The sequence below is a fragment of the Miscanthus floridulus genome, chromosome 7 (genome assembly GCF_019320115.1).
Source record: "Miscanthus floridulus cultivar M001 chromosome 7, ASM1932011v1, whole genome shotgun sequence".
NCBI lineage: Eukaryota > Viridiplantae > Streptophyta > Magnoliopsida > Poales > Poaceae > Miscanthus > Miscanthus floridulus.
Window position 1 is genome coordinate 52,880,061 of NC_089586.1, and position 72,089 is coordinate 52,952,149.

The 72,089-nt window shown below is 44.4% G+C and overlaps 1 protein-coding gene, 1 long non-coding RNA gene and 2 pseudogenes across 2 annotated transcripts; 1 reads left to right on the forward strand and 3 right to left on the reverse strand.

Annotated features, from left to right (window-relative positions):
* The first annotated feature begins 16,463 nt into the window (after positions 1–16,463).
* Positions 16,464–17,144, forward strand: LOC136464929 (uncharacterized). Its single transcript, XR_010761302.1, has 3 exons — positions 16,464–16,538; positions 16,643–16,727; positions 16,984–17,144. It is a non-coding gene; the product is annotated as an uncharacterized lncRNA (long non-coding RNA).
* Positions 17,145–17,883: 739 nt separating this feature from the next.
* On the reverse strand, positions 17,884–27,716 carry LOC136463237 (expansin-A24-like). Its single transcript, XM_066462249.1, has 4 exons — positions 27,539–27,716; positions 27,237–27,431; positions 18,342–18,471; positions 17,884–18,221 (listed from the first exon to the last, which is right to left on the reverse strand). The coding sequence occupies exons 1-4, from the start codon at positions 27,714–27,716 to the stop codon at positions 17,909–17,911; spliced, it is 816 nt and encodes a 271-aa protein (XP_066318346.1). The 3' UTR covers positions 17,884–17,908.
* Positions 27,717–42,223: 14,507 nt separating this feature from the next.
* On the reverse strand, positions 42,224–49,614 carry LOC136463238 (expansin-A24-like; annotated as a pseudogene).
* A 7,591-nt stretch (positions 49,615–57,205) lies between these two features.
* LOC136463239 (expansin-A24-like) lies at positions 57,206–61,280 on the reverse strand (annotated as a pseudogene).
* Positions 61,281–72,089: the final 10,809 nt, after the last annotated feature.

The window sequence follows — 72,089 nt, forward strand, 5'->3', positions numbered from 1 at the left end:
AGCCACGGTCATCGGCAGTGCAGATCTAGGAGCCGAAGACAAAGGTGGATCCCGTCGGAAAAATCATGTTGTTGAGCGGGAAAAATCATTTTGTCGAGGTCCATCGAGCTCTCGATCATGAAGTTGCCAAAAGGCCTACCCGGCACGCCAGCTGTCGGTGTTCGATGACACTACAAAAAATACCCTTATACATGACGATTTACTTTGGTCATGGACAAGCAAAAATGTGTCACAGTTAACTCACGGTGACGATCGTGAAAAATGTCATGTATCCCACGTCATACATTTATTAGACCGAATTGAGCCGTCATAGATTGGCATTTGTGCCCGTCATGAAATAGTTGTCTGTCTCCTATAACCAGCCAATATCCAAGCCTAGATCCAAACCATAGTGATGAAAAAGAACATCACAAATTAGTGCCAAATCATCACAACATTAACGATACAATCAACATTAACCTTGTCACACATTAAGACACTCATGAAACACATAAACTAGAACAAAGCTCACAATTGACAAAACATTGCTCATCATTTTCATTGAAACCATCAACATTTGTTTTTGTACAAATTTCCACAGGAAATACTAAGGCAATAACCAAGCTACACTCAAGTGTTTACAAAACTAAGATGTTGGCTTGTACAGCACACAACTCATATGATTTGCTTAGACCACTAAATCTTTTGTAACTAACAAAAATAGCCACCATGAGCACCATGATCCTCTTGCTGCAATTCAGAGAGCACAAGTGTTGGCCTCAGCTAACAATCCATTGGGTTTGCATTTGAAGAGTACCAGAGAAATAATCACAATCAGCGGCAATGTGCTGTAGCTGCACCATATTTAAACTATTAGCCTGCAATGTTCAGAAGAGACACCCCCTATTTGTTAGTATTGAGCACAACCAATATATTTTAGGTAACTTAATCTAGCACAAATTTCAAATTAGGTAGCCTATAGAATTGATAATTGGAGTAACACAGGGTAGTTCAAAGTATGCAGTGTCTGATGCCTGGATATGTTAAAATGTAAAAGAAATCAATGTAACTTAATTTCTTTTTTTTTGGTTCTAGATCAGAAACTTAGAAAATAATTAGCTATAAACAAAATACTAAGGCCAAAAGAGTATAGATCCACCACACCCCTAAATTTCTGGTCCAACACTCATGTTCAATGATATTTACAACAAATTAAGTGATGCAACACTTCTAAAGTAATAGGAAAATGAGATTTTTTTAAACACTATTCTAAATGGCCGGGTTATGAGCTAGCTTCTGAAGCAAGACAAATTTTGGAACAATGCAGACAAGTATCACAATAAGCTTACCATTTCTTAGTTGTGCTTGCTACTCCATCGCTTGCATCATGATTTTCAACTCATTATTGCCAGTAGCCATCGCAGCTAAGTCTCTCTGCAAACATGTAAGAGGACAGTAAATTGATGCAGCTCATAAATCTTCTCCAACCCAAAAAGTGAGACAGTGATACCATATTGAGCAACATACTATATCGAAGCATGGAGCTAGAGATATCAGGTACTAAATAGTGAGTTTGTAGATCATAACAATGGTCCTCCCACATGCTAGGCTGCATCACCAGCACCCCTTCCCATCATCACAACAACTAGAAATCACAGAGTAGATCTCCTTAGATGCAATGTATGTATTCTAGAAAAGGCTCACATCAACCTGAGATGCATGTATGTATTCTAGAGTATTCTAGCTGCAGGATCAGATCAATTCAAAGCCATAAGAAAAAGGATTACAAGAAAGCTCACTCACCTACTTGTACATGAAAGCATCTAATCGGGTTTCTAAGCTGACCCAGTAACTGTAGCAAACAATTATTATATAAGTTTTTGCTTCACAATTATATATAATTGTTGTTGTTCCTCTATATTCCTCATCCATGTCATTCAAAGAAATTTATACATAATCATTCCTCTCTACTGCACTTTGCAAACAGATAACATATTCACAGGTACGCACTAGGCACTAGGCAGTAAGTCACAATAAAATATATTAGTGCAGGCATTTGAAGTTACGTGGCTGCTGAATTGCACAAATGTGGCTTCTTTAACCAGAGCTAGCATTACCTACCACACAAGAATTGCAAATACCCAAACCTGGTATGTAGTGATGGTAGCTGAGGATGAGATCTGGCTTGTCGCCTTGCCACCTGCAGCACCACATCTTGTGCCTCGGTACCCCAACCAAATCTTGACACAGAGAGACAATACGAGGAAGGAAGGGTGGGGATTCACCTGGAGCATCACAGAAGCGGCAGGAACCAGCATAGGAGCGATGGGTTTCAGTACTTTGGGGACTATGGTTACCCATCGCCGTTGTCGCTCGTGCGCTGAGAACCCGCTGCCGTCGCCACCGTTGCCCATGACAGGATCCCACCACTACCACCACCGTCGCCCACACTGGGATCCAGTGGCTGCCGCCACTGGGATCCCGCTGCCACCTCTAGGATCTCGCCGCCGCCACCGCTGTCACTCACGCCAGATCCCGCCATTGCCCACGCCGGAGGGGAGGGAGAGGGAGCAGGGCCTAGGAGTGCCACCGCCGGCCGCTAGGAGTGCGCACCACTCGGAGATAGGAGGAGGAGAGGGAGAGGGTGCGGGCTTGCGGGAGAGGGAGAGGGAGAGGGAGAGGGAGAGGAAGATAGAGATGTGCTCACTGGGCTGAGGGAGAGGGTGAGGGTGCACGCCGCTCTCCACTGAGGGAGAGGGAGAGGGTGAGAGAGCTGAGAAACCCTAAGTTTTGGTTATGCTTATATATGCGAGGGGTACTGGGTCTTGGGCTGGATATCCAATACTCTGGATCTTGCATCATTTACAGGGGAATATGATCTGTGATGTCCAACCGTGACGACAACTAAAACAGTCGTCATAAATGTATCACCTTAGGAACGAACCATCACAGACAATAGAATTCTATGATGTTTTCTTAGAATGTCACTAGTAAACCGTCATGTAAAGCCTTATTTCTTGTAGAGTGATTGGCAACTCATCACGGGGTTACTCAGGAAGATGGTTTGTGGGCTTCAACGTACGTGGAACCGGACGGTGAACGCAAAGAGATGAACGGTTTATAGTGGTTCGGACCCTCGTAATCGAGAAATAGCCTTTACGTCCGGTTGGTATGTAGCCTTTTGCGTTGGATTGATTGATATGATTGTATGTACAAGGGGGTGCACCGTACCTCTCTTTATATTGGGGTGAGGATAATGGCACGTACCTAGTCCTAGTCGATTATAATGGAAGAGTCCTAGTTCTATTACAGAATCTAGTCCTAGTTCTATTACAGAATCTAGCTTTCTTAGTAAGCCAACTAAGTTGATCCTGAATAGCCTGAAGACCACACCATCTTGCCTCATGTCCTTCAGCAGATCGTGGGCCAGCCTAGGGCCCAGCCGAGTAGTAGACCCTATGGGAAACCCCTAGGACCCTAGTCCGTCAGGCGGGCGGAAAGATGGCTTCGGTCTCCTCTCTCTCTCTCGGTCTACTCTGGGCGGCAGATGGCAGCGGGCGACCAGGCGGCACGGCGGGCGACGGCGGAGCCAGATCTATCTCGTGGGCTAGGAACAGGCTCGCTGGCGGGCTCGAGAATGGGCTCACCGGTGGGCACATGGAATTTTTTTGTTTTTTTATCGATTAATCGAGGCGGACGTTCTAAGGCACCTGCCTCTGTTAATTCATTAACCGAGGCGGGTGGCCAACCGCCTCCGTTAAGACCTAACCATGACCTTTGCACGGAGGCGGATGGTTTGCCTGCCTCAATTAATCTCTTTTGCCTGTTTCGGTTAAGTTTATAGTAGCAGTGATTCATGTATCATATTTCAATTAATACCGTTTATGACTATGCCCATTATAAAATTATGAGAACTTACATTATCTTTCCATTTACTTTTTGAGAACAATACGTCTAGACCACAAATAGACAAGGTCGATCCGCCACTTAATTCTTTCATGTTGGAATATCAAACATGAAAGTGTTTGCAGTAACTCACGGAAGCCATGGTTCGTTTAGATTAGTGCTAGTGCAGCAGGATAGATGGCTTGAGAGGATATGTACGCTCGTATCTTTATGCACACAACATAAATTTAATTTAAACATGAATATACACAATTATAAATAGATGCTAAGAATCGGTATCTATATATACAAGTAATGCACATACACTACGTAGAAAACGATTTGTAGCAATGGTTCAATTTTTTTTGTAGGGGCGGCTGGTGATGGAGCCGCCCCTACAGTGGCGTGCTCAGGTGCCCAGACACCAGCCGCCCCTACAAATGGAACAGCAGGGGCGGCTGGTGATACGAGCCGCCCCTACAAATGGAGTATGATTTTTAGGGGCGGCTCAATCACCAGCCGCCTCTAGAAATGGTATTTGTAGAGGCGGCTAGTGATTGAGCCGCCCCTAAAAATGGCCCGTATTTATAGCTTCTATTTGTAGGGGCGGCTCAATCACCAGCCGCCCCTACAAATGACCCCCATATAAAACTGAAGCAGCACCTTCTTTCTCCTCGGATCATTCACTCCAACCCATGAAAGAAAGTTGGGGAGGGCTTGGGCAACTCCCAAAAATTACTCTACTAAGGGGGAAAGGTTTTGGTCTTAAATCATTTGGTGGAGAGGTTGTAGAAGGTAAGAAAATGCTATTCCACACTTTTTTTTGAAGTTTTAATGGTTGATTAGTGAATAATTAGAGTTTTGTTTTTCTCTCTCTTCTATGGTGCTTGAGCTATTTATGAGCAAATTAGACCCAACTTTTAAATGTACTAGGGTAAATTAGGGAGGGGAACAAGATCATACCCTTATTTGGTCCATGTTTCTTGATTTTAGTGAACCATTAGTTAGTTTTATGGATGTTTCATGTGCATGTGATCTAGATCTAGGGTTTGGTTTTTTTATTAATTTTGTTTTTGTAAATTCATGTTTGATAAAATTGGACTAGGGTTTGTACGAAAGATATTGTGTAAAGTATAATTATTGCTAATTATTGTCTTTGAAATTGTTTATTGTAATCAATAAATATGTATTTTAATTATTTATGGATAAATGGGCCATTAATTAATTTTCCTCTACCATGGTGTGTTTGTATGCTTCATGTAATTATATTAGATTTATATTCATACATATATGAGGTATATACAATTATTCTCAAATAATTATTACTTTGATTAATTTTTATATATATCTGAATAAGTAGTCCTTTAATGTTTATTTTGTTGTTGTTGTAAAAGATGGAGTATAGGAACTCTTGGATGTATGGTTTGTTAAGGTTCAAGGCAGGTTTCCGTGAAGAGGTGGATAAATTTATTGAAGCCGCAACGAAGCATGCAACGACATTGAAAGAGAATAAGGATACAATTATTTGCCCCTGTAAAGATTGCAAGAACCGTATGGCATGGACAGATGTGACTATCATCAGATCACATTTGATTATATGAGGATTTATTGAGGACTACACAGTGTGGATTCATCATGGTGAAACGGTTATTGTTAACGACGAGGATGAGGAGAAATACGACGATGAAACCATAGAATCCCTGTCCCAATATTCAGTTGAGCTTGATGCACAAATGGATTTCGAGTTTGGCAATGAACAAGGTGGTGATGCTGGTGGTTGGGATGGTAACGATGAAGGTGGTGCCAATAATGATGGTGGAGCAAGTGTCGGAGTTGAAGATGATTTAGATGACATGATTCGAACCCTTGGACCAGAGATTTTACTAAATAGCCCGAAAGGTCTAGAAAATTTGGAAAGAGTGACAAAAGCATCGAAGGAGACTATGTATGGTGTTGAAAAGGGTTGTCCGACACATTAGACATTGCTACGTTTCGTGCTTGAGCTGCTCATCCTGAAGGCTAAGTACGGCTGGTCAGACTGTAGTTTCAATGATCTATTGCATCTTCTGTCATGGGTGCTACCACAACCAAACTTAGTTCCCGCCAACACATACCAAGAGAAGAAGATCATAAGTCCATTGACAATGGGGGTTGAAAAAATACATGCATGCCCCAACCACTGTATACTTTTTCGTGGTGAAACGTTCAAGTCATTGGATAAATGTCCCCGGTGTGGGGCCAGCCGGTACAAGAACAATGACCTTTACGGTGGGGACGAACCATCCACGGGGAAAAAGAGGAATAAGAAGGGTACAAAAAAGGTGGTACAAGAATCTCAGCCCCCAGAGGACACTCCATTAGGCAACGATGCAAAGCAGAGAAGAATTCCTGCCCTGGTAATGTGGTACCTGCCAGTGATCGACCGCTTGAGACATATGTTCCTAAACCCTAAAGAAGCCACACTCATGACATGGTGGGATGATGAGCGCAAGGTGGATGATGATAAGATTGCACACCCGGCTGATTGTAGTCAGTGGCAAAGGTTTGATGAGAAGCACAAAGAATTCAGCGATGACCCAAGGAATGTACGGTTTAGCCTGAGCACTGATGGAATGAATCCCTTCAATGAGAGGATGAGCAACCACAGCACATGGCTAGTGATCTTGACCATGTACAACATCCCAACATGGTTGTGTCAGAAGAGAAAGTACCTTCTCCTCACTATTCTTATTTCTAGCCCTAAACAACCAGGCATTGATATAGACGTGTTCCTCGAGCCCTTGATGCAAGAAATGGAGAGACTATGGAGGCATGGGGAGCAGATGTACGATGCGTTCCGAAAGGAGGACTTCATATGTAGAGCAATAATATTTGTTACTACCAATGATTACCCCGCGTTGTTTGCTTTGTCTGGACAAATCAAAGGGAAGACAGGATGCTTGGTTTGCTTGGATGGTACTACATGGGTGTACCTGGATGCATCCAAGAAGATAGTTTACCTAAGGAACCGACGCTTCTTAAAGACAAGTCACAAGTACCGTAGCAAATTGTTCTTTAGATTTTATGACAATGCCCTAGAGATTGAACCCCCTCCGGAGAGACGTCATAACGGAGAACATGTGTACAGAATGGTGAAAAATATACACGTCGTCTATGGAAAGAAGAATCCAGATGGGACGAACAGAGATAGAAGCACACCTCCTATCGAAGGCGTACCTTTCAAGAAACAATCGATCTTCTTTCAGTATCTGCCTTATTGGCCAGACTTGGAGGTCCCCCATGCCATTGATGCTATGCACGTATAGAAGAATGTCTTTGAGAGTCTCATTGCTACCTTGATGGACACAGGCAAGTCAAAGGATGGTCTGAAAGCACGGAAAGACATGGTGCAGCTAAACATGATGCCACAGTTTCACCCGGTACCTGAGGCTAATGGAAAATACACTCTGCCCGCGGCGTGCTTCAACCTAACACTAGACGAGAAGAGAGCTATATGCACTTTCCTGAGGGGGATCAAAGTCCCGACTGGGTTTTCAGCAAATGTGAAGAAGCTAGTGTCGATGAAGGACTTGTCAATAACACACTGCAAGGCTCACGATTGCCATGTGATGCTGACAATGTTTCTACCTATTGCAATCAGGGCTATAAAGCCAGAGTTCTTGAAAATGGCCATCACCCGCATGTGCTACTTCTTTTCGAAGATCTCACAGAAGATGATTGGCAAGGAAGAGCTGAGTGACCTACATGAATTTGTGGTGGAGACACAAAACCAACTGGAGATATGTTTACCTCCTGCTTTTTTTTGATATAATGCCACATCTCATAATTCACATGGTTCATCAGATACAGGCGCTTGGCCCTTGCTACTTGCATGAAATGTGGTCCTATGAGCGGTTCATGTCGGTTTTAAGTCGATACGTGCATAATCGAGCATACCCAGAGGGCTCCATGATAGAGGGTTACAGTACTGAAGAAGTCGTCGAGTGCTGTCAAGAGTACCTAAAAGTATAGAAAGGGATTGGTAAACCTGATTCTCGTCACAAGGGTAGGCTGGCTGGGAAGGGCACCAGTGGTAGAAAAGTGTTCATCGACCATGATTACAAAGAGGTGAGTCGGGCGCATTACAGTGTCTTGCAGAGTACACAACTGATGCAACCGTATATTGATGAACACTTGGCTATCATTATGGCGGAGAGAAATGGCCGTTCGGATGATTGGGTCATGAAACAGCACAAGCAACGACTAACTATATAGTTGAAGGACCAAAACATACCGCCTAGAGAAACCATAGACTCTATTATCATCAGTAGGTTGGCGGAGGGGCCATCGAGACAAGTTACATCTTGGAATACTTATGATATCAATGGGTACACGTACTATACCCACGCAAAGGATAGTAAATATGTGAACCAAAACAGCGGCGTTCGAATAGAGGCTCTCGATGGATTAGGGCGAAAGATCCAATACTTTGGCATCATTGAAGAGATATGGGAACTTGACTATGAAAGGGATATAATGGTGGCCCTGTTTCGATGCCGCTGGATCAAACAACACCAACTGAACGAGATCGGATTGAGAGTCCTGGACCTCGAGAATCTAGGCTACCAAGATGACCCTTGAGTGCTCGCTTCATGTGTCGCACAAGTTTTCTATATGTCTGACCCACAAAGTAACCTCCCCCCCGAAGAAGAAGACAAAGCACGTGGTTGCCTCTGGGAAACAACACATTATTGGAGATGATGGCATGGACGATGTTGAAGCTTACAATAACTATGATGAGATGCCGTTATTCACAGACTTTCCTAAGAAGATCAGTGTTGTGGAAAAGAACATCCCCAAAGATATAATGCCATGGGAACGAAAAGGTGTCAATGGGAAAGTCATTACAGCGGGCTAGCTAGTTGTGTGTGTTTGTAAGGCTTCATTTATGCATGCGTGTGAGACTATATATTTGTGTACGTGTGTAAGACTACATATTTTTGTATGTGTGTGATACTACATTTTATGCATGTGTGTGAGACTACCCTTTGCAACATCTAGATGACTCTATTTGAACATCCACTATATTGCAACATCGAGAAGTCATTTAGAGTTCATAATGAGACACTAATTTGACCAAATTTGACTTGGTCAAACTTGCTCAAATGAGACACTAAATGACCTCAGATGAAAAAACTCTGAATAACAAGGTTGTTCATCTCATCAAGATCTACAATCCTTACATAGCTTATTTTCCTATTTGAGAAAGTTTGAACAAACACTAGTCACAAATTCTTGAATCTCATAGACTTTCTGAAACTATGTCACACACTTGTGAAATTTGATCTACATTTTGTTCAAACTTTCTCAAATGAAAAAATGAACTATATAAGTACTGTAGATATTGATGAGATGAACAAACTTGGTATTCAAAACTTTTCAATTTGAGATAACCTAGGGTTCCGAAAACTAGTTTGTAGGCGTCAAAATTTAAAAATCACAAATTTGAACCATCCAAACTTTCTCAAATGGAAAGTTGACCAAAACAACAATTGTAGATCTTGCTGAGATGATCAAACTTGGTATTCAAAACTTTTCAATTTGAAGTTATTTAGAGTTCATAATACTAGAGTCAAAGTGTTGTTTTTTCATTTGACCAAATTTGACTTGGTCAAACTTGCTCAAATGAGACACTAAATGACCTCAGATGAAAAAACTCCGAATAACAAGGTTGTTCATCTCATCAAGATCTACAATCCTTACATAGCTTATTTTCCCATTTGAGAAAGTTTGAACAAACACTAGTCATAAATTCTTAAATCTCATATAGACTTTCTAAAACTATGTCACACACTTGTGAAATTTAATCTACATTTTGTTCAAACTTTCTCAAATGAAAAAATGGACTATATAAGGATTGTAGATCTTGATGAGATGAACAAACTTGGTATTCAAAACTTTTCAATTTGAGATAACCTAGGGTTCCGAAAACTAGTTTGTAGACGTCGAAATTTAAAAATCACAAATTTAAACCGTCCAAACTTTCTCAAATGGAAAGTTGACCAAAACAACAATTGTAGATCTTGCTGAGACGATCAAACTTGGTATTCAAAACTTTTCAATTTGAAGTTATTTAGAGTTCATAATACTAGAGTCAAAGTCTTGTTTTTTCATTGGACCAAATTTGACTTGGTCAAACTTGCTCAAATGAGACACTAAATGACCTCAGATGAAAAAACTCCGAATAACAAGGTTGTTCATATCATCAAGATCTACAATCCTTACATAGCTTATTTTCCCATTTGAGAAAGTTTGAACAAACACTAGTCACAAATTCTTGAATCTCATATAGACTTTCTGAAACTATGTCACACACTTGTGAAATTTGATCTACATTTTGTTCAAACTTTCTCAAATGAAAAAATGGACTATATAAGGATTGTAGATCTTGATGAGATGAACAAACTTGGTATTCAAAACTTTTCAATTTGAGATAACCTAGGGTTCCGAAAACTAGTTTATAGGCGTCGAAATTTAAAAATCATAAATTTGAACCATCCAAACTTTCTCAAATGGAAAGTTGACCAAAACAACAATTGTAGATCTTGCTGAGATGATCAAACTTGGTATTCAAAACTTTTCAATTTGAAGTCATTGAGAGTTCATAATACTAGAGTCAAAGTGTTGTTTTTTCATTTGACCAAATTTGACTTGGACAAACTTGCTCAAATGAGACACTAAATGACCTCAGATGAAAAAACTCCGAATAACAAGGTTGTTCATCTCATCAAGATCTACAATCCTTACATAGCTTATTTTCCCATTTAAGAAAGTTTGAACAAACACTAGTCACAAATTCTTGAATCTCATATAGACTTTCTAAAACTATGTCACACACTTGTGAAATTTGATCTACATTTTGTTCAAACTTTCTCAAATGAAAAATGGACTATATAAGGATTGTAGATCTTAATGAAATGAACAAACTTGGTATTCAAAACTTTTCAATTTGAGATAACCTAGGGTTCCGAAAACTAGTTTGTAGGCGTCGAAATTTAAAAATCACAAATTTAAACCGTCCAAACTTTCTCAAATGGAAAGTTGACCAAAACAACAATTGTAGATCTTGCTGAGATGATCAAACTTGGTATTCAAAACTTTTCAATTTGAAGTTATTTAGAGTTCATAATACTAGAGTCAAAGTGTTGTTTTTTCATTTGACCAAATTTGACTTGGTCAAACTTGCTCAAATGAGACACTAAATGACCTCAGATGAAAAAACTCTGAATAACAAGGTTGTTCATCTCATCAAGATCTACAATACTTATATAGTCCATTTTTTCATTTGAGAAAGTTTGAACAAAATGTAGAATTTATAATTGTGTTTTTATGATATAAAAAATATAGAATTTATAATTTAAAAAAAATATTTGTAGGGGCGGTTGGATCAGGAACCGCCCCTAAAAATGTATTTGTAGGGGCGGCTGAATCAGGAACCACCCCTACAAATGATACCTAGTATAAATTGGAGGGTAGCGCACGGTAGTCATCGTCTGGGCGCTATCTTCTTCCTCCAACGCCGTCAGGCTGCCTAGGGTTTCCACCGCTGCCCACGCTGCCGGCCCCGCCGCTGGTCCCGCGCCTGCCCACACCAGCCCTCGGCGCTCGGCGTCCCGCCCCCGGCCCCTGGCGCCCACCCCCGCGCGCCGACGACGCAGGCTCCCGGCGCCCCGCGCCCGGCCCCCGACGTCCTGCCCCCGCACGCCGACGACGCAGGCTCTCGGCGCCCCGCGCCCGGCCCCCGCACGCCGACGACGCCGGCTCCGGCGCCCGCCTCCCGCACCGCCCTTGGGCCCCACGCGCCGCACGGATCAGCGGCAGTGAAGGTCGCCCACCTCCTTCCCCTCCCGCTTCCCCTTCCCGGCGCTGAGGAAGACGGGCTGGCACCATCCCCTACTGTTGTCTTCGGCGTGACTTCCCCCGGCAGTGCAGACTCGCCAGGCCCCTGTGACTTTCCGGCAGCGCAAACTCCTCCAGCGACCTCGTCCTGTCTCAGTCCTCGCTCTCTGCTCCAGGTATGCCTCCGCTATCTGCTCCAGATCTGAACGCGACAATATACTTGAGTGGCATTTAGCTTATTTTCCAGCCATTTATATATTACCTGAGTCAACAGGGACTATGATATATTCATATATCTATCATGAATCTCCTTGGAGAAGTAACTGCATCAACTTAAGTAATTTCTGAGGATTTTGGGCATGTTTTGTTTTTTTGGTTGCTATCTTATAGTTAACACATGTTGTTCTCTCCCACTTGGTGTCAGTTTTAGTTAATCTGGATAATAGAGCGTAAAATATTGTGAGGATATTTATTTCAATTAAGCATTGCTTGTTGGCAAACACAGATCACTTTCAAGCAAAATAAACACAAAAAACTTGCATATGCCTATAGTGTTGTACTTATATGCTCAAGGTTTAGTAGATTGAACTAATGAGTCAATATATTGATCCTGAGTATACTGATTAAAGCATCTGAGTTCATGCTGACATTATTGCCATGCGTGACAGAGTGCTTGCTTTGAATGGCAGACAACTGTAACATTTGTGCATTAGCAAAAAAAAGATAATTCAAACTTTCAATTCTGAAATTTCCCTTAGGAGATTATTGACAACCAATGCTTTTATTCAGTAAGCCATCCATTTCAGTTTTACTAGTAGCCCATGATAAACTAGCCGGTAATCATATGAAAAAGGTAGATCAACAGTAAGTGTTTGTGTTATGATTTGATCCCCTGTTGTTAATTTCTGGTATTTAGTTAACAATCTTTAGTTCCTCTTGTTATACTCCGGTCTTTCTTTTGTGAATTTTACAGCTTGGTATTGGGTTAACAATCTACCAGCTTACTGTTGTATGGTACAAGTAGAAGATCTCTCTCTTTTTCTCCATAGGTCACACCAGATGCCTCAAAATATATATTAAATTTGATATTCTGATTATATCAAGAACATGGTAATTATTAGAAATTCCATTGTGTTAATTCTTAGAAAAAAGCACAGTAAATGGACCAAGATGGAAACCTTTTAACCAACATAGATATTCATACTTCATCTATTCCAATGTTCCTAGCCATTCACATTTGCAACTGTATCCAACAAAAGGACTCCCTGTGATGGCATTTAGCAAAATTTTCAACCATTTTGCTTACCTATTGGCCTCCAGCATGGCTTCTATCGGCTACTAACACTTGTCGGCTTCCTACAGGCCAATTTGTTTTTGCTTCCTACAGGCTTACCGATAGTACTTGCCTATCGGCTTCCTACATGCCTCCTATCGGCTACTGTATGGCTGACATGATCCTATCGTCTCCACTCTGTTTCTTATCCTCTCCTCTATGTTTGGCAGCAGTAGCTGCTCTATTTGTTTTGGCAAGCTGGTGCTGCTCTATTTGTTTTGGCAAGCAACAGCTGCTTTTTTTTTGCCTCCTCTCCTCTCCTCTTCTCTCCTTTCCTCTCCTTTTTACCTATGATGAAATTGTCATCTCCATATATTATCTGAAATGAGCTGATGATCAAATTTGGCCTGTAGGAGTAAGTGATTTCCTATGTTTTCACTACTGCTCCTACTACTTCTACTACTGTCCTACTACTACTAATTTCTGCCTTTTGCTTATAGCAGTAAGTGATTTCCTATGTTTTCACATTGGCCGGTTTCTACTGTTAATTATATTTGTGATATTTTCTTGGACTCCTCCTCCTCCTACCACTCCTCCTCCTCCTCCTCCTACTACTACTCCTCTGTTTTTTTTGCTTATATAATGCTAGTGTGTAGTGACTGTTGCTACTACTACTATTTAACTACTACTACTACTACTACTACTACTACTACTACTACTACTACTACTACTACTACTACTACTACTACTACTACTACTACTACTACTCCTACCACTACTCGTACTAGTACTCCTCCTGCTCCTACTACTACTCTGCTGCTACAACTACCACTACTCCTACCACTACTCCTCCTACTACTCCTCCTCTTACTACTCCTACTACTCCTCTTACTACTCCTACTACTCCTCCTCCCTCTACTTGCTACTCCTACTACTGCTCTTCTTTCAGTGATGCTCCTACTACTACTCCTAAGTGACTGCTGCTCTTACTCTACTACTACCACTCTACTGCTACACTTACTCTACTCTACTACTTTCTACTTACTACTACTACTTGCTACTCCTAAGTGGCTGCTGCTCTTACTCTACTACTACCACTCCTTCTCTGTTTTTTTTGCTTATATACTGCTGGTGTGTAGTGGCTGCTGCTGCTACTCCTCCTCCTCCTCCTCCTCCTCCTCCTCTTACTCCTTCTACTCCTCCTCCTCTTACTACTACCACTCCTTCTCTATTTTTTTTGCTTATGCTGGTGTGTAGTGGCTGTTGCTACTACTACTACTACTTAACTACTACTACTCCTACCACTACTCCTACTAGTACTCCTCCTACTCCTACTCCTCCTCCTCCTTCTACTCCTCCTCCTCTTACTACTCCTCCCTCTACTTGCTACTCCTACTGCTGCTCTTCTTTCATTGAAGAGGCCGCAGCTACTATGCCAAGGAAGAGCAGTTTAGAAAGATGGATGAAGAGGCCGCAGCTGCTGGGAATATCGATGTGACAAAGTTGAAGGTACGCTCAAGGAACTAGATATATGCGAGGAGTACAGAACCATCCAGCAGTAATCTTAAGTTTGATAAGCCGGAGACCCAAGAGGCAGTATCAAGGATACTGAAATATGCTGAAGACAAAGAGAAGGGCTCATTCAATCCTTCCAGAGAGAGGGACGAGCTTAGCCTTGGCTTGGGAAACAAGGAGCACACAGGCCGCACCAGGGGGCTAGGGAAAAGGATGACTTGGAAGTAAGGATTCGAAGAGGACAGGCACATGTACAAGAAACATGGCCAAGACCAGGAGACTAGTCTTGAGCTCCAAGTGAAGGCTCTAGTTGTGAAGGCGCTGGAGGAGCAAGGAATGTCTATGGAGCCACGTATATTAGTGATGCCACCGGGAGAACTGGCATTAGTTGGCAGCCCTCTGAAAGTTCCTAGCAGCCAAGGTTCCACTGCAGCCACAACCTCAGTCGATCTCATACGGAAACCTACTAGTTGCATCTTGGTGTTTCTCAGCGGCCGGCAGAACACTGTGATGGAGGTGGCAACGGGTGTTGCACATCCTCCCGGTGGCTTACACCACAATAATAACATACCGCCGGACTACACTAGGGTCGAGGTGCATACAGTGAAGCCCGAGTTCATGCAGTGGAGGATAGACTACGCAACTCCCGAGGGGCTGGTGTTACTCGGAGACGTTATGGGGCAGTTCATCCTCTGGCACAAACGGGACATTATATTGACTGCTTCTTCGCTGCCTCCCCCTCTCCCAAATTTGGAGCGAGTTATTAAGGCCGGGGAGATATTTTCACCGTCTCGTGGCCCCCACATTCCTGAGATGCCACATTCTTCCCTGCCTCCTATCGAGCATGTGCCTGATGAGATGCCACAACCTTCTCCAGCTCGTACCGGGCAAGTGCATCATGAGATGCCACAGTCTTCTCAACAAGCACAACCGATACATGAACAACGAGTGCCTCCTGAAGAAGGTGATGCACAAGAAGATGAGGACATGCCTGAATGGGAACTCCGAAAGAAGATTCCAATCCACATAAGGCCAGTTTATGTTCCGATCAAAGACGTCTCGTCGGTGTCCAAGTGGTATTCCCATGATCAGTTCAAGCCTGAAAACCAAGTTAAAAAAGTCCCATCACGGGGTTCTAAGGAGGGCCGTCAGTAGCAAACTTCACCAAATTGCAAAGCAGTATCCAAATGTTGATGCCATCGAATGGTCAAAGGATTGCCCGAAAAAATATGAAAGAGGCAAGCCCTTCCTACCAAACCGGGACATCCAGCGCCTACCACTTGGAATGAGAAGGTTCCATGATTGGTACTTGCGTGTTCTCCCAACGAGCATAGATATCATACAAGCATGCTTTCCCACCGGCACATTTGGAAGCCCAGCCGGGAAAATTGTCTTTGACTTCAATGACATGCACACATGCTTTCACCTGGGAGAAATGGAGATGAATCTAATTCGCACGTGGTGCCTGTAAGTCCTTGTCCTCCCGATATGATATGAATGTAATATTTGAATTTTGTTGTAACTAACCCACGCCGTGATTTGTAGAATGCAAGTGCACATTGTCAAACAAATGCCAAGTGTGAAAGCCGGGTATGTAGACCCTCAAGCTATAGCCCAAACAAATTTTAATTACCCTAAATGGTGGACACTGGATGCCAAAGAGCTAGCAGCTGCAAAGACTCTTCGGGAGAAAGAGCGCATCCGTAGTGCGAAGCTAAGGGAAGAGTCCCTTAAGGTTGCGGCATACATTGCTCTGGCTTTCAAAAATCTCCAACAACACTCTACTATATGGCTACCATACAACTTTAAGTAAGTTCAACTATAACTTAAAGCTATGTTCGATATATTTTATTCGATGTAAAAGAGCTTATCTAGTTCTATGATTAAATCCATGCAGCAACCACTGGATTTGTATAGCCGTCGATGTCGAAAAGAGCATGGCATGGGTCTTTGATTCAATAGATAAGGACCCGGCGACATACAAAGACTTCATATCGATTCTCAAGACGTATACATATCGACAATCCTCATTAGCTTATATGTCTGTATACATACTTGTAACGTTCACTTATGCATACTAACAAGTTATATTTGCTAAAATAATTCGAACAGGGCATTTAGGTTCTATGTCTCTCATCATCACGGAAGGCATGATCCAGCGAGGAAGGAAAAGCTGGCTATAAAAACACTATGTGCGGTAAGTGTAACTTACTTCTTCAGTACTCCGTTACATGGCTGTCAAAAGCATTACCTAATATTTTCATATGCAAAACACACAGTGCCCCAAGCAGAGGCCTGGGAGTGTACATTGTGGATACTATATATGTTCTATGATGAGTAACACCGGTGCCTACAGAAGACACCCCTTAAGGGTAAGTTTGAACCTCTTCACCCATAGTATAAAAACTTCATAAATGGTATGAAATACTAAACTGAAACTTGTTTTCTTGTAGTGGAGAGAAGAGAAAGGAATGAAAAGAGACCCATACAAGGATGACCAACTCTTAGAGCTCGTCGGCGACCTTTGCAACTTCATATTGGACCAGATTGTACACGTCAGAGGCGCCTACCATGATCGAGAGTCTGACTTAGGTACAAATCCTCAGTACCAACACCTTCGTGAGACTGAAAGGCTAGCTCTAGGACGTTGATAACAATGTGTATGAAATTTATATATTTAATGATGGATTGTATATATATCATTACGAATTGGACTTGTAATTGTACTTTATATAATACTATTGTGCTTGTAGTCGCGTTCGGAACGTTGGTCGCGTGGCGTTCGGCAACGCGAACGCGGTTCGGAACGTTGGTCGCGGGGCGTTCGGCAACGCGGATGCTGGATGGAATACACAGAAACAAACAGTTCTGGTCGAATTTGAATTGTAAATTTGAATTTTTTTTGGCGGAAAAACGTACTGTAGGGGCGGTTCTAGATTGAACCGCCCCTACAAATAGGTATTATAGAGGCGGCTGGCACTACAGCCGCCCCTACAAATATATTTGTAGGGGTGGTTGGTTCTTGAGCCGCCCCTACAAATAGATTTGTAGGGGCGGTTCGTAATACCAGCCGCCCTACAAATCTATTTGTAGGGGCGGCTCAATCACCAACCGCCCCTATAAATCGATTTATAGGGACGGCCTGGGAACTGCTCCTATAAATACATGATTTGTAGAGACGGTTCGGTAGGGGCGGCTGGCCAAACCGCCCCTACAAAGGGTTACCAGCCGCCCCTAAAAATGCTTTTTGTAGTAGTGATAGATAGTGTAGGACTCCAGCAACTCCATGCATGCATACATTTTGAGCGTCTTCGAATCATATATACTACTCCCACAAGTGCGCAACTAATGGGTCATTGGAAATCCTGCACGGAGCTCTCACTTGAACTGCAACTTGGATGCAAATGTTTGGCCAAACTTCCATCCTTGTGGCACCACGTTTGTGAATTCAATAGTTTGTCCGTCTGTGTCGGTGACTCTAAACGAGAGCATCTGCCCAGTAAGATACGCAAGAGAGTGCCAGTTCGCACCCCAGTTGCGTGCCATTGGTATCCAACTATTGGAGTTGGAGGTCTTGACATCCATTGACTTGATGGAGCCAGCGCCTGCAACATTGGTCACGAGCACGAGATTGAAGTAGTCGTGACCGTTGATTGTGAACCGCACCCCGCCTCGCTTCACACAAGGAACCCTGCAAATTAAAGCAAGCATTTTTACTCAAGATAAGACATTGCATGCATCGTCATGCTTAATTTTGTCAGAACAGTCGAGACTTCTACACTTGATCGGCAATTGAACTCATAAAATATACCTTTTGTACATGACGGGGATGATGCCGCCGGTGTAGACGCCGATCTTCTCAAACGCCGGCTGCGCCATGTCGAAGTGCGGGCGCTGCTGATTGCACCAACCGCCGTCGGGCAGCGCCGAGTTGGGCGGCACTGGTAGAGAACCGAGCTTTACTCCCGGTGGGGAACCCCCTCTAGTCCCGGTTCCCCACCTGGGAGCAAGCATCCGAGACTAAAGGGGGGCTCATTTAGTCCCGGGTTAGGAACCGGGACTAAAGGAGGACCTTTAGTCCCGGTGGGTAACACCAACCGGGACTAAAGGTGCCTCCTGACATGCCACGATGGCCGGCACCTTTAGTCCCGGTTGGTAATACGAGCCGGGACTAAAGGTTTTTTTTCTTTTCTTTTCATTTTTTTGTTTTCTTTTCAAAATAGGTTTTCGAAGTCGTATTGTACGCTGCTAATTATACATTTATACGCGCATATAGTATGTTTCGGTTCAAACACAATGAACGTATTAAATCACACAATTGAAGCATAGAAATATATATATATATATATATATATATATATATATATATATATATATATATGCATGCATGCATGCATATGTGTATTTTACATTATATTATTTCATGTGCATATATTACAAAAGATTGCATTATAGTTGTTGTGACATAACAAGTTTCCTCTCATCCTCTAGCTTGGCTTCAATGGCAGTGTTGGGTCGAAGTAGAACTCGCCCTTGGAATCGATGACCTGCTCATTAAAAAATCTGGCTATAGACTCTTGAATTGCTTTGATTTGGTCTTGCCGTATGACCTTTTCCTCCAACCATCGAGTCTACAGGTTTGAATTAAAGGAAAATAAATTAATATATGTACACATATATATATAAAGACATAGTAACACAATCAATAATAATAATTAAATGAATATATAGTGTATTTTTAACGTACTTTGAGTCTCTCTGTAGGAGTTCTTTGGGAGAGCACCTTGATAAACTTGCAAACATAGTAACCACAGTAGTTGTTCCCCTGTTCCTGCCTCAGACACCACTTTACGAGAAAAAGATTTGTCATCCAATCTGGTGATCCGGTGAAAGCTATATGGTGATCAGGGGACTTACTTTCAAAGGGATTACATTCAGTGGCGCTTTGCATTTTTCCATGTATTGCTTCTCAATAAAGGTTTTCCAAACACTGCCCAATAAAAAATTTGCCACGTCATCAGATATAGTTAATCATCATGTTTGTGTGTATATATAGTTGCTAGAGATCCCGAAATTACCTCTGGATAATATCTATCATATCTTGGTAGTCTTGTTGTAGTTTTCTCATCGAGTCATAGATTATCAAGTGACTTTTCACCAGATCGATGTCTATCAATATCCAGTGATTGCTGCATGTGTTTATAGGATATAACGCATAACACTCATTAATTAACTAGAATCAACATATGAGCCATTAAGGCTATGATCGACATGATTAACACTCACTTGAAGTTATAGGGAAAGAGTATATCCTTCTTGTGGCGTTGGTTCACTAAGAAGTTCATGAGGTTACTCTCTGACTCAGACTTCCAATTAGTCTTTGGAGTAATTGGGTCTTCGAATACTATATGGGGATCAACAAAACCAATTTCATTGCAGCCTTCCTTTCTGAGCTCTGTCATTATAAATCTGCATATATATAGTACTTGTTAGGATAATTTATATGCATATACACACATATGATGAGCCGAAAGAATTATTACTTACAGGCAATAGCAGCTAATGATAACTTTGTCCAGAGAGGTCAGGTGGCATAGTTGATGAAATTCTGCAAAGTCAACATACATAACATCATCGCCACGGAACCAATGTTCGTCTCTAATTCTGACACCAACGCAGAAGTCTCCACTGGTAGACGCCTGCATGTACCACTTGTTTAGCAGGTACATTTGCGTCCCTAGATCAGATAAGGCTTGAGGGTTGTATAGACTCTGGCCTAGTACAAATTTTTTCTTCCAAATATCAACCTCCGCCGCACTCTCAATGTTTCCATCACCAAACATCTGGTAAAGATCGAGACCAGTCTCATCAAGAAATTCACCAAGGTGATCCAAATCGACATCCGGAGGTATGTTTGCCTGATGCATTAATCCTAAATTTGAACCATATTCATTACCAACAACTAGCGGGGGGATTGATTGGTGCGCTTGTTGTCCGAGTTGGGCAACTCCTTTCCATCACTAAAAACGCTTAGTTTACAAACTGGGTATCAAAATTGAGTTCCTATTTGACCAGGATTTACAAATAATATATAGCGTGTTTATTATACAAGCCATGGATTTACATCGATCTAATTAATTTCTAAAGTAATTTCATTGGTGGTCCTTAATTAAACTTGTCATGAGTTCAGGTCCCAGTGATCTTAAAATGTATTTTTGTACCATAAAATGTAGTTTTTGACACTCTAATTAAACTTGCTAATTTATCCATATAATATCCAAATATTCAAAACTTGCGTTAAGATATGTTTTTTATTTAAAATCATTTAGAGTTCCAAATATCCATTTTTAGTTCCTAGATTTTATGATTCAAAATTTGGAATTTTCAATCGACCTCGAGCGTTGACATGGCTTACACCAAAGTTGTAGTTTCCGACGTGATCTATAACTCGGCAGTGGAGGGCTCGGACGAATGTACAAAGAGATCGACGAATATATCACCTCGATCGAGCTCGGCAGTGTGGAGGGCCTCGGGCGCGGTGGGGCAACGCGCGGTGGAGGGCCTCGGGCGCGGAGGAGGGCGCGGTGGAGGGCCACGGGCGCGCGCGGAGGAGGGGCATGGGCGCGCGCGGTGGAGGCCGCACGAGGAAGAAGAGGGTGGCGCCGGTGTCACGGAAGGCGAACGGACGCGGCGCGATGAAGAAGAGGGCGGCGGTGTTCGACGAGGAAGAAGACGAGCGGATCGATCTGCGCCAGGCGCTGGAGGTTATATACCAGAGAGAATTACTCCCGGTGCCAGCCACCAACCGGGAGTAAAAACCCTTTACTCCCGGTGCGTATTACCAACCGGGAGTAAAGGTACCTTTACTCCCGGTGCGTGTTACCAACCGGGAGTAAAGGTACACCTTTACTCCCGGTTGGTAACACGCACCGGGAGTAAAGGGTTTTTTTTGGCGGGCCACGAAACTACAGCCCACCTTTACTCCCGGGTGGGCTTCCCACCCGGGAGTAAAGGTGGCCTGCAGTTTCGTTTCCCGCCTTCCCACCCGGGAGTAAAGGTGGCCTGCAGTTTCGTTTCCTGCCTGTTTTAAGCAATAGTCTTGTTAAATACAATAGAAATGCAATAGTTTTTGTTAAATACATAGTAAATTAAATAAAAGGCATAAAATTATTTTGTTAAAAATATGAATTTTCTTTTTGTTTATTGCACATAGGAAAAATCTATAACCTAACTTTTTTTTATTTTTTGTTAGAATTATAAAACATAGTGTAACTAATATTTATTATTTCGTTAATGCAAAAATGTAGTGTTTAATTAAAATTATTAAAACTATTGGTTTTGGACAGGAAATTTGTTTTCACATCATTTTAATGTTAATATTTTAATTTTTCATCACTCAGTATCCTAATTTACCTTTTTGAGAGAGAAATCCCACCAAATCAAACATTGATTTAATTTAAAACATGACATAATAAACATCTGAATTCACAATTATTACATAATATCTCAAACACACACTATATTAAATCACACTATATTAAATCACTATATCATCAAGTGGGCACAGCAGTGAACTTCTTCTTTACGTATGTCCCTTGGTTATGATCGCTTCATAACCATGGAGTGTCCTCATCATTTACCAAGATGCTAGGGTCTTTGTTCACTTTGAAGGGTGGAATTCGGTCATCCTTTTCATATTCTTCTGACATGTCCGACTTGTCCTCAATTCCCACGATGACTCTTTTCCCTGAAAGAACTATGTGGCGCTTTGGCTCTTTGGTTGAGTCATTATCGTTTTTCTCTCTTTTTGGTTTGGTAGACATATCATTGACATAGAACACCTGATTCACATCCTTGGCAAGGACGAATGGTTCGTCTTTGTACCCAATATTACTAAGGTCTACTGTTGTCATTCCATACTCGTTGTCTACTGTTACCCCGCCTCCGGTCACCTTGACCCATTGGCACTTGAACAATGGGATCTTTAAAGTAGGTGCATATTCTAGTTCCCATATTTCATCTATGCGTCCATAATATGTCTGCTTATTCCCATTCGGGTCTGTGGCATCTATGCGGACACCACTGTTTTGGTTGGTACTCCTTTTATCTTGGGCTACTGTGTAGAATATGTTCCCATTTATCTCGTACCCTTTGTATGTGACGATATGCCATGATGGTTGCATAGCCAATAAATACAGTTGCTCATGGATGCTCTCATCACCTTGACATTTTTTTTGCAACCAACCGCCAAAAGTTTCCATGTGCTTATGCGTAATCCAAGCTTCAGTCTTCCCTGGAAACTCGGATCGTAAGAGATCCTTATGTGTCTCAATATACGGATCTACCAAAGAGGAGTTCTGTAGAACTGTGTAGTGCGCTTTTATTGAAATAATCATCATCCGTACCAATATATGTTTTCCTCCCTAGTGTCCCCTTTCCGCTTAGTCTCCCCTCATGTCTCGATTCAGGAACACCAATCGAGTCAAGGTCGGGAATAAAGTCAACACAGAACTCAATGACCTCTTCTGTTCCATAGCCCTTGACGACGCTTCCTTCTGGGCGAGCACGGTTGTGAACATATTTCTTCAGGACTCCCATGAATCTCTCTAAGGGGAACATGTTGTGTAGGAACACAGGACCGAGAGTGAAAATCTCCTTGACTAGGTGAACTAGGAGGTGTGTCATAATATCAAAGAAGGAAGGAGGGAACACTAACTCAAAGCTGACGAGACATTGAACCACATCATTCTGTAGTTTAGCTAGATCAGTTGGATCAATTACCTTCTGAGAAATTGCATTGAGGAATGCACATAGCTTCACGGTGGCTAGACGTACATTTGGAGGTAGAATTCCTCTTAATGCAACTGGAAGTAATTGCGTCATGAGAACGTGACAGTCATGGGACTTTAAGTTACAGAATTTCTTCTCTGGCACATTTATAATACCCTTTATATTCGAGGAGAATCCAGATGGTACCTTGATGTTGTTTAAGCATTCAAACATGATTTCCTTCTCCTCTTTGCTTAGAGTGTAGCTAGCAGGACGTAAGTAATGGCGTCCATCATCTGTCTTCTCTGGATGCAGGTTGTCTCTTTCTCTCAAACAACGCAGGTCTTGTCGTGCTTCAAATGTGTCCTTAGGCTTTCCATACACACCCATAAAGCCTAGCAGGTTCACACAAAGATTCTTTGTCAGGTGCATCATGTCGATTGAGCTACGGACCTCCAGGACTTGCTAATAGGGTAGGTCCCAAAATATGGACTTTTTCTTCCACATGGGTGCGTGACCGTTAGCGTCTTTTGGAATAGGTTGGCTTCCATGTCCTTTTCCAAAGACAACTTTCACATCATTGACCATATCGAGTACATCCTCACCAGTTCGGTTGCGAGGCTTGGTCAGGTGGTCTGCCTTCCCTTTAAAATGCTTGCCTTTCTTTCTTACGGGGTGATTTGCAGGAAGAAATCGACGATGGCCAAGGTACACGACCTTTCGACATTTTTTCAAGAATACACCTCTAATATCACCGAAGCAGTGTGTGCATGCATTATATCCCTTGTTTGACTGTCCTGAAAGATTACTTAGAGCAGGCCAATCATTGATTGTTACGAACAACAATGCTCGCAGATCAAAGTGATCCTGTTTGTACTCATCCCACACACGTACACCTTCTTTATTCCACAAAATGAGAAGTTCATCAATAAGTGGTCTCAGGTACACATCGATGTCATTGCCAGGTTGCTTCGGGCCTTGGATGAGCACAGGCATCATAATGAATTTCCGCTTCATGCATAACCAAGGAGGAATGTTGTAGATACTTAGAGTAACAGGCCAAGTGCTATGACTACTGTTCTGCTCTCCAAAAGGATTGATACCATCTGTACTTAAAGCAAACCTTAAGTTTCTTACGTCATTTGCAAACTTCGGGAATTCTCTGTCGATTGCTCTCCACTGGGACCCATCAGCAGGGTGTCTCAACATATTGTCTACCTTACGGTCTTCTTTGTGCCATCGTAACAATTTTGCATGTTCTTTGTTTCTGAACAGACGTTTCAAGCGTGGTATTATAGGAGCATATCACATAACCTTGGCAGGGATTTTCTTACGCGGATGTTCGCCCTCAACATCACCAGGGTCATCTCGCCTGATCTTATACCGCGACGCATGGCATACCGGGCATGCATCCAATTTCTCGTACTCTTTGCCACGGTATAGGATGCAGTCATTAGGACATGCATGTATCTTCTCTATTTCTAGCCCCATAGGACAGACAACTTGTTTTGCTTCGTAGGTAGTGGCGGGCAATTTATTGTACTTCGGAAGCATCTTCTTTTGAATTTTTAGTAACTCTCCAAATCCCTTGTCAGATACACCATTCTTTGCCTTCCATTGCAGCAATTCTAGTGTGGTTCCCAACTTTTTCTGTCCTGCATCATAAGTTGGGTACAACAATTTCTTGTGATCTTCTAGCATCCGCTCGAACTTGATCTTCTCCTTTTCACTTTCACATTCTCTTTGTGCATCACGAATGACCTGACAAAGATCATCAGCCGGCTCATATTTTGCGGCTACCTCTTCTTCAGCTTCTCCCATTGCAGTATCATTGAAGCACGCACCATCAGGAATAATGTCATTGTCGTCCCATTGTTCTTCTTCACCTTCTTCCATTACAACACCGGTTTCTCCGTGCTTTGTCCAACAAATATAGTTTGGCATGAAACCCGACTTGAACAAGTATGAATGAAGAGTCCTTGAGCAAGGATATTCCACCGTATTCTTACATACGGCACATGGGCAGCACATGAAACCGTCGCGTTTGTTTGCCTCGGCCGCACGTAACAAAGAATGCACGCCGTCAATGAACTCTTGGGAGCGGCGATCAGCATTATACATCCAATGACGGCTCATCTGCATTACATGACATAAATATCATATTAAAACCTAGATCATAATTAATTATTTATACAACATGCGTGCCACCATAAAAGATACAAATTTATGAAAGCATCGCTACAATGTAGACAATCCCAACTACCACTAAAAGAACTAAAGCTAAAATACATTTCAGAAGCACAAGGATTTTACGACCAATCTCAACTAAAACAGACAGATCCTCCGATTGTGCAACATCTTTGGGCTTCTTCGGCTGGATCACTGCCTCATTAGCCGCCGTATCTGCCTGTTGTGCAAGATATTTTTGTACGAGTTCAACATACTCTTCCTCCCGGTAGAAGCCTGAACATCGTCCACTGCCATCCCACTGAAATTAAAACAAAAAATTAGAACTTTAATCACAACCATCATGAAAATAGGTATAAACTAACCATAATCATTAAATACAATAAAATAACTCACATTGCGATCCGGACACTTGTAGAAGATATGATCCTTGTTGGGACCCTCCTTCTTCACTCGGTACTCCATCACAATCTTCGTCTCATCACGACACTTGCCGCATGGAATGAGAGGAAGGCCCGGCCTAAGTCGCTTTGGAAACCCATGAGAGGCCGAGGACCCGAAAGCAGTTGCCATCTACTCTCTATACTCATTTTTTAATACACTATAAATTTCTCCTTTTATAAACAAATAAAATTAACAAACTATAAAATTATCTAGATCTCTAAACAATGATATTTTTAATGGTCATTGTGTTCTCGTCTTTTACTGCGGCAGGTAAGTAATTCATATGATATTTCCGCAAATTAACAGAAGAATGGGAATGTACACACATAACAGACTACTACGACGATATCGGGACATGTGAATAAATAACCATCCGTACTAGTTGACCTTGCTTATGTGATCAGCTCGGCGAGCATTTCTCCACCGGACGGCACCGTACTTGGTCAAGAAAGAGCTCCGATTCTACGAGGAAGGGAACACGGTCTTCCACGACCGTTGTTGCTCTCCCTCGTAGAATCAAAGCTCCTCCTTGACGTCCGTTACCGCTCGGCAGAGAACATCCTCGCCGACCTGAACACGGTCCGCAAGTTCAACTAGTAAGGATTTGTTATAATTTTCTAACTATTTTCTAACTTTATATTTATATATACTTTAACCTTCTTTCATGTAAATATGCAAGCTTGAAGTGATTTTGAGCTCAAATTGCTTACAAATGAAAAAAACCACAATAAAGAACCATAAATATATATAGTGAACAAAATGGCTTAAGAAAATGGTAAAAAATGAGAGTATGAGATTGGTAACCTTTACAACTGAAGAATCGACGGAGGAATCGAAGAAATCGACGGAGGAATCGAAGAATGGATGGAGAAACAATGGAGGGGGGAGGAAGCAAGAACACTACTGCAGTGAGCTTCAAAATGTGCTGAGCTCGGGCTCGGGGAGGAAGGAGGAGACGGCCGATTTATAAAGGGAGAACATTTAGTCCCGGTTGATGAATCCAACCAGGACTAAAGGTAACTTTCCAACCCCGGGCGCAGCCACGGCCCAGAAGTAGACCTTTACTCCCGGTTGGAGCCACCAACCGGGAGTAAAAGTATACCTTTAGTCCCGGTTGGTGGCTCCAACCGGGACTAAAGGTCCCTGCCACCTCTGTCTGGCACAGTAGCCGTTGGGCAGGGACCTTTAGTCCCGATTGGATCCACCAACCGGGACTAAAGGTATCTCTAGTCTCGGGCGCAAAAAATCGCGAGACTAGAGCCCATTTTAATCGAGGATCAAAGATCTGTTCTCTACTAGTGCGGGCAGAAGTTGGTGGCCGTGACGGTGACCGTGACCGTGACGCCGGGCTTGCAGAACCTCGGGTCGGCTCTCTTGCGGTCGCACGCGATCTTGTAGCACTGCCCGCATGATGCGCCGCCGTTGAAGAGCGGCGTGCTCAGGGCCGCCGTCCGCGTGCCGTAGCCCTGCGAGTAGATGTTCCCGTACCCGCACGCGCCGCCTGCGAAATATATACAATTTGATGACGCGGTATACAGTTATCTCTCGATCTGCCTGCTAGCTTTGGGTAATAAACCATGACAAAATAAGAGAGGGCAACTTAATTACCCATGGTGTCAGAGGCATCGGCGCCACCGTAGAACGTGGCATGCGCCTTCAGCCATCCGGCCGGCGTCGGAGACGACGGAGCGCTGGTGGCGGCGTCACCAGCGGCGGCCATGGCCAACATGCAGGCGACTGCGAGCGACACGACTCCAAGAACTCGAGCTGGAGCGGCCATACCCATACTGCTCGGGTTTGTATATGCCTTGAAACTGCACAAAACGTAGCTATATGCCTCACCTCACAGAGCTGGCCGGGATGCTGAGTGCACGAACTGGTTTATTAATTTGTTGTGCTCAAGTGTCTAGATTGATTGTGGTGTGATGATTTGTGCAACGGTCTGGTGGGTATATATATACACGGCCTTACCCTAGCAATCACGAAGGGTTAATTAAACAAATTAACAAGCGCATCGATCAAATGAAGCAAGCCGGACCAGAAACTGCACATGGCGATGCATTGCTTACGGTTCAATCCGGAGAGATAAATGTACGCGCGCACGCGCACGGATACATTTTAGCCGGTGCTTTAATTTGTTCGCCGTTTCTCTTCTTCGAGTTCAGACTTCAGAGGATCGCGTTGCTTGAGATTCACTTTCTTTGAAGGTGAAGTCAACGGCGGCTTTGCACTTGCTTGCGTGTTCACCATACATACAATTGTCTAAGGAAGGATGTCGTTGGTTTCTTCAATGGCACGAGTTATCCGGGCCTGCACCTGGACAGCACACAGCAGCATCAGCAGCGCCCATCTTTGTGTAAATGAAGTTATAATGATTAACCGCCGGGCTCTTACACCGGCCGTTCCTTGTCACTCAGAAGTTCGATAATGATCCAATAGAAGCGTTCATCCGTGACTCCCGTCCTAACGCGCCTCTGCAGGAGCGGGCCTCATCTCTCTCAAAAACAAAAAACAAATCCTCACTCCCTCATATGCTTATCTGCTCAGCGCCCGAAGCAGTGTGGCCACTCATTCGTCCGCCCCCTTCCCCCACCGCGCCCTCGTCGGGCTGCCGCGCCGTGCCCTTCACCCCATCGCTGGCCGCACCACGCGCCATCGCTCCCAACGTCGCTCACCTGCGTGTCCCAGCTGCCTGCGCCGGTCGCTCCATCGCCGTCCATCCATTGCCCATCGCTGTCAAGCACGCCGATGACCCCGCCATGGCCACTAGGGTGCACTGTGCTGTGGCGCCTCAAGTCTTCCCCGGCCAAGCCAAGGGCACCCACGAGCGTGGCCAGAACTGGTGGTGCTCACTCGCCACTGGATCCCACCCTGACGGCCGAAATCGACTTGCCCCGGCCTTCACCTCCTCTATATTGCAAATGTATATTTCAAGTGTTTCAAATGTTTCAGAGACATTTACAATTGTTACTTATGGATATTGTAAAACTAGATTGGTATGTTGCACATGTTGCAAATTTTTGCAAATGTTTTCATTGGTATGTTGCAAGTGTTTTGAAAAAAATGTTTCATCTATTTGAGATGTATGTTGCAACAAGTGTTTTATCTGAATGTTGCATGTTTCATACATGTTGCAAGTGTTTTATGTGGACATTGCATAGGAGGTTCTAGAGGACACGATTATGCATGGGATAAATAATTCTAGAAGGTTCTAGAGGACACCAGAGGAAACCACACCAAAACGGAGGACGAGAGGCTGCCAGGTGGGGCCGGCCGGTCCCACCCTTAGGCCACCCAGTCTGAGGCCCCACCTGTCAGCCTCCGCCTCGCTACGTCAGTTCTCTACTGCCTTAAGGATTGCATCTATGCCGTTTATTCAAGCCGGTTTGATCCGAGGGCTCAGTATTGACGCTCTGGCCTATATATACTAGCCCGTACCATCACCCTAAGGAATAAGTCATTTGAGAAAATAAAAACCCTAATCATCCTTAGAGCTTCATCATATTCTAGGGCATAGCTAGTTAGGCTAGGTCAAGAGGGAGGCAAGTAGGTTTCGCTTGGATTCCTGATCATGTCAAGAGTGTGGCTTGGTATAAACTTTGTACCCTTTTCTCTTTTGTATCTCTGATTACTTTTATATGTTTGATATAATTCTTATGACATTATTATTCATATCGTTTATGTTCCTAATTATCATGTTCATCGTCTACTTTGATTATATGCTTAGTATAGTTGGATTATCAACATATTCATGCATAAGTTCGTATAACGCTCGCTCTGGTGTACATGGGGTGAGTGGTCAACATTGTGTAAGCATGGTTCTTATACATTGTTTACCTATGGATGCACCCTATATTTTAGGTCATGTGGTAGATCGTGGATGTGATACTCCCATCGAGTCCTTGTAGTCCACTCCCTTAATATAGGACAAGTAGGATCTAGTTACGAAGGAAGACAAGCTCTATTCTTAATCTTCCTTGGTCCCTTATGTGTAGATATGAAGTTGATCTTAACCATGATTACTAAGTCTAATTGCACTAATCAATGTATGCTTTGACTTCAAATTAAGAATGACTTGGGAATTATTCCTCTAATACTCTACTTAACCATGCTAATACCTTAAAAAGAAGTATTCTGAGTGATCAAAGATTAGTTATTATGCACCATTCATATATACATTTACCTCTTGACTTACCCCTGTTGTGAGTAGAATATTGGTTATGGTTTACTTCTCCATCAATAGCATAAGTTATCAATACATGTCCTTGCTAGACCTTCCCTATGGTAAAAATATAAATAACGATACCTGGAATACTTCCGGGTGAAGTGCTATAATGGTAAACACCAAAGGATGTGCCCTATCGGTAGAGCATGTCTCTGACTAGGACATAGTTCTTACTTCTGTGTGTGATCTGCTCGGCTTCTACCTTATCATCAGGCAAGTTGTGATCACATATGTAGTCGATGAACACTTGTGTCCACGTTGGGTTGATAACCAGGACTTGCGCATCGGGCATTGGGGTATCGGTTGGTGTGGATGCCTCCTGTTTGATCGAAGCGATATCGAGCTCTTGAACAAACACACCAGTCGGTACCTGTGCTCTATCTGATCCTAGCTTAACCAAGACATCAGCTGCTACGTTGAGATCTCGCATGACATGATGGATTTCTAGGCCTTGAAAATGCTTCTCAAGCTTACGGACTTCTACATAGTAGGCATCCAAGGTTTCCTTAGTGCAGTACCAATCTTTGTTTACTTAATTGATAACCACCGAGGAGTCACCATAGATGAGTAGTCGCTTGATGCCGAGTGAGACTGTCACTCAAAGGCCTTGTAGAAGGGCCTCATACTCAGCTTCATTGTTGGTAGCAGGCTAGAGAATTTGTAGAACATAATTGAGCTATTTTCCATCTGGCAAAATAAAAAGAACACCAGAGCCTGCGCCTCTGAGCTTCAAAGAACCATCAAAGTACTCTTCCAATGATCTAGGATGACTATTGGAGTAGGCTGCTGGATTTCTATCCACTCAGCTACGAAGTCAGTTAAGACTTGAGATTTGATAGCCTTACGAGGGACAAATTCGATATTGAGTGCTCTGAGTTCAACTATCCACTTGGATATGTTCCTATTGCATCATAGTTGCGTAGGATGTCACCGAGTGGGAAGTCAGACACCGTTGTGATCTTATGCTCATTGAAGTAGTGATGGAGTTTGTGTGATGTGATCAAGAGGGCATCAAGGAGCATTTGCACATGTGGGAACCTAGCCTTTGAGTCTGACAACACCTCGCTGATGTAGTAGACATGTCATTGTACCTTATATGCGTGTCCTTCAACCCATTCCACAACTATTGCCGTTCTGACTATCGTAGTAGTAGATGCAATGTATAGTAAGAGTGGCTCTCACTTTTCTGGAGGAGTAAGAACTGGGGAGGTAGTCAGGTATTGTTTGAGTTTCTAGAAAGCTTCGTCTGCTTCTGTCGTCCACTCGAACTTGCCTGCCTTCTTTAAAAGCTTGAAGCAGGGCAAACCTTTCTCTCGGAGTCAGGAAATAAATTGATTAAGGGCAGCCATGCACCCTGTCAGCTCCTGGACATCCTTGACATAGTGGGGATGAGTCATCTGAGTGATTGCTTGAATTTGCTTTGTGTTGGCTTCAATACCTCGATGGCTCTTGAGAAAACCTAGGAGCTGTCCAGATGGCACTCCGAAGACACACTTGGTTGGGTTAAGCCTCCACTTGTATTCCCAAAGGTTGTCAAATGATTCCTTCAAATCATCGATCAGAGTAGAGGGATCCTTGGTCTTGACAACTACAACATCAACGTAGGCTTCTACATTACGACTGATCTATTTACTTAGGCATGCCTAGATGGCCCGTTGATAGGTAGCACCAGCATTCTTTAACCCAAAGGACATAGTCGTGTAGTAGTAGGCACCAAACAGGGTGATGAAGGATGTCTTGCTTTGATCTTCTTTCCTGAGGGCAATCTGATGGTTGCCCGAGTAATAATCAAGAAAGGATAAAAGGGTCGACCTAGCTGTAGAGTCTATGATCTAATCAATGTGAGGTAAGCCAAACGGAACCTTTGGACAATGCTTGTTGAGATCTGTGTAGTCGACACACATGCGCCATTCGGTCGAGTTCTTCTTTTGTATGAGTACAGGGTTAGCCAACCAGTTAGGGTGAAGAATTTCCCTAATGAACCCGGCCACTAACAGCTTGGTGATTTCCTTCTTGATTGCGGCTTTCTTGTTTGTTGAAAATCATCATAGGTGCTGGTTGACTAGCTTTGAGCTGGGATTCAATTCCAATTTGTGCTCAGCCAACTCTCTCAGGACACCTGGCATGTCAGTCGGGTTCCAAGCGAAGATATTTTTGTTGTCCCTAAGAAAGTTGGTGAACACAATTTCCTATTCTATTGGAAGGTGGGCACAGATGACTGTCATTTTGGTGGGATCACCGGTACTGTTAGCGGTCCTTAACGATCAATTTTACCCACCAATTAAGACATAAAAAGAGGAGAAACTAGCCATCTTGTGCACATATGCATTTACTATTGACCCAATTCCACATGTATTTAGAGATTATTGTTTTGTAGGACTTAAACTCAAATACATGGGAAAATACACCAAAAGGCACATTCCAACAAGGCGTAATGCTGAATTGCGCAATGGAATAATAGAAAGGCCCATCTACCCAGATAATTTATGTGTGAAACCACCAATGGAGTAGCCTAGGCCCAACCAGTGATCCACCATGTGAAGGCGGTGGTGAGGAGAGTCGGTCAGGGTGCGGGAGCAACACCCCTAGCTCCTCTTGGCCACTCCTTCAGAAGGCGGTGCCTAGACAACATGCAGAGGTGGTGGCATGCGGGTTTCCCACTGGATATGCTCTCCAAACCTACCTCTAGCATGTATAAATATAGGGGGAGAGCTCGCTCTTCAACACACACCATTTGAGCTACACCTCACTCTGTCTTGTACTTTTACCTTTTAGTAGTTGTCTAGAGCAAGGCAAAGCTACCTCGGAGGGCTTGACTCCTTGGAATAAGAGATTCTTGGTATGAATAGACATATGAGTTCTTCTAAGTTCTAGTCCTCATCCTATAATTATAGTCATACCTATGAACTAGATTCTTTATGTTATGATCTTGACATATGAACTAGTATATAGTTTCTAAGTCATGAGATTAGCATGCATGACTTTATGTTTAACCATTCATATATCTCATATAATTGGAACTAGAGCTAAGTTGAGGTGGCAGTTCATCGTGCCTTTGGGTGTGCCCAAGTCTTTTACTTGTCGATCCATAGGGTCAGAGTCCTGGGGGCTTGGGTAGTTTCTGTGTACATGGGCATGGTGCTCGGGTATGAAGAGATAGGTGAATGCATTGCCCTTCTCCACGGTGGAGGGGAAGGCGGCAGGTGGTGACAGCCCTATCTGTCCCTTGTATTCCCCCACGTTCGTTTAGGGTGTAGGAGTCTAAATTGCCACATGAGGTTGCTGGCAGACCAGTACTCAGTGGCCTCCCGACCTACTTTGTACTTAGCACTAAAACTAATTATGTAACTTTTATAATTATCATTCTTTGCATGGCTATATTAGAACAAGCCTGCTCTACTTAGGATTATTCTTTTATCTTTATTTTCCTTTTATCTTTGAGGAATGCCCAAGTGTGTGTCCACTATCTTGATTATACCGGCCTTACCCCTATATTAAACATTGGTTCACTTTGCAAGTATATTATTGAGTTCATATCCATACTAGTCTCTTAACCAATCAATGCCTTCCTTTGGAAAAATATAAATAACAATACCGTGAATACTTCCAGGTGAAATGCTACAATGATAGCTCCGTGCGCTTGTGGATAAATATATAAAATTGTTAAGGAACTATCAAGGCTTTGCCTAGTGAAATTGCTAAATATTAGTAATGTTGCTAAGGATTGCCAACACACATTTCTGGTGCCTTTGATGAGGATGGATTCTATATCCATACTTAGTGATTGCATTAAGAAATATCAATAGGTACCCAGATCAATCTTGATAATGTCTGATTCAGAAGGCGGTGTGATGATAGCCGTCTTCTTAGTCGGAATCTCCATGTCCTTGGGCTTAGTCTACTATGCGAGATTGGCAATCTACTATGCCTCAAAAGCAAGTTATACCTTGGCTACGATCTGGACAACTTCCATGTCGTAGTCGTATGAGCGTTTCAAGTCGCCTCGAAAGGCACTACTACATAAAATCTTTTACAACGCATTTGGAAAATGACCTTGGAGGTGCTTGGGCTGATTGCCCACCTCGATTAATGCCTTCCATTTATGGAGGCATTAGTTTTAATTAACCAATGTGGTCATAATTAACCGCCTCGCAAAATGGATTTACGGAGGTAGTTAAAAAATAACCACCTCCTAAAATTTGTTAATGGCATTTTTGGAGGTGGACCTCTTAAAAGGCCTGCCTTCGTTAATGTGGCTGAGCGCAGCTAGAAGCCCATCTCAGCCCAAAACTCAGTCCTAGTATATAAGCGAGGTCAAAACCCTATCCCACCAAATCCACTCAATCTCCTCTCTTCTCTCCGACGCTCACACATGACCCTCAGCGTGCGCTGCTCGTAGTCTCTCTCTTCTCTCCCTCACCTCTCTTCTCACATGGTGGTGAGGGCTCAAAGGCGTGGCCCGATGGGGGAACGGTGGTGGAGCGACAGTAGGGCCTCCTCCAACGGCCTCTCTCCCTCGCTCGTATCCGGTTGGGGTCATGGTGGTGGAGCAACAGTGGGCAAGCAAGGGGTGCGGCAGACGGGGCCTCCTCTCCTAGCCTGGGGGCTCCCCAAATTTGGTCTCAGTGATGGCGGCATGGGGGAAGGAGCCTCCTTCCCTAGCTAGATTCGGTGGCAGCGTAGGGCCCCATCTCTCCTCCCTCCGGCGATGGCGTGGTGCGGCGACGCTGGATCCAGCGATGGCTCAACATGGGGATGCTAGATCTAGTGGTGGTGAGAGGGAGCCCTCTCTCTCTCCCATCCAGCAATGGCGTGGTGCGGGGATGCTAGATTTGGTGGCTACTCAGTGTGGGGACACCGGATCTAGCGGGGGCTCAGCATGGAGACGTTGGATCCGACCCGCATCGGCATTGCACGGGAATATGGTGGCGGTGGCGGTCGCGTGGAGCAGGTAGGCTCGCCGTTGGGCTCCAAAATGGGCTCGCTGGTGGGCTCTCATTTTTTTTATTTTTTTAAACAATTTATGGAGGCGGGCAGGACAACCGCCTCGGTAAAAAATGATTTACCATGTCCTTTTGGCTGAGGCGGTTGTGATGCCCGCCTCGGTTAATCTGTTTTGCCTGCCTCGATTAAAATTGTTGTAGTAGTGAGAAGAGTACGCCATTTGGACTCAACATCTTGAGTAAAAGGTACGGGTAGTGGGGGACAACCATGAACTTGGCCAGAGCTAGTCGCCCAAAGATGGCATGGTAAGATGATTTGAAATCAGCCACCTCAAACTTGATGAACTCGATTCAGAAATTGTTTAGGGTGCCAAACGTAACTGGGAGTGTGATCTGTCCAAGTGGCATAGCTACTTTGCTGGGTACTATCCCGTAGAAGGGGGCATCAGTCAGAGCAAGTAGGCTGGTGAAGTCTAGGCCTATCTTCTTCATTGTATTTGTGAATATGATATTCAATCCTGTGCCGCCATTGATCATGACCTTGGGGACAGTCATGCCGGCTATTGTTAGACCCAGGACGAGTGGGTAGTGGCTAGCGTTAGACACGCTAGTCCATTGATCTTTTCTAGAAAATTGGATCGGGTACTTGGGTGTGGCGGGTTCTCCTGCCAAGATGTCCTGAAGAGCCAACTTCCCCGAGCGCTTATTTGATGAGGATGGGACTCCTACAAAGATTACTACAATAGCGCCCTTAGGCTATTGGAAACCTAGATCGGTGTTGTCATCCCCATCCTTCTTGTTATCATCTTTGCCCTTGCCCTTGTTATTTTTTGCATAGAACCTCAACTCCTGGAGTTGTCTGCACTCGACCACAGTATGTTTGGCGTTCTTGTGGAAATGATAGGGTAAATTCTTGAGATCTTCAAACCTCTTGTTGTTCTTGTTAGACTTCTTGGACCTATCCATGGAGACAAGGGTGTTGTTAGGTCCCTGTTTCCTATTGAATTATCCACCATCATTGCCCCTGGGGTCATAGTTTCTGTTGTCCTATGGGTTACATGCCAAGAACCGCTCACGTGTCCGCTCCTCAGATGCGATCACCTTTTGGATAGTGCGCATGAAGTCTTCAATTGTCTCTAGATTATCATCGTAGAACTTTTTGAATTGCCACTTGCACTTGATTCCATTAGAAAAGTGTCTAGTTACTTCTCTGTCGGTGATTCATAGTCCTAGGTTCATAACTATGCAAAGAGGTGATAATATTCCTGGAAGGACTCATCTAGTTTCTGCTTGCAAGTCCTAAGTTCGATCCGAGTACTTGGATAGGTGAGGACCCCACATAAGTTGTCATAGAACTTGCGCTATAGTTGCTCCCAAGTATCAATAGAGTTGGGGCGTAGTTTGTCGAACCAGGCGAGTGGCACGGTCTCAAGTGGCATGGGGAAATATAGAATCTTGATATCATCGTTGCCACCAGTAAACTCAATTGACTAAGAGTAGATGTGTAGCCATTGGTTGGGCTTTGTCTTCCCGTCGTACATGGAGGGGTTAGATGGCTTGAACTTGTAGGGTAGTCAGACTAAGAGGAGTCTGCTTGAGAAACATGGGAACTTGTTGGGGGAGATACTGGCCTCCCTTTACTCTGATTCACCTCTGCCTTCCCTCCTGTGGTAATACTACCCTTGATGGCGGTAAGCTGATTGCGCTGCACCCTGATTCCTGTTCTGGTTACCCTAAGGCCCAAGACGTGAAAGAGCTGGTACTCGCGGTGCGTTCCCTTGCCTAGAGTTAGTAGGAGGGTGCTGCTCTGGCCCTCAAGAAGGGATGGGGATAGCTGGCACTGTTTTTGCTGCTTGCATCTGTAGGGCCATGGATTCCAAGATAACCTTGAGGCGTCGTTGGTCATCAGTTGGATTCTGAATTGCAACCAGCTCTATCGCTAGAGCGTAAACATTAGCGTTGGGTGTAGTGAAAACCCTGTGGCCAGCTACTTCCATAAAGTTGACATCGAGGTTGCGTGAGGCGGATGCCCTGAAATTGTCAGGCTCCCAACGTTGCTGATACCTTTCTTCATCCAATTGGCGTTGCTCGACTTCGGCTTCTACAGCCAAGCGTTGCTGTTCAACTTCATGGCAGGCTACCCGATACCGCTCCCACTCTTCCCTATGGTGCTGGGCTTGGTTATGATGAGCCTATCGTGCTTTATTCTTCTTCTCCCTAGCTGTCTTCTACTCGTTTATCTCATTTTTAGGTGTTGCTGCATCCGGAGAGATGTTGGACAAAGTTTCTTTGCCATCTTGAATATTAGGAGCTTGTGGCATAGGGATCTGAGGTGGGTGACCGGCCATGAAGACTTCTCTGGAATGTCTTGGTGTAGAGTGGTTCCTAGATTCTGTAGTCGTCACACTGTTCAAAATCTCTATGGAGTCGTGATCATCGTCAGATGGAAGAGCGCTGCCATCTTGGTAAGGCAGGAGCTCTACCATGCTGATCGAGCAAGAGGGATCTGATGATGTAGTGCAAGGTAGGACACCTGCCCAATGGACGATGCGTCCTTCGAGTGTGATGGACAAGACCAAACCCTTCTACACACCTGACAGTGGGATCTGCTACTCTGACTACAAGAGGTGATTGATCATATCTTGGTAGATCAAAGCTGAATTTATGAGTTCGAGTGGAAACGACTTTGGTTTTTGATGCAAACAGCATATGGGATCTCCAACCCGGACAAACTAATAGTGTCCGGGTGAGAGTCTTGGATCTCCCTAGCCTCCCGAGTCCGAGTTGAATCAAAAATCAAAAGGTGGGAAAATTTCTAGGCGAGAAGATCTAGCGTAGTTGTTGAAGCTGCTGGAGAAGCTTGTTGCGCTAGGATCTCCATGAGGTGACTCTGAAGCTAGCCACGGTCATCGGCAGTGCAGATCTAGGAGCCGAAGACAAAGGTGGATCCCATCGGAAAAATCATGTTGTCAAGCGGGAAAAATCATTTTGTCGAGGTCCATCGAGCTCTCGATCATGAAGTTGCCAAAAGCCCCTACCTGGCACGCCAGTTGTCGGTGTTTGATGACACTACAAAAAATACCCTTATACATGACGGTTTACTTTGGTCATGGACAAGCAAAAATGCGTCACAGTTAACTCACAGTGACGATCATGAAAAATGTCATGTATCCCGCGTCATACATTTATTAGACCGAATTGAGCCGTCATAGATGGGCTTTTGTGCCCGTCATGAAATAGTTGTCCGTCTCCTATAACCAGCCAATATCCAAGCCTAGATCCAAACCATAGTGATGAAAAAGAACATCACAAATTATTGCTAAATCATCACAACATTAACGATACAATCAACATTAACCTTGTCACACATTAAGACACTCATGAAACACATAAACTAGAACAAAGCTCACAATTGACAAAACATTGCTCATCATTTTCATTGAAACCATCAACATTTGTTTTTGTACAAATTTCCACAGGAAATACTAAGGCAATAACCAAGCTACACTCAAGTGTCTACAAAACTAAGATGTTGGCTTGTACAGCACACAACTCATATGATTTGCTTAGACCACTAAATCTTTCGTAACTAACAAAAATAGCCATCATGAGCACCATGATCCTCTTGCTGCAATTCAGAGAGCACAAGTGTTGGCCTCAGCTAACAATCCATTGGGTTTGCATTTGAAGAGTACCAGAGAAATAATCACAATCAGCGGCAATGTGCTGTAGCTGCACCATATTTAAACTATTAGCCTGCAATGTTCTGAAGAGACACCCCCTGTTTGTTAGTATTAAGCACAACCAATATATTTTAGGTAACTTAATCTAGCACAAATTTCAAATTAGGTAGCCTATAGAATTGATAATTGGAGTAATACAGGGTAGTTCAAAGTATGCAGTGTCTGATGCCTGGATATGTTAAAATGTAAAAGAAGTCAATGTAACTTAATTTCTTTTTTTTTGTTCTAGATCAAAAACTTAGAAAATAATTAGCTATAAACAAAATACTAAGGCCAAAAGAGTATAGATCCACCACACACCTAAATTTCTAGTCCAAAACTCATGTTCAATGATATTTACAACAAATTAAGTGATGCAACACTTCTAAAGTAATAGAAAAATGAGATTTTTTAAACACTATTCTAAATGGCCGGGTTATGAGCTAGCTTCTGAAACAAGACAAATTTTGGAACAATGCAGACAAGTATCACAATAAGCTTACCATTTCTTAGCTGTGCTTGCTACTCCATCGCTTGCATCATGATTTTCAACTCATTGTTGCCAGTAGCCATCGTAGCTAAGTCTCTCTGCAAACATGTAAGAGGACAGTAAATTGATGCAGCTCATAAATCATCTCCAACCCAAACAGCGAGACAGTGATACCATATTGAGCAACATACTATATCGAAGCACGGAGCTAGAGATATCAGGTACTAAATAGTGAGTTTGCAGATCATAACAATGGTCCTCCCACATGCTAGGCTGCATCATTAATACCAGCACCCCACCCATCATCACAACAACTAGAAATCACAGAGTAGATCTCCTGAGATGCAATGTATGTATTCTAGAAAAGGCTCACATCAACCTGAGATGCATGTATGTATTCTAGAGTATTCTAGCTGTAGGATCAGATCAATTCAAAGCCATAAGAAAAAGGATTACAAGAAAGCTCACTCACCTACTTGTACATGAAAGCATCTAATCGGGTTTCTAAGCTGACCCAGTAACTGCAGCAAACAATTATTATATAAGTTTTTGCTTCACAATTATATATAATTGTTGTTGTTCCTCTATATTCCTCATCCATGTCATTCAAAGAAATTTATACATAATCATTCCTCTCTACTGCACTTTGCAAACAGATAACATATTCACAGGTACGCACTAGGCACTAGGTAGTAAGTCACAATAAAATATATTAGTGCAGGCATTTGAAGTTATGTGGCTGCTGAATTGCACATATGTGGCTTCTTTAACTAGAGCTAGCATTACCTACCACATAAGAATTGCAAATACCCAAACCTGGTATGTAGTGATGGTAGCTGAGGATGAGATCCGGCTTGTCGCCTTGCCACCTGCAACACCACATCTTGTGCCTCGGTACCCCAACCAAATCCTAGGCAGCAGGCACTAGGCACCATTAGCTCGAACCGAGATTGAATCCAAGGTCACCAAATCTTGACACAGAGAGACAATACGAGGAAGGAAGGGTGGGGATTCACCTGGAGCATCACAGAAGCGGCAGGAACCAGCACAGGAGCGATGGGTTTCAGTACTTTGGGGACTATGGTTACCCATCGCCGTTGTCGCCCGTGCGCCGAGAACCCGCTGCCGCTGCCGCCGTTGCCCATGCCGGGATCCCACCACTACCACCACCGTCGCCCACACGGGGATCCAGTGGCCGCCGCCACTGGGATCCCGCTGCCACCGCTAGGATCTCGCCGCTGCCACCGCTGTCACTCACGCCGGATCCCGCCATTGCCCACGCCGGAGGGGAGGGAGAGGGAGCAGGGCCTAGGAGTGCCACCGCCAACCGCTAGGAGTGCGCACCACTCGGAGATAGGAGGAGAGGGAGAGGGTGCGGGCCTGCGGGAGAGGGAGAGGGAGAGGAAGATAGAGATGTGCTCACTGGGCTGAGGGAGAGGGTGAGGGTGCACGCCGCTCTCCGCTGAGGGAGAGGGAGAGGGTGAGAGAGCTGAGAAACCCTAAGTTTTGGTTATGCTTATATATGCGAGGGGTACTGGGTCTTGGGCTGGATATCCAATACTCTGGATCTTGCATCATTTACAGGGGAATATGATCTGTGATGTCCAACCGTGACGACAACTAAAACAGTCGTCATAAATGTATCACCTCAGGAACGAACCATCACAGACAATAGAATTCTATGATGTTTTCTTAGAATGTCACTAGTAAACCATCATGTAAAGCCTTATTTCTTGTAGAGTGATCGGCAACTCATATGGGGTTACTCGGGAAGATGGTTTGTGGGCTTCAACGTACGTGTAACCCGACGGTGAACGCAAAGAGACGAACGGTTTATAGTGGTTCGGGCCCTCGTAATCGAGAAATAATCTTTACGTCCGGTCGGTATGTAGCCTTTTGCGTTGGATTGATTGATATGATTATATGTACAAGGGGGTGCACCGTACCTCTCTTTATATTGGGGTGAGGATAATGGCACGTATCTTGTCCTAGTCGATTATAATGGAAGAGTTCTAGTTCTATTACAGAATCTAGTCCTAGTTCTATTACAGAATCTAGCTTTCTTAGTAAGCCGACTAAGTTGATCCTGAATAGCCTGAAGACCACGCCATCTTGCCTCATGTCCTTCAGCAGATCGTGGGCCAGCCTAGGGCCCAGCCGAGTAGTGGACCCTATGGGAAACCCCTAGGACCCTGGTCCGTCAGGCGGGCGGAAAGACGGCTTCGGTCTCCTCTCTCTCCTGGTCTACTCTGGGCGGCAGATGGCAGCGGGCGACGGCGGAGCCAGATCTGGCTCGTGGGCTGGGAACGGGCTCGCCGGCGGGCTCGAGAATGGACTCACCGGTGGGCTCATGGATTTTTTTTGTTTTTTTATCGATTAACCGAGGCGGACGTTCTAAGGCACCTGCCTTGGTTAATTCATTAACCAAGGCGGGTGGCCAACCGCCTCCGTTAAGACCTAACCATGACCTGTGCACGGAGGCGGATGGTTTGCCTGCCTCGATTAATCTCTTTTGCCTGTTTCGGTTAAGTTTATAGTAGCAGTGATTCATGTATCATATTTCAATTAATACCGTTTATGACTATGCCCATTATAAAATTATGAGAACTTACATTATCTTTCCATTTACTTTTTGAGAACAATACGTCTGGACCACAAATAGACAAGGTTGATTCGCCACTTAATTCTTTCATGTTGGAATATCAAACATGAAAGTGTTTGCAGTAACTCACGGAAGCCATGGTTCGTTTAGATTAGTGCTAGTGCAGCAGAATAGATGGCTTGAGAGGATATGTACGCTCGTATCTTTATGCACACAACATAAATTTAATTTAAACATGAATATACACAATTATAAATAGATGCTAAGAATCGGTATCTATATGCACATAGATAGTGTAGGACTCCAGCAACTCCATGCATGCATACATTTTGAGCGTCTTCGAATCATATATACTAATCCCACAAGTGCGCAACTAATGGGTCATTGGAAATCCTGCACGGAGCTCTCACTTGAACTGCAACTTGGATGCAAATGTTTGGCCAAACTTCCATCCTTGTGGCACCACGTTTGTGAATTCAATAGTTTGTCCGTCTGTGTCGGTGACTCTAAACGAGAGCATCTGCCCAGTAAGATACGCAAGAGAGTGCCAGTTCGCACCCCAGTTGCGTGCCATTGGTATCCAACTATTGGAGTTGGAGGTCTTGACATCCATTGACTTGATGGAGCCAGCGCCTGCAACATTGGTCACGAGCACGAGATTGAAGTAGTCGTGACCGTTGATTGTGAACCGCACCCCGCCTCGCTTCACACAAGGAACCCTGCAAATTAAAGCAAGCATTTTTACTCAAGATAAGACATTGCATGCATCGTCATGCTTAATTTTGTCAGAACAGTCGAGACTTCTACACTTGATCGGCAATTGAACTCATAAAATATACCTTTTGTACATGACGGCGATGATTGCCGCCGGTGTAGACGCCGATCTTCTCAAACGCCGGCTGCGCCATGTCGAAGTGCGGGCGCTGCTGATTGCACCAACCGCCGTCGGGCAGCGCCGAGTTGGGCGGGCAGAAGTTGGTGGCCGTGACGGTGACCGTGACGCCGGGCTTGCAGAACCTCGGGTCGGCTCTCTTGCGGTCGCACGCGATCTTGTAGCACTGCCCGCATGATGCGCCGCCGTTGAAGAGCGGCGTGCTCAGGGCCGCCGTCCGCGTGCCGTAGCCCTGCGAGTAGAGGTTCCCGTACCCGCACGCACCGCCTGCGAAATATATACAATTTGATGACGCGGTATACAGTTATCTCTCGATCTGCCTGCTAGCTTTGGGTAATAAACCATGACAAAATAAGAGAGGGCAACTTAATTACCCATGGTGTCAGAGGCATCGGCGCCACCGTAGAACGTGGCATGCGCCTTCAGCCATCCGGCCGGCGTCGGAGACGACGGAGCGCTGGTGGCGGCGTCACCAGCGGCGGCCATGGCCAACATGCAGGCGACTGCGAGCGACACGACTCCAAGAACTCGAGCTGGAGCGGCCATACCCATACTGCTCGGGTTTGTATATGCCTTGAAACTGCACAAAACGTAGCTATATGCCTCACCTCACAGAGCTGGCCGGGATGCTGAGTGCACGAACTGGTTTATTAATGTGTTCTGCTCAAGTGTCTAGATTGATTGTGGTGTGATGATTTGTGCAACGGTCTGGTGGGTATATATATACACGGCCTTACCCTAGCAATCACGAAGGGTTAATTAAACAAATTAACAAGCGCATCGATCAAATGAAGCAAGCCGGACCAGAAACTGCACATGGCGATGCATTGCTTACGGTTCAAACCGGAGAGATAAATGTACGCGCGCACGCGCACGGATACATTTTAGCCGGTGCTTTAATTTGTTCGCCGTTTCTCTTCTTCGAGTTCAGACTTCAGAGGATCGCGTTGCTTGAGCTTCACCTTCTTTGAAGGTGAAGTCAACGGCGGCTTTGCACTTGCTTGCGTGTTCACCATACATACAATTGTCTAAGGAAGGATGTCGTTGGTTTCTTCAATGGCACGAGTTATCCGGGCCTGCACCTGGACAGCACACAGCAGCATCAGCAGCGCCCATCTGTGTGTAAATGAAGTTATAATGATTAACCGCCGGGCTCTTACACCGGCCGTTCCTTGTCACTCAGAAGTTCGATAATGATCCAATAGGAGCGTTCATCCGTGACTCCCGTCCTAACGCGTCTCTGCAGGAGCAGGCCTCATCTCTCTCAAAAACAAAAAACAAATCCTCACTCCCTCGTATGCTTATCTGCTCAGCGCCCGAAGCAGCGTGGCCACTCATTCGTCCGCCCCCTTCCCCCACTGCGCCCTCGTCGGGCTGCTGCGCCGTGCCCTTCACCCCATCGCCAGCCACGCCGCGCGCCATCGGTCCCAACGCCACTCACCTGCGTGTCCCAGCCGTCTGCGCCAGTCGCTCCATCGCCATCCATCCATCGCCCATCGCTGTCAAGCGCGCCGATGACCCCGCCATGGTCACTAGGGTGCACTGTGTAGTGGCGCCTCAAGTCTTCCCCGGCCAAGCCAAGGGCACCCACGAGTGTGGCCAGTACTGGTGGTGCTCGCTCGCCACCGGATCCCACCCAGACGACCGAAATCGACTTGCCCCGGCCTTCACCTCCTCTATATTGCAAATGTATGTTTCAAGTGTTTCAAATATTTCAGAGGCATGTTACAATTGTTACTTATGGATATTGCAAAACTAGATTGGTATGTTGCACTTGTTGCAAATTTTTGCAAATATTTTCATTGGTATGTTGCAAGTGTTTTGAAAAAAATGTTTCATCTATTTGAGATGTATGTTGCAACAATTGTTTTATCTGAATGTTGCATGTTTCACACATGTTGCAAGTGTTTTATGTGGACATTGCATATGTTTCACATACATGCTGCAAGTTTTTTTATCTCGATGTTGTATATCTTTTACACATATGTTGCAACAGTACGTTTCAAATGTTTCATCTGTGTTAGATATATGTTGCATTAAGTGTTTTATGTTGCAAGTGTTTCACAGGGGGCACGGTGAGGGATGGGCGCATGACCCAGGTGGCGGGGGATGGGGGCGCGGCAGAGCTAGGGATCGACAGACAGTGGCGCAACGAGCTAGGGGCTGGCTCCTAGGTCCGACCCACATGGAGAGAGAGAGGGGTCAGGGGAAGGAGCAGGGGCCAGGGTGCACCTACGAGTCGGGGGCGAGGCCGTCCATCCAAAAGCGAGGAGCGGCGGCCGCAGCATTGAGAGCGAGGTGCACGTGCGAGTCAGAACGAGTCAACGGAGGCAGGTTGCACGGGCGTCCAGACATCCGGGCGCTAACCACACGCCTCGAAGTTTTCCTCCAAAGTCCAAAAGCGAAGGGAAAATGAGAAAATTGGAGCTCTTATACTAAATTGTAGATCAATTTATTGGGTTAATTATGGTGGAACCTGCTCACCCGCGTTCAAGTTCTTGATTTCGCACGGGTGCTCGTATTTTCCTGGATATATTCTAGGATTTAATGGTGCTATGCTTTCAGTGATAGGCGACGTCCCCGTCGACAGTGAGGCGCCTGTAGTGATTTCGTGAATCTCGAGATCTATTGGCTCAGTTCTTCAGAGGTGCTTATAGGGGTAGGGTTAGCATACTTGTATTCATAGTGGTGAGTGTGCGTGCGTGTTGTGAGCGCCTATGTTGTACGATGTAATTCTAAAAAACTTGAGAAAGACCCCTTTCCCAATAATGAGGAATAAAGAAGATTGAAGATAAAATTAAGCTCTAGCAGGTCCTCTTCCAAGCATGTGGGTGGTGAATGCTGATAGAGGAAGGGAGATAGAAGAAAGAACAAAGAGGATGAAATTTTCTCAATCTCGTGTAGCAGCCCTTTGTTACACTAGTATAGTGCCCGTGCTAATGCCACGACTTCATTTCAGGGATAAACATGAAAACAACCAAATGACGATATTTTTTTTATAGTTCAACTTTCACACAATTGTATATGACCATGTATATAATATGAAATACCCTTATGCATAACAAGGCATAATAAAGTGATGTCTCGCCTTAACCATCTAATTTATAATCTACCTAAGACATTGAGTACGTCTTAGAGATCTTTAGGGAAGTTGTCAAAACATTCAATTGCACAGCTCTTCAAAATGTCCCCCAAGAATTCTGTCCTAAGACAAGTTGATAGCTGTCCATGACAGATAATAAGTTAACTTATTAATTTGCTATGTAGTGTACAAAATATGCATAGAGAAACTATTTTTATTAATTAATTCCTAAATATAAAGAAATAAGCTACAATCGAAGACGACTCACCTTGAGGCAGGACCTTTGCATTGTTTGCCTTCTTAGGTTCATTATATCAAGGCATCGCCATCACATCCTCATCAGCACGCTTCCTGTCTTCGTCTTTTTCTACATCAACTATTTGTCCAGCATCAGCTTTGATTGGTCATTCTTCTACATCCATATATTGAATTGCATATACAATTTTATAATACCAGTGTCAGATGCCATTTTTTATACGTAGGCAATGACCCGTATAGGTATATATACTCTTTCAATATAAGTAGAGAAAAGGATGCAAGCCAAAAGTCTAGGAACTCATTTCCTGGCAAAAAAAAAGCAATCCACTGTGTCAACGAAGGGAAAAAGGCTCTGCTTTTGGTATTTTTTTTTATCAAAGAAAGACACATTTAAGCAAGCGTGGCAAGGGACTAAGTTTTTGTTGTCGCGGGATAGTAAAAAACATTGGCAGATGCTAGCTAGGCATATTTATTAGTTTAGTTTGTTTACAAGTAGGAATTCAAAGATAGCTATTTTAGAGAAAGACCGGAATAGGCAGTTCCTTTCCCTAGAACCGTCCTTGAGAGTTTTCTACCTCATACGGCTCAGAAATTGCTATCTTAATTTCCCCTGTCTTAACTGAATTTGATTTCTCAAAAATCAATCCAATTTCTTCTTGGGTTAAGCAGAAGAAGTTAATTACCTAAGTTTCAAACCTTAATTTTGATCAATAATCAGTTTGATCTTATCTCCCACCTTAAGAAGAGTGAAGCACTGCATATGCAATATTATAATACCAATGTTAGATACCATTTTTTGTATATGTATGCAATGACTCGTTAGATATACATGTGTGGGGATATTTGAGTTGCCGGAGACATCGCTGCATATGACATCCTCGTCAGCAGCTTCCTGTCCTCATTTTGTTCTAGATTAACTATTTTTTTGGCATCATCTTTGATCGGCCCTTCTTTACATCCATATTGATCTGCATATTATGCAATATATTGTAATACCATTGTTAGATGCCATTTTTGTATATATATGTATGTAATGAACATACCTAAGTTGTGGGAGACAGCGTTACATAGTGCATCATCACGCACCCGAAATATATCATTATTAACATATCATTAAATAAATTAATAATGATATATTTTGGGTGCGTGACCATCCAGTACGCAAAGATCTCTCCCGCAACTCACTATCTGCTCACTACATACATATATACAAAAATGACTATCTAACACTGATATTATAAATATTGCATATGCAGATCAATATGGATGTAAAAGAAAGGACAGATCAAAGACGATGCCGAAAAAATAGTTTATCTAGAACAAGACAAGGACAGGAAGCGTGCCGACGAGGATATCATAAGCAGCGATCTCTCCGGCAACACAAATATCCTCGCACATGTATATCTAACGGGTCATTACATACATATAAAAAAATGATATCTAACACTGATATTATAATATTGCATATTGCATATGTAGATCAATATGAATGTAGAACAAGTGCAGATCAACTGACGAGGGTGTGGTACGCAACAATTCTCACAAGTAACTCACCTATCCTCACATATGTATATATATCTATACGGGTCATTGCATACATATACAAAAAAATGGCATCTAGCACTGATATTATAAAATTGCATATGTAGATCAATATTATGGATATAGAAGAATGACCAATCAAAGACTGTGCCAGACAAATAGTTGATGTAGAAAAAGACGAAGATAGGAAGCGTGCTGATGAGGATGTGATGACGATGCCTCGATATAATGAGCCTAAGACTGTCTCCAATAAGGAGACCCAAATCTAAAATGAGTAGCAAGAGACCTAAAATCAGCCTCCATCAGAGTACCTATACGGGAGACCTATTTTAGGTTGCCTGAGAGGCACAATCCAAATATGAGTATCCTCTCTCCTGAAAACTTATTTGCAGAAAGGATTCTCTTTTGGGTCTTGCTGTTGGAGAAGATGCCGAATATGTATTGAACCTTTTGCCTGTAGTGCTACCCAAAGGACGAATGAGTCTTGTATTTTAGGTGTTGTTGTTGGAGATAGCCTAAGAAGGCAAACAATGCAAAGGTCTTGCCTCAAGGTGAGTCGTCTTTGATTGTAACTTATTTCTTTATATTTGAGAATTAATTAATAAAAATAGTTTCTCTATGCATATTTTGTACACTACATAGTAAATTAATAAATTAAATTATTATCTGCTATGGACAACTATCAACTTCACTGAGAACGGAATTCTTGGTGGACATTTTGAAGAGCCGTGCAAATGAATGTTTTGACTCAAGGACCTTAGACAGATTATAAATTAGATGGTTAAGGCAAGACATCACTTTATTATGCCTTGTTATGCATAAGGGTATTCCGTATTATATATATGGTCATATACAATTGGGTGAAAGTTAGACTATGAAAAAAATATCATCAATTGGTTGTTTTGATGTTTATCTCTAAAATGAAGCCGTGACGTTGGCACGTGCACTTTACTAGTCTTTTGAAACAATACAAAGTTAAATACCAAAAAAATAATTCACATGTATACATATACTAATCTGTATGATTTATAAACAAACACAAGTATTTAAGGGCTACATCATTTCGTGGGACTGATATCAAAAGAATCGGTCTTGTTGATTGCTGAGATATAACAGCCGGGGTACAAAAAGGATTATAAACAATTATAATCCTTTGAAGAAACAATACAAAGTTAAATACAAAAAAAATTCACAGCTATACATACTAATCTTTATGATTTATATAAAACAAACACAAGCATTAAAAAAAAATCATCTTTATGATTTATATAAAACATACACGCTTAATCTAACGCGTCATTTGGATTAAGCGTGTAGTTAGTTATTAACCGAGAAAATGAGAGGGAACTTCACCACGATAAAATAGAATCTAGAAACTAAAGTAAAAAAAAAAAGAATCTAGAAACTCAAAATACTCAACATGCAAGGTCAGAAAGTGGACCTAGAAAACAATGTTTTCGGTAAAAACCAAGACATCAGTTCCGTCATGTGCTACCAGTTTTGCGCTAGCTAATCTTAGAAATCCGTAGCAAAAAATATTAGAGACCGACCACACTTATCGGTTTGGTCTCGTACCTCGCTCAAGCAGGATGTCGAGGATCTGATGAGAGTTGCCGGAGCTTGCTGCGGAGTACGTGTTTCGACGCCCACTCCTCCTCGTCCTCCGCGTTCAGCGCGTCACCACCGCACTGCGCAAGCGCGAGCACCACCTAAACCCAGGGAAACAACGCAAAAGCTGTCAAAAACCCTAAACCCAGTGTTCGCCTAGAGAGTAGAAGGCTGTTTGCATGCCTGGGGATATGACCGGGGCGAGGGGATGCGATCGAACACGTCGTCATCGCCGAACTCGGTGGCGGCGCGGGATCCACGGCGGACTGCTCGTTGGAGGCGTCGGCAGGGTTCTCGGCGGGGCCCGGCAGGAGTTGTGCTCGTTGGCAGCGTCGGCGGCGTTAACGATATATATGTGATGATATGTATGTTGCTTCTCCGGCGAGCGCGAGTGCGTACGTGCCTGATCAGGATGGTCTTCCTCGCGCTATATATGTGATTGCGTCAATTCCTTTTTTATTTGATTTGTTGGCGCGATTATTTTTTATTGCCTGTGATTGAGCCCGATTGATTTTGATTTCTATCTACTTTGATTGAATCTGATTTGTGGACGCCTTTATTTTTTGAAACAAAGCGCACGCGTTGTCGTCCAACTGTGACAGGCGCGTGTTTCGGCCGGCATGCAATGCGCTGTGCGTGGCTGGCCGGCGTGCCCTGCAGGAAGGAGGAGCCGAGCGCGAAGATCGTGGGGACGGACGCGCGGTCGTGTGGCGGCGGTTCCTGGAGATCCTGAGCGCGAGCGGGGATCGGGGGCGGGGCCTGGAGACGGTGACGCCTGACGTGGATGTCGCGCGCAGATGGGTTTTCTTGTGCGCGGATGGGTTTCCTTTCGTGTGGGAGATGGCAGGGGGCCGAAGAGTACCATACACGGATCTTGATCGTCAGATTTGAGTAAGGAGTCAACACTTGTAAGCAATCTGGATGACTGATTTCTATGTTGGGTACATTTTTTGGATGCGTAGAGGGGGCCATCTCAGCAGGGAAGGTTATATGGAATTGATATAAAGCGGGCGTCCGGGTGGGGACGGACACACCCGACACGTGCCGAATCAACTCACCTGCTTCCCTCTCTCCTCCTTATCCTTTCCTCGAGCCGCACTCCTGTAGCACTCGCGCTCCCATTCTACTGCCGCGCCCGCTCACCCGCCGTGACGGACACCACGCCCCGGCCGCCCCACCTGCCCGCCGGCACTCCCTCCCTCTCCCCCCCTCCGCGACCTGCTACGCCGTGCCCTCAGTGACTTGGCTCCCGCTTCCCCCATCGGAGACGAGGACGACGGCAGTGGCACTGATAAGGTAGGTCGTTCCTCCTCTACATCTGAGCCCTCCTCCTCCTCCTCCTCCTCTTCCATTGGATCTAAGGGACGCGACGTTGGCTAGGGTTCCGACGACCTTTGTGGTCCTATTCCCTCCTCCCTCTAGTGAGCTCGAAGGGGATGCGCCTGGGGCTAGAGCAGCCTGCACCTCGAACCCATCCCCTTGATGTTTTGTACTCCTTTTTTACTGTTTCTCCGTGTTCCAAGGGGGTTTTTGGATGTTGCAGTAGATGATTTTCTATGTTGCAATAGGTGATTTCATGTGTTGCAATAGGAAGTTCTAATGTTGGGATTGTTGTAATAGGGGATCTTAATTGTTGAAATTACCTTTTTTTAAATATTGCAGCACTAAAAGGTGATTTTGAGATGTTTCCATTTCCATGTTTCATGGTTGATTTTTGCGACATTGCAGTACTACTGTTTCAGATATTGCAGTACAAATTTTTCAATGTTACATTACAAAATTTCCTATGTTGCAGTATTTTTTGTTGTTGTTGCACTACATAGTTTTGTGATGTCGTTGTATTTAGATCCTGATGTTACACTATATTTTTTGCGATGTTGCACTTAAAAAGTGTTTCGTGCTCTTGGAACAGGGGGCACGGTGGGGAACGGGGCGCGGAGGGGTAACGGGGTGCGGTGGTGTCAGGGTTATAATCCTCGGGTGTCTCAAGGCACCGACTAATTAGCAAGCTGAATGGCCCACGACACATCAGCTAGCGAAGGTCTGAACGACCGAGGCCCAGTTGAGCCAAGCATAACAGGCCTGACGCCAATGCCAGGGTCTGCCGCAACCCCTCCTTCTACCTTAGCCACACGATGCACAAGAAACTCATGATCTCTCTAATGGAAACGGGGATCCTGATCTTCCGCCAGGTAGTGGTAACTATCGTTGTGGCGGAGAATGACACATCGATCCAGCTTCAGATCGAAAGATCGAACCCTTCAATCTTAGCACCACAACTCCTCTGGTTATCAACCGAGACATGAATATGGTTGACCTCGCCAAGAAGGCTAATCCCTGCCTGTGCAACGAAGAACAAAAGCAAGAACAAGAAAGAAAGCAACCAAATTGTAGATGAATGATTAATCTCACGAAGTTGAGGTCTCACAAACTGATAAACGGTGAAACTGTTCTTGATAGATTAATCTAAGCAAAAACCCAAAATCTAATGACGGTGGCGGCGTATGATTATAAAGGTCTTAGGGTTGTCGCCTACCCTAGACACGTCCCCTAATGGGCCCAAACACGATACACGGTCCAATGGACCAAAAGATGGTGTCGCAGCACCCTGGCAGATTCTGGATGCTGAATTATTTTGATGATTCCTGTTGATTCTGAAGGGCTTTTGACGTGAGACTACTTGAGTTGTCTTCCTTATCAAATTAGCTTTCCAACCATATGTCGATCGTCGAAAACGGAGTCCGGATGCGTCCTGGGTGACTAGTTTAAGGCAGACTGGTCCTGAAGGCCGAGGCAGACTCAAAATCATGTTGGACCGGACCTCCGGTTTCTGTTGAACGTCCTTGCTGGTCATCAACGCCTCCACCTCTTCCTCTAAGTCCCTCATGACCCTATCCAATGTTCCTAAGCAAGATAACATCATTAGATAATAGTCTATTATCAAAATAGAGTTGACGCATTTGAGCCCGGGTCATTGGACCTTGCATGACAGTTGAAGGATCAGCGGGTACATCCGATGGAGTGATGTCCTCATCATCCTCCCCCTCTTGAAACTAAGTCGTCCTCGACTCAAGCTCATCTTCTTCTCCCAAATAAGGCTTCAAATCTGCAATGTTAAAGGTGGGACTAACCCCGAACTCAGGTGGCAACTCAAGTTTGTAGGTATTATCATTTATTTTCTTAATTATCTTATCAGGACCGGCTGTTCTTTGCATTAATTTAGACTTACACAACTCAGGAAATCTATCTTTTCTCAAATATAACCAAACAAAATCACCTAGTTCAAGTTTAATTTCTTTTCTACCTTTACTACCAGCAATTATATACTTTTCATTCATTCTTTCAATATTTGCTTTATTTGTTTCATGCAACTTATAAATGAAATTAGCACGCTCTCTAGTATCACTATGTGTTCTCTCAGTGGTAGGTAAAGGCAAAAGATCAATAGGAGCACAAGGGTTAAAACCATACACTATCTGAAAAGGACTTACCATGGTGGTGGAATATTCTGCCTTGTTATATGCAAACTCTACATGCGGCAAATACTCTTCCCACATCTTCAAATTACGCTTCAAAATTGCTCTCAACATGGTGGACAATGTTTGATTCACTATCTCAGTTTGCCCATTAGTTTGGGGATAACATGTTGTAGAAAACAGTAGCTTAGTTCCCAATTTATTCCACAAAGTGCGTCAAAAATGACTCAAGAATTTTACATCGCGATATAAAATAATAGTAGAAGGCATACCATGCAAGCGAACGATTTCTTGAAAGAAAAAGGTCAGCAATATGAACAACATCGTCGCTCTTATGACAAGGAATAAAATGTACCATCTTAGAAAAACAATCAACCACCACAAAAATGCTATCCCTCCCCCTCTTAGTCATTAGCAAACCCAACACAAAATCCATAGATATATCAGCCCTAAGGAGTAGAAGGAACAGGAAGAGACATATACAAACCATGTGGATTGAACCGCGACTTAGCTTTTTGACATGCTGGTTGTCCGTCTCCTATAACCAGCCAATATCCAAGCCTAGATCCAAACCATAGTGATGAAAAAGAACATCACAAATTAGTGCCAAATCATCACAACATTAACGATACAATCAACATTAACCTTGTCACACATTAAGACACTCATAAAACATATAAACTAGAACAAAGCTCACAATTGACAAAACATTGCTCATCATTTTCATTGAAACCATCAACATTTGTTTTTGTACAAATTTCCACAGGAAATACTAAGGCAATAACCAAGCTACACTCAAGTGTCTACAAAACTAAGATGTTGACTTGTACAGCACACAACTCATATGATTTGCTTAGACCACTAAATCTTTCGTAACTAACAAAAATAGCCACCATAAGCACCATGATCCTCTTGCTGCAATTCAGAGAGCACAAGTGTTGACCTCAGCTAACAATCTATTGGGTTTGCATTTGAAGAGTACCAGAGAAATAATCACAATCAGCGGCAATGTGCTGTAGCTGCACCATATTTAAACTATTAGCCTGCAATGTTCAGAAGAGACACCCCCTGTTTGTTAGTATTAAGCACAACCAATATATTTTAGGTAACTTAATCTAGCACAAATTTCAAATTAGGTAGCCTATAGAATTGATAATTGGAGTAACACAGGGTAGTTCAAAGTATGCAGTGTCTGATGCCTGGATATGTTAAAATGTAAAAGAAATCAATGTAACTTAATTTCTTTTTTTTTTGGTTCTAGATCAAAAACTTTGAAAATAATTAGCTATAAACAAAATACTACGGCCAAAAGAGTATAGATCCACCACACACCTAAATTTCTAGTCCAAAACTCATGTTCAATGATATTTACAACAAATTAAGTGATGCAACACTTCTAAAGTAATAGAAAAATAAGATTTTTTAAACGCTATTCTAAATGGCCGGGTTATGAGCTAGCTTCTGAAACAAGACAAATTTTGGAACAATGCAGACAAGTATCATAATAAGCTTACCATTTCTTAGCTGTGCTTGCTACTCCATCGCTTGCATCATGATTTTCAACTCATTGTTGCCGGTAGCCATCGCAGCTAAGTCTCTCTACAAACATGTAAGAGGACAGTAAATTGATGCAGCTCATAAATCTTCTCCAACCCAAACAGCGAGACAGTGATACCATATTGAGCAACATACTATATCGAAGCACGGAGCTAGAGATATCAGGTACTAAATAGTGGGTTTGCAGATCATAACAATGGTCCTCCCACATGCTAGGCTGCATCATTAATACCAGCACCCCATCCCATCATCACAACAACTAGAAATCACAGAGTAGATCTCCTGAGATGCAATGTATGTATTCTAGAAAAGGCTCACATCAACCTGAGATGCATGTATGTATTCTAGAGTATTCTAGCTATAGGATCAGATCAATTCAAAGCCATAAGAAAAAGGATTACAAGAAAGCTCACTCACCTACTTGTACATGAAAGCATCTAATCGGGTTTCTAAGCTGACCCAGTAACTGCATCAAACAATTATTATATAAGTTTTTGCTTCACTAATTATATATAATTGTTGTTGTTCCTCTATATTCCTCATCCATGTCATTCAAAGAAATTTATACATAATCATTCCTCTCTACTGCACTTTGCAAACAGATAACATATTCACAGGTACGCACTAGGCACTAGGTAGTAAGTCACAATAAAATATATTAGTGCAGGCATTTGAAGTTATGTGGCTGCTGAATTGCACATATGTGGCTTCTTTAACCAGAGCTAGCATTACCTACCACATAAGAATTGCAAATACCCAAACCTGGTATGTAGTGATGGTAGCTGAGGATGAGATCTGGCTTGTCGCCTTGCCACCTGCAGCACCACATCTTGTGCCTCAGTACCCCAACCAAATCCTAGGCAGCAGGCACTAGGCACCATTAGCTCGAACCGAGATTGAATCCAAGGTCACCAAATCTTGACACAGAGAGACAATACGAGGAAGGAAGGGTGGGGATTCACCTGGAGCATCACAGAAGCGGCAGGAACCAGCACAGGAGCGATGGGTTTCAGTACTTTGGGGACTATGGTTACCCATCGCCGTTGTCGCCCGTGCGCCGAGAACCCGCTGCCGCCTGCCGCCGTTGCCCATGCCGGGATCCCACCACTACCACCACCGTCGCCCACACGGGATCCAGTGGTCCGCCTGCCACTGGGATCCCGCTGCCACCGCTAGGATCTCGCCGCTGCCACCGCTGTCACTCACGCCGGATCCCGCCATTGCCCACGCCGGAGGGGAGGGAGAGGGAGCAAGGCCTAGGAGTGCCACCGCCAACCGCTAGGAGTGCGCACCACTCGGAGATAGGAGGAGGAGAGGGAGAGGGTGTGGGCCTGCGGGAGAGGGAGAGGGAGAGGAAGATAGAGATGTGCTCACTGGGCTGAGGGAGAGGCTGAGGGTGCACGCTGCTCTCCGCTGAGGGAGAGGGAGAGTGTGAGAGAGCTGAGAAACCCTAAGTTTTGGTTATGCTTATATATGCGAGGGGTACTGGGTCTTGGGCTGGATATCCAATACTCTGGATCTTGCATCATTTACAGGGGAATATTATCTGTGATGTCCAACCGTGACGACAACTAAAACAGTCGTCATAAATGTATCACCACAGGAACGAACCATCACAGACAATAGAATTCTATGATGTTTTCTTAGAATGTCACTAGTAAACCATCATGTAAAGCCTTATTTCTTGTAGAGTGATCGGCAACTCATCACAGGGTTACTCGGGAAGATGGTTTGTGGGCTTCAACGTACGTGTAACCCGACGGTGAACGCAAAGAGACGAACGGTTTATAGTGGTTCGGGCCCTCGTAATCGAGAAATAATCTTTACGTCCGGTCGGTATGTAGCCTTTTGCGTTGGATTGATTGATATGATTGTATGTACAAGTGGGTGCACCGTACCTCTCTTTATATTGGGGTGAGGATAATGGCACGTATCTAGTCCTAGTCGATTATAATGGAAGAGTTCTAGTTCTATTACAGAATCTAGTCCTAGTTCTATTACAGAATCTAGCTTTCTTAGTAAGCCGACTAAGTTGATCCTGAATAGCCTGAAGACCACGCCATCTTGCCTCATGTCCTTCAGCAGATCGTGGGCCAGCCTAGGGCCCAGCCGAGTAGTGGACCCTATGGGAAACCCCTAGGACCCTGGTCCGTCAGGCGGGCGGAAAGACGGCTTCGGTCTCCTCTCTCTCTCTTGGTCTACTCTGGGCGGCAGATGGTAGCGGGCGACGGCGGAGCCAGATCTGGCTCGTGGGCTGGGAACGGGCTCGCCGGCGGGCTCGAGAATGGGCTCACCGGTGGGCTCATGGAATTTTTTTTGTTTTTTTATCGATTAACCGAGGCGGACGTTCTAAGGCACCTGCCTTGGTTAATTCATTAACAAGGCGGGTGGCCAACCGCCTCCGTTAAGACCTAACCATGACTTGTGCACGGAGGCGGATGGTTTGCCTGCCTCGATTAATCTCTTTTGCCTGTTTCGGTTAAGTTTACAGTAGCAGTGATTCATGTATCATATTTCAATTAATACCGTTTATGACTATGCCCATTATAAAATTATGAGAACTTACATTATCTTTCCATTTACTTTTTGAGAACAATACGTCTGGACCACAAATAGACAAGGTTGATTCGCCACTTAATTCTTTCATGTTGGAATATCAAACATGAAAGTGTTTGCAGTAACTCACGGAAGCCAATGGTTCGTTTAGATTAGTGCTAGTGCAGCAGAATAGATGGCTTGAGAGGATATGTACGCTCGTATCTTTATGCACACAACATAAATTTAATTTAAACATGAATATACACAATTATAAATAGATGCTAAGAATCGGTATCTATATACAAGTAATGCACATAGATAGTGTAGGACTCCAGCAACTCCATGCATGCATACATTTTGAGCGTCTTCGAATCATATATACTAATCCCACAAGTGCGCAACTAATGGGTCATTGGAAATCCTGCACGGAGCTCTCACTTGAACTGCAACTTGGATGCAAATGTTTGGCCAAACTTCCATCCTTGTGGCACCACGTTTGTGAATTCAATAGTTTGTCCGTCTGTGTCGGTGACTCTAAACGAGAGCATCTGCCCAGTAAGATACGCAAGAGAGTGCCAGTTCGCACCCCAGTTGCGTGCCATTGGTATCCAACTATTGGAGTTGGAGGTCTTGACATCCATTGACTTGATGGAGCCAGCGCCTGCAACATTGGTCACGAGCACGAGATTGAAGTAGTCGTGACCGTTGATTGTGAACCGCACCCCGCCTCGCTTCACACAAGGAACCCTGCAAATTAAAGCAAGCATTTTTACTCAAGATAAGACATTGCATGCATCGTCATGCTTAATTTTGTCAGAACAGTCGAGACTTCTACACTTGATCGGCAATTGAACTCATAAAATATACCTTTTGTACATGACGGGGATGATTGCCGCCGGTGTAGACGCCGATCTTCTCAAACGCCGGCTGCGCCATGTCGAAGTGCGGGCGCTGCTGATTGCACCAACCGCCGTCGGGCAGCGCCGAGTTGGGCGGGCAGAAGTTGGTGGCCGTGACGGTGACCGTGACGCCGGGCTTGCAGAACCTCGGGTCGGCTCTCTTGCGGTCGCACGCGATCTTGTAGCACTGCCCGCATGATGCGCCGCCGTTGAAGAGCGGCGTGCTCAGGGCCGCCGTCCGCGTGCCGTAGCCCTGCGAGTAGAGGTTCCCGTACCCGCACGCACCGCCTGCGAAATATATACAATTTGATGACGCGGTATACAGTTATCTCTCGATCTGCCTGCTAGCTTTGGGTAATAAACCATGACAAAATAAGAGAGGGCAACTTAATTACCCATGGTGTCAGAGGCATCGGCGCCACCGTAGAACGTGGCATGCGCCTTCAGCCATCCGGCCGGCGTCGGAGACGACGGAGCGCTGGTGGCGGCGTCACCAGCGGCGGCCATGGCCAACATGCAGGCGACTGCGAGCGACACGACTCCAAGAACTCGAGCTGGAGCGGCCATACCCATACTGCTCGGGTTTGTATATGCCTTGAAACTGCACAAAACGTAGCTATATGCCTCACCTCACAGAGCTGGCCGGGATGCTGAGTGCACGAACTGGTTTATTAATGTGTTCTGCTCAAGTGTCTAGATTGATTGTGGTGTGATGATTTGTGCAACGGTCTGGTGGGTATATATATACACGGCCTTACCCTAGCAATCACGAAGGGTTAATTAAACAAATTAACAAGCGCATCGATCAAATGAAGCAAGCCGGACCAGAAACTGCACATGGCGATGCATTGCTTACGGTTCAAAACGGAGAGATAAATGTACGCGCGCACGCGCACGGATACATTTTAGCCGGTGCTTTAATTTGTTCGCCGTTTCTCTTCTTCGAGTTCAGACTTCAGAGGATCGCGTTGCTTGAGCTTCACTTTCTTTGAAGGTGAAGTCAACGGCGGCTTTGCACTTGCTTGCGTGTTCACCATACATACAATTGTCTAAGGAAGGATGTCGTTGGTTTCTTCAATGGCACGAGTTATCCGGGCCTGCACCTGGACAGCACACAGCAGCATCAGCAGCGCCCATCTGTGTGTAAATGAAGTTATAATGATTAACCGCCGGGCTCTTACACCGGCCGTTCCATTGTCACTCAGAAGTTCGAATAATGATCCAATAGGAACGTTCATCCGTGACTCCCGTCCTAACGCGCCTCTGCAGGAGTGGGCCTCATCTCTCTCAAAAACAAAAAACAAATCCTCACTCACTCGTATGCTTATCTGCTCAGCGCCCGAAGCAGCATGGCCACTCATTCGTCCTCCCCCTTCCCCCACCGCGCCCTCGTCGGGCTGCCGCGCCGTGCCCTTCACCCCATCGCTGGCCGCGCCACGCGCCATCACTCCCAACGTCGCTCACCTACGTGTCCCAGCCGCCTGCGCCGGTCGCTCCATCGCCGTCCATCCATTGCCCATCGCTGTCAAGCGCGCCGATGACCCTGCCATGGCCACTAGGGTGCACTGTGCTGTGGCGCCTCAAGTCTTCCCCGGCCAAGCCAAGGGCACCCACGAGCGTGGCCAGAACTGGTGGTGCTCACTTGCCACCGGATCCCACCCTGACGACCGAAATCGACTTGCCCCGGCCTTCACCTCCTCTATATTGCAAATGTATGTTAAGTGTTTCAAATGTTTCAGAGGCATTTACAATTGTTACTTATGGATATTGTAAAACTAGATTGGTATGTTGCACATGTTGCAAATTTTTGTAAATGTTTTCATTAGTATGTTGCAAGTGTTTTGAAAAAAATGTTTCATCTATTTGAGATGTATGTTGCAACAAGTGTTTTATCTGAATGTTGCATGTTTCACACATGTTGCAAGTGTTTTATGTGGACATTGCATATGTTTCACATACATGCTGCAAGTTTTTTATCTCGATGTTGTATATCTTTCACACATATGTTGCAACTAGTACGTTTCAAATATTTCATCTGTGTTAGATATATGTTGCATTAAGTGTTTTATGTTGCAAGTGTTTCACAGGGGGTACGGTGAGGGATGGGCGCATGACCCAGGCGGCGGGGGATGGGGGCGCGGCAGAGCTAGGGATCGACAGACAGTGGCGCAACGAGCTAGGGGCTGGCTCCCAGGATCCGACCCACATGGAGAGAGAGAGAGGGGTCAGGGGAAGGAGCAGGGGCCAGGGTGCACCTGCGAGTCGGGGGCGAGGCTGTCCATCCGAAAGCGAGGAGCGGCGGGCGCAGCATCGAGGCGCGAGGTGCACGTGCAAGTCAGAACGAGGCAACGGAGGCAGGTTGCGCGGGCGTCCAGACGTCCGAGCGCTAACCACGACCCTCGAAGTTTTCCTCCAAAGTCCAAAAGCGAAGGGAAAATGAGAAAATTGGAGCTCTTATACTAAATTGTAGATCAGTTTATTGGGTTAATTAAGGTGGAACCTACTCACCCGCGTTCAAGTTCTCGATTTCGCACGGGTGCTCGTATTTTCCTGGATATATTCTAGGATTTAATGGTGCTATGCTTTTAATGATAGGCGACGTCCCCGTCGACAGTGAGGCGCCTGTGGTGACTTCGTGAATCTCGAGATCTATTGCTCAGTCCTTCAGAGGTGCTTATAGGGGTAGGGTTAGCATACTTGTATTCATAGTGGTGAGTGTGCGTGCGTGTTGTGAGCGCCTACGTTGTACGGTGTAATTCTAAAAAAAACTTGAGAAAGACCCCTTTCTGATCAATAATGAGGAATAAAGAAGATTGAAGATAAAATTAAGCTCTAGCAGGTCCTCTTTCCAAGCATGTGGGTGGTGAATGCTGATAGAGGAAGGGAGATAGAAGAAAGAACAAAGAGGATGAAATTTTCTCAATCTCATGTAGCAGCCCTTTGTTACACTAGTATAGTGCCCGTGCTAATGCCACGACTTCATTTCAGGGATAAACATGAAAACAACCAAATGACGATATTTTTTTATAGTTCAACTTTCACACAATTGTATATGACCATGTATATAATATGAAATACCCTTATGCATAACAAGGCATAATAAAGTGATGTCTCGTCCTAACCATCTAATTTATAATCTACCTAGGACCTTGAGTAGGTCTTAGAGATCTTTAGGGAAGTTGTCAAAACATTCAATTGCACGGCTCTTCAAAATGTCCACTAAGAATTCTGTCCTAAGACAAGTTGATAGCTGTCCATGGCAAATAATAAGTTAACTTATTAATTTGCTATGTAGTGTACAAAATATGCATAGAGAAACTATTTTTATTAATTAATTCCTAAATATAAAGAAATGAGCTACAATCGAAGACGACTCACCTTGAGGCAGGACCTTTGCATTGTTTGCCTTCTTAGGTTCATTATATCAAGGCATCGCCATCACATCCTCATCAGTACGCTTCCTGTCTTCGTCTTTTTCTACATCAACTATTTGTCCGGCATCGGCTTTGATTGGTCATTCTTCTACATCCATATATTGAATTGCATATACAATTTTATAATACCAGTGTCAGATGCCATTTTTTATACGTAGGCAATGAACCGTATAGGTATATATACTCTTTCAATATAAGTAGAGAAAAGGGTGCAAGCCAAAAGTCTAGGAACTCATTTCCTGGCAAAAAAAAAGCAATCCACTGTGTCAAGGAAGGGAAAAAGGCTCTGCTTTTGGTTTTTTTTATCAAAGAAAGACACGTTTAAGCGAGCGTGGCAAGGGACTAAGTTTTTGCTGTCGCGGGATAGTAAAAAACAATGGCAGATGCTAGCTAGGCATATTTATTAGTTTAGTTTGTTTACAAGTAGGAATTCAAAGATAGCTATTTTAGAGAAAGACCGGAATAGGCAGTTCCTTTCCCTAGAACGTACTTGAGAGTTTTCTACCTCATACGGCTCAGAAATTGCTATCTTAATTTCCCATGTCTTAACTGAATTCGATTTCTCAAAAATCAATCCAATTTCTTCTTGGGCCTGCACCTGGACAGCACACAGCAGCATCAGCAACGCCCATCTGTGTGTAAATGAAGTTATAATGATTAACCGCCGGGCTCTTACACCGGCCGTTCCTTGTCACTCAGAAGTTCGATAATGATCCAATAGGAGCGTTCATCCGTGACTCCCGTCCTAACGCGCCTCTGCAGGAGCGGGCCTCATCCCTCTCAAAAACAAAAAACAAATCCTCACTCCCTCGTATGCTTATCTGCTCAGCGCCCGAAGCAGCGTGGCCACTCATTCGTCCGCCCCCTTCCCCCACCGCGCCCTCGTCGGGCTGCCGCGCCGTGCCCTTCACCCCATCGCTGGCCGCGCCACGCGCTATCGCTCCCAACGTCGCTCACCTGCGTGTCCCAGCCGCCTGCGCCGGTCGCTCCATCGCCGTCCATCCATTGCCCATCGCTGTCAAGCGCGCCGATGACCCCGCCATGGCCACTAGGGTGCACTGTGTTGTGGCGCCTCAAGTCTTCCCCGGCCAAGCCAAGGGCACCCACGAGCGTGGCCGGAACTGGTGGTGCTCACTCGCCACCGGATCCCACCCTGACGGCCGAAATCGACTTGCCCCGGCCTTCACCTCCACTATATTGCAAATGTATGTTTCAAGTGTTTCAAATGTTTCAGAGGCATTTACAATTGTTACTTATGGATATTGTAAAACTAGATTGGTATGTTGCACATGTTGCAAATTTTTGCAAATGTTTTCATTGGTATGTTGCAAGTGTTTTGAAAAAAATGTTTCATCTATTTGAGATGTATGTTGCAACAAGTGTTTTATCTGAATGTTGCATGTTTCACACATGTTGCAAGTGTTTTATGTGGACATTGCATAGAAGGTTCTAGAGGACACGATTATGCATGGGATAAATAATTCTAGAAGGTTCTAGAGGACACTAGAGGAAACCACACCAAAATGGAGGACGAGAGGCTACCAGGTGGGGCCGGCCGGTCCCACCCTTAGGCCACCCAGTCTGAGGCCCCACCTGTCAGCCTCCGCCTCGCTACGTCAGTTCTCTACTGCCTTAAGGATTGCATCTATGCCGTTTATTCAAGCCGGTTTGATCCGATGGCTCAGTATTGACGCTCTAGCCTATATATACTAGCCCCTACCATCACCCTAAGGAATAAGTCATTTGAGAAAATAGAAACCCTAATCATCCTTAGAGCTCCATCATATTCTAGGGCATAGCTAGTTAGGCTAGGTCAAGAGGGAGGCAAGTAGGTTTCGCTTGGATTCCTGATCATGTCAAGAGCGTGGCTTGGTATAAACTTTGTACCCCTTTCTCTTTTGTATCTCTGATTACTTTTATATATTTGATACAATTGTTATGACATTATTATTCATATCGTTTATGTTCCTAATTATCATGTTCATTGTCTACTTTGATTATATGCTTAGTATAGTTGGATTATCAACATATTCATGCATAAGTTCGTATAACGCTCGCTCTGGTGTACTTGGGGTGAGTGGTCAACATTGTGTAAGCATGGTTCTTATACATTGTTTACCTATGGATGCACCCTATATTTCAGGTCATGTGGTAGATCGTGGATGTGATACTCCCATCGAGTCCTTGTAGTCCACTCCCTTAATATAGGACAAGTAGGATCTAGTTACGAAGGAAGACAAGCTCTATTCTTAATCTTCCTTAGTCCCTTATGTGTAGATATGAAGTTGATCTTAACCATGATTACTAAGTCTAATTGCACTAATCAATCTATGCTTTGACTTCAAATTAAGAATGACTTGGGAATTATTCCTCTAATACTCTACTTAACCATGCTAATACCTTAGAAAGAAGTATTCTGAGTGATCAAAGATTAGTTATTATGCACCATTCATATATACATTTACCTCTTGACTTACCCCTGTTGTGAGTAGAATATTGGTTATGGTTTACTTCTCCATCAATAGCATAAGTTATCAATACATGTCCTTGCCAGACCTTCCCTATGGTAAAAATATAAATAACGATACCTGGAATACTTCCAGGTGAAGTGCTATAATGGTAAACACCAAAGGATGTGCCCTATCGGTAGAGCATGTCTCTGACTAGGACATAGTTCTTACTTCTGTGTGTGATCTGCTCGGCTTCTACCTTATCATCAGGCAAGTTGTGATCACATATGTAGTCGATGAACACTTGTGTCCACATTGGGTTGATAATCAGGACTTGCGCATCGGGCATTGGGGTATCGGTTGGTGTGGATGCCTCCTGTTTGATCGAAGCGATATCGAGCTCTTGAACAAACACACTAGTCGGTACCTGTGCTCTATCTGATCCTAGCTTAACCAAGACATCAGCTGCTACGTTGAGATCTCGCATGACATGATGGATTTCTAGGCCTTGAAAATGCTTCTCAAGCTTACGGACTTCTACATAGTAGGCATCCAAGGTTTCCTTAGTGCAGTACCAATCTTTGTTTACTTAATTGATAACCACCGAGGAGTCACCGTAGATGAGTAGTCGCTTGATGCCGAGTGAGACTGCCACTCAAAGGCCATGTAGAAGGGCCTCATACTCAGCTTCATTGTTGGTAGCAGGCTAGAGAATTTGTAGAACATAATTGAGCTATTTTCCATCTGGCAAAATAAAAAGAACACCAGAGCCTGCGCCTCTGAGCTTCAAAGAACCATCAAAGTACTCTTCCAATGATCTAGGATGACTATTGGAGTAGGCTGCTGGATTTCTGTCCACTCAGCTACGAAGTCAGTTAAGACTTGAGATTTGATAGCCTTACGAGGGACAAATTCGATATTGAGTGCTCTGAGTTCAACTATCCACTTGGATATGTTCCTATTGCATCATAGTTGCGTAGGATGTCACCGAGTGGGAAGTCGGACACCGTTGTGATCATATGCTCATTGAAGTAGTGATGGAGTTTGTGTGATGTGACCAAGAGGGCATCAAGGAGCATTTGCACATGTGGGAACCTAGCCTTTGAGTTTGACAACACCTCGCTGATGTAGTAGACATGTCATTGTACCTTATATGCGTGTCCTTCAACCCATTCCACAACTATTGCCGTTCTGACTATCATAGTAGTAGATGCAATGTATAGTAAGAGTGGCTCTCACTTTTCTGGAGGAGTAAAACTGGGGAGGTAGTCAGGTATTGTTTGAGTTTCTAGAAAGCTTCGTCTGCTTCTGTCATCCACTCGAACTTGCCTGCCTTCTTTAAAAGCTTGAAGCAGGGCAAACCTTTCTCTCGGAGTCGAGAAATAAATTGATTAAGGGCAGCCATGCACCCTGTCAGCTCTTGGACATCCTTGACATAGTGGGGATGAGTCATCTGAGTGATTGCTTGAATTTGCTTTGTGTTGGCTTCAATACCTCGATGGCTCATGAGAAAACCTAGGAGCTGTCCGGATGGCACTCCGAAGACGCACTTGGTTGGGTTAAGCCTCCACTTGTATTCCCAAAGGTTGTCAAATGATTCCTTCAAATCATCGATCAGAGTAGAGGGATCCTTGGTCTTGACAACTACAACATCAACGTAGGCTTCTACATTACGACTGATCTATTTACTTAGGCATGCCTAGATGGCCCGTTGATAGGTAGCACCGGCATTCTTTAACCCAAAGGACATAGTCGTGTAGTAGTAGGCACCAAACAGGGTGATGAAGGATGTCTTGCTTTGATCTTCTTTCCTGAGGGCAATCTGATGGTTGCCCGAGTAACAATCAAGAAAGGATAAAAGGGTCGACCTAGCTGTAGAGTCTATGATCTAATCAATGCGAGGTAAGCCAAACGGAACCTTTGGACAATGCTTGTTGAGATCTGTGTAGTCAACACACATGCGCCATTCGGTCGAGTTCTTCTTTTCTATGAGTACAGGGTTAGCCAATCAGTTAGGGTGAAGAATTTCCCTAATGAACCCAGCCACTAACAGCTTGGTGATTTCCTTCTTGATTGCGGCTTTCTTGTTTGTTGAAAATCATCGTAGGTGCTGGTTGACCAGCTTTGAGCTGGGATTCAATTCCAATTTGTGCTCAGTCAACTCTCTCAGGACACCTGGCATGTCAGTCGGGTTCTAAGCGAAGATATTTTTATTGTCCCTAAGAAAGTTGGTGAACACAATTTCCTATTCTATTGGAAGGTGGGCACATATGACTGTCATTTTGGTGGGATCACCGGTACTGTTAGCGGTCCTTAACGATCAATTTTACCCACCAATTAAGACATAAAAAGAGGAGAAACTAGCAATCTTGTGCACATATGCATTTACTATTGACCCAATTCCACATGTATTTAGAGATTATTGTTTTGCAGGACTTAAACTCAAATACATGGGAAAATACACCAAAAGGCACATTCCAACAAGGCGTAATGCTGAATTGCGCAATGGAATAATAGAAAGGCCCATCTACCCAGATAATTTATGTGTGAAACCACCAAAGGAGTAGCCTAGGCCCAACCAGTGATCCACCATGTGAAGGCGGTGGTGAGGAGAGTCGGTCAGGGTGCGGGAGCAACACCCCTAGCTCCTCTTGGCCACTCCTTCAGAAGGCGGTGCCTAGACAACATGCAGAGGTGGTGGCATGCGGGTTTCCCACTGGATATGCTCTCCAAACCTACCTCTGGCCTGTATAAATATAGGGGGAGAGCTTGCTCTTCAACACACACCATTTGAGCTACACCTCACTCTCTCTTGTACTTTTACCTTTTAGTAGTTGTCTAGAGCAAGGCAAAGCTACCTCGGAGGGCTTGACTCCTTGGAATAAGAGATTCTTGGTATGAATAGAAATATGAGTTCTTCTAAGTTCTAGTCCTCATCCTATAATTATAGTCATACCTATGAACTAGAGTATAGTCTTTATGTTATGATCTTGACATATGAACTAGTATATAGTTTCTATGTCATGAGATTAGCATGCATGACTTTATGTTTAACCATTCATATATCTCATATAATTGGAATTAGAGCTAAGTTGAGGTGGTAGTTCATCGTGCCTTTGGGTGTACCCAAGTCTTTTACTTGTCGATCCATAGGGTCAGAGTCCTGGGGGCTTGGGTAGTTTCTGTGTACATGGGCATGGTGCTCGGGTATGAAGAGATAGGTGAATGCATTGCCCTTCTCCATGGTGGAGGGGAAGGCGGCAGGTGGTGACAGCCCTATCTGTCCCTTGTATTCCCCCATGTTCGTTTAGGGTGTAGGAGTCTAAATTGCCACATGAGGTTGTTGGCAGACCAGTACTCAGTGGCCTCCCGACCTACTTTGTACTTAGCACTAAAACTAATTATGTAACTTTTATAATTATCATTCTTTGCATGGCTATATTAGAACAAGCCTGCTCTACTTAGGATTATTCTTTTATCTTTATTTTCCTTTTATCTTTGAGGAATGCCCAAGTGTGTGTCCACTATCTTGATTATACCGGCCTTACCCCTATATTAAACATTGGTTCACTTTGCAAGTATATTATTGAGTTCATATCCATACTAGTCTCTTAACCAATCAATGCCTTCCTTTGGAAAATATAAATAACAATATCGTGAATACTTCTAGGTGAAATGCTACAATGATAGCTCCGTGCGCTTGTGGATAAATATATAAAATTGTTAAGGAACTATCAAGGCTTTGCCTAGTGACATTGCTAAATATTAGTAATGTTGCTAAGGATTGCCAACACACATTTCTGGTGCCTTTGATGAGGATGGATTCTATATCCATACTTAGTGATTGCATTAAGAAATATCAATAGGTACCCAGATCAATCTTGATAATGTCTGATTCAGAAGGCGGTGTGATGATAGCCGTCTTCTTAGTCGGAATCTCCATGTCCTTGGGCTTAGTCTACTATGCGAGATTGGCAATCTCCTATGCCTCAAAAGCAAGTTATACCTTGGCTACGATCTGGACAACTTCCATGTCGTAGTCGTATGAGCGTTTCAAGTCACCTCGAAAGGCACTACTACATAAAATATTTTACCACGCATTTGGAAAATGACCTTGGAGGTGGTTGGGCTGATTGCCCGCCTCGATTAATGCCTTCCATTTATGGAGGCATTAGTTTTAATTAACAAAGCTGGTCATCATTAACCGCCTCGCAAAATAGATTTACGGAGGTAGTTAAAAAATAACCACCTCCTAAAATTTGTTAATGGCATTTTTGGAGGTGGACCTCTTAAAAGGCCTGCCTTCGTTAATGTGGCTGAGCACAGCTAGAAGCCCATCTCGGCCCAAAACTCAGTCCCAGTATATAAGCGAGGTCAAAACCCTATCCCACCAAATCCACTCAATCTCCTCTCTTCTCTCCGACGCTCACACATGACCCTCAGCGTGTGCTGCTCGTAGTCTCTCTCTTCTCTCCCTCACCTCTCTTCTCACATGGTGGTGAGGGCTCAAAGGCATGGCCCGATGGGGGAACGGTGGTGGAGCGACGGTAGGGCCTCCTCCAACGGCCTCTCTCCCTTGCTCGTATCCGGTCGGGGTCATGGTGGTGGAGCAACAGTGGGCAAGCGAGGGGTGCGGCAGACGGGGCCTCCTCTCCTAGCCTGGGGGCTCCCCAATCTAGTCTCAGTGATGGCGGCGTGGGGGAAGGGGCCTCCTTCCCTAGCTAGATTCGGTGGCAGCGTAGGGCCCCATCTCTCCTCCCTCCGGCGATGGCGTGGTGCGGCGACGCCGGATCCAGCGATGGCTCGACATGGGATGCTAGATCTAGTGGTGGTGCGAGGGAGCCCTCTGTCTCTCCCATCCAGCAATGGCGTGGTGCGGGGATGCAAGATTTGGTGGCTACTCAGTGCGGGGACACCGGATCTAGCGGGGGCTCAGCATGGAGATGCCGGATCCGACCCGCATTGGCATTGCACGGGAATACGGTGGCGGTGGCGGTCGTGTGGAGGAGGTAGGCTCGCCGTTGGGCTCCAAAATGGGCTCGCTGGTGGGCTCTCATTTTTTTTATTTTTTTAAACAATTTATGGAGGCGGGCAGGACAACCGCCTCGGTAAAAAATGATTTACCATGTCCTTTTGGCCGAGGCGGTTGTGATGCCCGCCTTGGTTAATCTGTTTTGCCTGCCTCGATTAAAATTGTTGTAGTAGTGAGAAGAGTACGCCATTTGGACTCAACATCTTGAGTAAAAGGTACGAGTAGTGGGGGACAACCATGAACTTGGCCAGAGCTAGTCGCCCAAAGATGGCATGGTAAGATGATTTGAAATTAGCCACCTCGAACTTGATGAACTCGATTCAGAAATTATTTAGGGTGCCAAACGTAACTGGGAGTGTGATTTGTCCAAGTGGCATAGCTACTTTGCTGGGTACTATCCCGTAGAAGGGGGCATCAGTCAGAGCAAGTAGGCTGGTGAAGTCTAGGCCTATCTTCTTCATTGTATTTGTGAATATGATATTCAATCCTGTGCCGCCATCGATCATGACCTTGGGGACTGTCATGCCGGCTATTGTTAGACCCAGGACGAGTGGGTAGTGGCTAGCGTTAGACACACTAGTCCATTAATTTTTTCTAGAAAATTGGATCGGGTACTTGGGTGTGGCGGGTTCTCCTGCCAAGATGTCCTGAAGAGCCAACTTCCTCGAGCGCTTATTTGATGAGGATGGGACTCCTACAAAGATTACTACAATAGCGCCCTTAGGCTATTGGAAACCTAGATCGGTGTTGTCATCCCCATCCTTCTTGTTATCATCTTTGCCCTTGCCCTTGTTATTTTTTACATAGAACCTCAACTCCTGGAGTTGTCTGCAACCACAGTATGCTTGGCGTTCTTGTGGAAATGATAGGGTAAATTCTTGAGATCTTCAAACCTCCTGTTGTTCTTGTTAGACTTCTTGGACCTATCCATGGAGACAAGGGTGTTGTTAGGTCCCTGTTTCCTATTGAATTATCCACCATCATTGCCCCTGGGGTCATAGTTTCTATTGTCCTATGGGTTACGTGCCAAGAACCGCTCACGTGTCCGCTCCTCAGATGCGATCACCTTTTGGATAGTGCGCATGAAGTCTTCGATTGTCTCTAGATTATCATCGTAGAACTTTTTGAATTGCCACTTGCACTTGATTCCATTAGAAAAGTGTCTAGTTACTTCTCTGTCGGTGATTCATAGTCCTAGGTTCATAACTATGCAAAGAGGTGATAATATTCCTGGAAGGACTCATCTAGTTTCTGCTTGCAAGTCCTGAGTTCGATCCGAGTACTTGGATAGGTGAGGACACCACATAAGTTGTCATAGAACTTGCGTTGTAGTTGCTCCCAAGTATCAATAGAGTTGGGGCGTAGTTTGTCGAACCAGGCGAGTGGCACGGTCTTGAGTGGCATGGGGAAATATAGAATCTTGATATCATCATTGCCACCAGCAAACTCAATTGACTGAGAGTAGATGTGTAGCCATTGGTTGGGCTTTGTCTTCACGTCGTACTTGGAGTGGTTAGATGGCTTGAACTTGTAGGGTAGTCAGACTAAGAGGAGTCTGCTTGAGAAACATGGGAACTTGTTGGGGAGATACTGGCCTCCCTGTACTCTGATTCACCTCTGCCTTCCGTCCTGTGGTAATACTACCCTTGATGGCGGTAAGCTGATTGCGCTGCACCCTGATTCCTGTTTTGGTTACCCTAAGGCCCAAGACGTGAAAGAGCTAGTACTCGCGGTGCGTTCCCTTGCCTAGAGTTAGTAGGAGGGTGCTGCTCTGGCCCTCAAGAAGGGATGGGGATAGCTGACGCTGTTTTTGTTGCTTGCATCTGTAGGGCCATGGATTCTAAGATAACCTTGAGGCGTCGTTGGTCGTTAGTTGGATTCTGAATTGCAGCCAGCTCTGTCGCTAGAGCGTAAACATTAGCATAGGGTGTAGTGAAAACACTATGGCCAGCTACTTCCATAAAGTTGACATCGAGGTTGCGTGAGGCGGATGCCCTGAAATTGTCAGGCTCCCAACGTTGCTGATACCTTTCTTCGTCCAATTGGCGTTGCTCGGCTTCGGCTTCTACAGCCAAGCATTGTTGTTCAACTTCATGGCAGGCTACCCGATACCGCTTCCACTCTTCCCTATGGTGTTGGGCTTGGTTATGATGAGCCTATCGTGCTTTATTCTTCTTCTCCCTAGCTGTCTTCTACTCGTTTATCTCATTTTTAGGTGTTGCTGCATCCGGAGAGATGTTGGACAAAGTTTCTTTGCCATCTTGAATATTAGGAGCTTGTGGCATAGGGATCTGAGGTGGGTGACCGGCCATGAAGACTTCTTTGGAATGTCTTGGTGTAGAGTGGTTCCTAGATTCTGTAGTCGTCACACTGTTCAAAATCTCTATGGAGTCGTGATCATCGTCAGATGGAAGAGTGCTGCCATCTTGGTAAGGCAGGAGCTCTACCATGCTGATCGAGCAAGAGGGATCTGATGATGTAGTGCAAGGTAGGACACCCGCCCAATGGACGATGCCTCCTTCGAGTGTGATGGACAAGACCAAACCCTTCTACGCACCTGACAGTGGGATCTGCTGCTCTGACTACAAGAGGTGATTGATCATATCTTGGTAGATCAAAGCTGAATTTATGAGTCCGAGTGGAAACGACTTTGGTTTTTGATGCAAACAGCATATGGGATCTCCAACCCGGACAAACTGATAGTGTCCGGGTGAGAGTCTTGGATCTCCCTAGCCTCCCGAGTCTGAGTTGAATCAAAAATCAAAAGGTGGGAAAATTTCTAGGCGAGAAGATCTAGCGTAGTTGTTGAAGCTGCTGGAGAAGCTTGTTGCGCCGGGATCTCCATGAGGTGACTCTGAAGCTAGCCACGGTCATCGGCAGTGCAGATCTAGGAGCTGAAGACAAAGGTGGATCCCATCGGAAAAATCATGTTGTCGAGCGGGAAAAATCATTTTGTCGAGGTCCATCGAGCTCTCGATCATGAAGTTGCCAAAAGCCCCTACCTGGCACGCCAGCTGTCGGTGTTTGATGACACTACAAAAAATACCCTTATACATGACAGTTTACTTTGGTCATGGATAAGCAAAAATGCGTCACAGTTAACTCACGGTGACGATCGTGAAAAATGTCATGTATCCCGCGTCATACATTTATTAGACCGAATTGAGCCGTCATAGATTGGCATTTGTGCCCGTCATGAAATAGTTGTCCGTCTCCTATAACCAGCCAATATCCAAGCCTAGATCCAAACCATAGTGATGAAAAAGAACATCACAAATTAGTGCCAAATCATCACAACATTAACGATACAATCAACATTAACCTTGTCACACATTAAGACACTCATGAAACACATAAACTAGAACAAAGCTCACAATTGACCAAACATTGCTCATCATTTTCATTGAAA

Bases quoted from the DNA above. Each gene is read 5' to 3' on its own strand.
- LOC136463237 (XM_066462249.1), bottom strand. From the start codon at position 27,716: ATGGGTATGGCCGCTCCAGCTCGAGTTCTTGGAGTCGTGTCGCTCGCA. The intron at 18,472-27,236 runs GCCCGCACTAGT...GTTCTCTACCAG, and splicing joins CGTCACGGCCACCAACTTCT to TGCCGCCCAACTCGGCGCTG. The intron at 18,222-18,341 runs GTATATTTTATG...TTTAATTTGCAG, and splicing joins ATCCCCGTCATGTACAAAAG to GGTTCCTTGTGTGAAGCGAG.